Raw genomic sequence first — 72,089 nt, 5'->3', positions numbered from 1 at the left:
TTTCCTTATTAGCTTTGTTTATATATGATTGTTTGCATATGTTACAAGATCAACATAAATTATTCTTTATTTTATATTTCAAACACGAGCACTATTACCTACCACATGCCTCTTTCTTGAGATATTCTTAAACGTTACTCTTAATCATATGAGGGATTAATTTAAATTAGAGTGTGAGATCAAGTATTAAACAAGTTTTATGAATATACTGGTAAACACAAAGCATACAGCTAACTTATTTTCCAAGGCAAGTAGTTTGACACTTCACTTCAGGTTAAAATCCTATTTTATATATCGTCAGAATATTCAGGCATATTGAAATACTTTTATTAGAAACTCAAGAAGCAAAAAATCACGGTCTTTGTTTGTTTCACTATTTCTTGTGACTACTGTCCTTTCATACAACTGATAGCATTCGGAAAATAATAAATTATCTGATCCTATATCAGTACCATTAACTATATTAGTAACTCGTACATATCTTTATATGGTACTCCTTTAAAAATGAGTTTGGAATGTAGGATTATTACTAATAGAACACTTTGAGTAGACCCAGATTGTCTTCGTTAGCTCAAGGTACATCTTTAATTACCTACAATGCTAATGTTTGACAAAAGCAAAGATGGTGTGCTTTGAGGTACTTTTAGGATTCTCCACGACTGTTTTGATAACGACAAGACGGAATCGTCTGTGTAAACAGAAACATAATTAAAGTAGTATTAACATGTAATTCGAATCATATTTAATGTGTATGAGTGAATGTTTGTGTACCGAAATGTCAGATATGTAAGTCAAAGTGTATAACAGTTCTCAGTATAAAAGAGGAAAGGTTAACTAGATCATACCTGAATGCAGATAATGTTGAAAAACAAATTCAAGAAGTCCACTGAGCAAAATATAACAATCTCTTATGACTCCGCTAACTGTCTATTTGAATATCTTCATAAATACGAGATTCTCAATGACTGACTGTGTTGTACTAACTATCGTGATTATCAACGTTGAAATGTTACTCCAACTTCGGCACTCCAATTTCGACTTCAACTAACTCCTACTTCAACTATGACAAAATATACTGAAATATTTATATAACAAAAATCCTCGCATTATATCACGTGGCTCCCAAAATTTCTGTCAAACTCATTACATGTTCGTATGATATTTCTCTGAAGAAATTTTAGTTAACCAATTCCTCATAAAATTGAGCGTCATGTATACTTCTACATAACTTACACAACGATGCCCGTTGTAATGTGTTTGTGTTAACACATAATTACAAAAATGCTTACATTTATATAACACCTTTTCAAACAATTCACAACATTAAGGACATTTGCAGACTGTTTTATGAAATCACAAATACCAAATACAAAACAAATAAACTTTTATATTTTTCTACAATTGAAAATTAAAATTCACAATCTTTCTAATAATAAGAATAAAATATTAACAGTAATTGGCGATATAATCCTTGTGTAAAATACAAATAATAAATTGGGGAAGGTCTCTCAAACTGTGCTAATAAAATAATACAATGTCCTTCGTCGAACTTCTTAGATATTTTATTCAGGCGAGTGTAAACGAAAGAACATCAGCAATTCAACCTGCATGTAGGTATGTGTCTGTTTATCTGTAAGTTCCAACATGATACGCAGCTTGGAAAGTATCTTTCTCCAATTTTACTAATAAAAAATTATACGCTGCAATTCGTTCAGAATAAGAAGCTTTAAAGAAAAGCGGTTGAATTCCATGCATGTTGTAAATTTGAACATAAAGTGATGTAGTAATCAAATAATTTCCACGGACCCAAGCTACTCATATATACTCATATGTATATGCATATATATGTATATGTATATTGTAGTGTGCCACACGCGCCATCTCAATTGGCGCCAAAATTTTTGCCACACTCCACAATTACTCAAACAATTAACGACAATTATTTTTCTAATTGCGTAGACAAGTTTATTTTTTTTCTTAAATCTTAAAACAAGGAAGAACGAGAGAACAGGGAAATGTTAGTCATTCTCTTCGCGCATTCAAGTTCCTTCCAGCTGTCTTTATTTTTTTTGTTGGATGAAATATTATGTCTGCTTCATCCCTCCCAGCCAGCTGACTGTCTGCTCAAGAATCAGTTAAACTATAACCTTTCTCGTCTAGAGAAGATAATATTTTCTCCTACAGGAAAGTAATAGATTCCTACTTTTTGGTTATCAAAATCTTAAATAAATAGAAACGACAGAATTAATCTGAAATTCGTTTAGTTAACTTAAAGGTTAAAAAGGTTATTTTGTTAGTCAACCATATATTCAATAACTATGACACAGAGTCTCATCTTCCCGTAATACGACCACAAGTGTTCGATTATAAATTTGATTATTCTCTATGTTTTTGGACGTTTTAGTAATATAAATTGTCACAGACATAAGTCGTTAATTTTTAAAGCACACTTGCAAAGTTTGAACTTTTGAACTCTTGAAATTTTATTGAAAATATAATGTGTCTGGAGAGTCACGGTGTACTTAAAATTGTCTTAGTAAATTGTACTATCTGTAACCAAAATTGACTCTTTGTACACATGAGGTCAAATGTTAACCTTCTCAGGTTATCAGGGTTTTTGTATCAATAAATTTTTCCATGTACAGGAAGCTTTTAGGATACGCCCTCCGCCTGCTTACGCAGTCGCAGAAACTTAAATTCGTTTCATAAATAATTCGAAATCCAATCAGGTAAAACCCTGACTTACCCCTGCCTTCACACGTCCCTACCCTAGTGCCGTGTGAAAATGATAAGGTCGAACAAAAAGTGAGTACATCTCTCTTGAGAATTAGATAGAATTCGTCAATTCGGAGAATTAGTCAATTCGTCAATTCGGGGGAATCATCATCATCTAGTTTCGAAGAGGCGCGGGCCTCCGCCCGTTGCCCCCTTCGGGGGAATTCCGATAACCCTTCGAAGAGGCACAAGCTCCCGCTTGTTGCCCCTCCTTCGGGTAAAGTTCCATCAAACTCCACGGCATGGACTTATCGTCCACAGTCTAACTTGGAACTACGCCGGAACGTTGACACTCTTGTTATAGCCCGTTCTTCGGTCGGGAGAAACTTTGTTACATCCCTCACCGACTTGTGCTATTGTGTCAGCAGTGACTGTTAACTTCCATCATACGGCGTAAGGACGGTATTCCTTCCACCACGGACATTTCATAAAGATCCATCATTGGAGACGAGCAGTGTGTGTTATCACTAATTCCACCTTAAGTGCTCAACTGGACAGTACCTCTGTTCTCACTGTGAGTATACAGTCAACCTACAAACTTAGTTATTACTACTCAGATTCTGCTTACCTAATCTGAACATTGGCTCTACAAGGATCTCTTTAAGATCTCTCATTAATTCAACTTTTGTGTACCTAAATGCTTCCTAAAACAATATTCGTTAACCTGTGCTAACGCTGAGTTACGTAGAAGACCTCATGTAGGAAAGTCTCCCTGTAATGTATTCAGTCTACGGACTTATTCGAGCCAGCTAATAAAATTCTCCTAACTCGAACTTGCATTGTTTACGTCATTCCAAAAACATTCTCAATACTTCCCTTTTGGTGAACGTTTCATAATTCTTTCTCAATATCTATATTAACGCCTCGTATCGACGTGCCCATGTTGTAGTCTACTGGAGAAGGCAGATGACCTGTGGAATGAAATCCTGTTGGACGTAGTTCGAATCTGGGAACTGCATTCACCATTCGTCTCACCTCTATTCCATCATCCATCCAGGAGAAGACCAGCCTGTGCGAAGTCCCAAATATTCCGAAGACTTCTAATCCCGTACGAAGCTCAGTGACGACATCGTCTTACATGAAGTCCTGATCATCGTCCGTCTATCCTGTTCTTGTATTTCAGCCGCTCGAAGTACAAGTAAGTTTCTCGTAATAGTGTTCTTAGTGCTTTTAAGTGATTGTGCTACCTGGTGCGTACGAAACGGCTACAGCAGCGTCGAAGATAGCCCCGGAGTCTTCCCATCTCGACTTAGAGTGCCTGGAGGTAGGACCACGGACCTCAGGTGGGTTATCACTGTTTATTTAATGTTTTCATGTAACTGTCATTTGCATTATCTTTTCATAAAGTCGCTTAACTGTAAAGGGGATCACCTCCCAAGTAGTTTCAAAATTACTTTGAAACCTTTTGTTGCTTAAATATCGTTTGTGTGAATTGCTAATTACTTTTGATTTCCTAAATCTCTTTTAATTCGAGCAGTAATCTCGTGTCTAATTATAATGATATAATATGTCTTTGATATGCTAATTTGCTAAGTATTCTGAACTGGCTGATAGCAGTGGTATTCCAACTCGCTGACGCCGTCTCGCTAATATCTTAATACTCGTAATCATTGTTCTCTTACGTACTGACCACACTCGTCCTCATTTTCACGAAAACCGCCTTGCTTTTGTTATTTGTATTGTTACGGGACTCTAAAGCTGTCCCCCTTGACGAGTGGTCATTCGATAGCCTATTTGCTTGAGATGGACATCTGCGCCTTTGCGCCCTCACTAGGTTGTTATTGAAATTGTATGTTATTTAACCATCTATCATCCGAGCTGCATAGCTCCCCCTTTGACACGGACTAATTTGAAGTCCCAATATAAACAGCCTTTTTCAAGGCTACCTCTTGCTATCAATATAAACAGCCTTTTTCAAGGCTACCTCTTGCTATTGTTCATTATTATTGTGCTAATAACAACCTCCTCCACCAAGACATACTTTGGTGACAGATTGGTGGAATGTGCACGCGCGACATAATTGTTGTCGGCCTGTGACATGCGATACCTCGCGTCACGCACATAATTTGATAACTGAATCATTGGGATATGTACCCGCTGACATAAATTGGTGGCTACATTGAGATTCGAACCCTGGCCCACATAAATAGTGGCCCCTACATGAATTATTCTTGTTGTGATATAATTATCCTCTGGCGGTATATAAATACTTGTTGTTCTTGGCTATCGTTCTCTATATCGGTGTCTTCACACCCTGTCAGTACGCCCATAAATTAGTTAAGCGCTCGTGTATATAAAACCTATATTTTGAATTCTACCTGAGCTTACTTGGGAGCGTGAACAAACTATTCGTTGTTCTTTAAATGCAAATGATAGAATCGGTGTTCTACAACTTTCTAACACTGAGAATCCTACCAGTCCACCACGAAGGTCTAAGCTTCCCCTTGAGACCGTTCGTGGCCGCGACAGAATTGGTGGCAGCGCGTGACATGCGAACCTGCTTCACAAGAGTAAATTCTGTTAATTTTGGTAAATTTTGGTAACAGCTTGTGATAGCGAAAATTTAATCTATCTTGTAAATTGTTATACTGTATTGATTTAATCTTGTAATTTAGTTAAAATTTAAGGAAAGTGTGTTACAAAGTAAATCAAGTTAATTTGTGTGTTTTTGAATAGTTTGCACACCTCATTCAAAAGAATTTGTTCATTTTTAAATCACAAGATAGTTGTTTGGTAGAGACACAACAAACCTCTCATTTTGCTTTGTTGACGTAAACGTAATCTTACATTCTTTTACAAATTTAAAAAGAGAGTTAGGTATAGTTTCATTGCAGAACTTATTGTTCCAATCTTTTTAAGCTAAGATAACACTCACAGAAACATCTTGTTCGTTTATTCTCCAACCCCCCCCCCCGTGGTAGTTGTAAATAAAGAAAAACAAGATCAAAGAAGGTTCACACCTAGAAAGAAAATAGGATAGAAAATTGACCGCGACAGGAAGTTTTCAATCTTTTGGACAGAAAGCCTTTCCTTTTGCGCTCGCCGTCAACCCACGGCTGTAAAAAAAAAAAAGAAAAGAAGCGAAAACCGCGGAACGAAATACTTGTTTCCCTCCGCAACCTTTCGAAAAACGATCTGTTTTCTTTCAACTGGTGAAGTTTCTTTCTTCTTCCTAGTAACATTAATAAGAAGGTATAATAGTAGTAGTAAAGAAAAACGGAGGCGTGAGAATTCTTAACTCATCAAGTTAATTGCAGTTATTTGATTCATGTAAAACTTAATTACTTAAGTCATTGATCATAGAGAGAAAGTCAATTTGTTTTATGTATGTGACGATATCCACTCGTTCGTTCATTTATTCGTCACTCGTTCGTATTTCAGTAGTTTAGTAGAGAGAGAGAAAGGAAAATTAGTTGTCAAAATGTTTGGCCATCATAAATTGTATTACCCTGTCTATAAAGAAGACGAAGTTCTCATGCAAGATTCTTCATTTAAGTACCTACTTGCGCAACGTTCAGTTTTGCCTAAATTTGAATTGTTTAATCCCACTTACGGATTAACAGAACAAGAGGAAATTGTTCAAAATCTAAGCGGCTTACGATTCCGAAAATGGTATGAATTGCATTTCCAGACTAGCCTAGCGAATAGTTCAGAAATTATATTTCACGGCATCAATACCATGTCTTTGCATTATCTCTCCAATTTAATTGAGTATCATGAAGAGTTACGACCTTCAGTTCTTTTCGCATTCTCTGGTCCGAATCCGAGAATACAAATTGTTGCTTTATTACCGCTAGTCGCCAAAAATCTTGTTGTCAAACACCTAGAATCAACTCTTATTGATTTGCGTTTAGTTAAATGTGTCAAAACGGATGACCCTTTGAAATCTTTGAAGTTGTACAACGATTTAGCGTTTTTAATCGTTTCCAAAAACAGAAGCTATCTAAACCTCACGGCAAACGTAGAACTTTTCAAGGAAAATGTATCCATTTATGAGTATTATTAGACATGAAATGAGAAATTGCGTGCATTCATGTATGTTTGTTCAGGAATATTGAAACCTATTAATTAATGAAAATGTAGTATACCGTTCTAGTTAAATCTCTTTGTATTGCAAAGGCCGTATAGTATCAAAGTAATGTGGAAAGTATCAATTCGAAAATCTAATTGCAACTGTGTCGGACGTAAAAATGTCGTCAGCCCATGTGACATAATTATCAAACTCAGGTGTTTCCGCTCAATTTATAATCTCGCTCATTTTCAATTGTAGTGTTTTGGGTTAAGTAATACTTCCCTCGCATCTTGAAGAAATTCATATAAATTGCGTTTGATGTGTAGAATACATATCTCTCTGTTGTGCTAGATTGCTATTGACAGTACCTTCGAACTGTCCTCGAAATAGCGATTGCGAATTGCTGCCTACTCGCGTAAAACAGCTGTCGTCATCTTTTCGGAGTGACCACACCTCTTTGCGTCAGTCTAGGTCCAGCCATGCTTATGTTGATTCAATAGGTCCGTAAATTTACCGACCTGGGCGCATTTTCTTGCAGCCCCTCTGTCTTCTCCCAGAAGGCAAAAATGCGATTAAAAGGCGAAAAAAAAGAAGCAAGGAAAAGGAGGCCAAGTGTCTTGTTTCCTTTGCAGAAATATGTAAATGTGGTAAAAGTGCGAATTAGCGGCCCTTCTGAACAGGCCTGCTATACTGAGTAAGTTTTCTGTTGAATGAAAGTGATTCCGAGCGCCATCCGCTCTAAGGTTAGTGTCAAGCGAGAAAATCTTTCAGGTATATTGAAGTTAGTATTATGTGTTATTTCATTACGTATTAGTTATCTAAGGAGCACCAATGACCAGTTCCATTCATTCTCCCTTGAGTAAAAGGTTGTCCGCACCAGAAAGCCTAGTAAAGTTGCCCACGGCCGAGTTAATTGTGTATTTGTGTAAATGTTCTACTAAATTAAGCCATTATTATCTTTTTCTGCGTTAAAATCAGACGCCTCAAAATTGCTAATGGAATTCATGCAATTATTACTAAACGTAACAAGTCATCCAATCTCATTCAAAAAGCCAAGCCGCCCCTCTCAAAAAGGAAAATCTTAATGTAAAACTCTCTCATCTGAGGTTTAATTATCGTTAATTTGTTATTTGAAGATCAATTGTTTGATCTACAACAGTGACTTAAGGATTCTCGAGCTCTCGCCATATGTAATTGAAAATCATTTAATCTAGAGGTTAATTGTAAAGCGAATTTTAGTAAGAAATTCAAGTGTAGCGATATAATTGTGTATAATTTGTGCCCTTAAACAAGGATGAAAAATGTATGAATTTAGTATGATTAAGTACCCATATCTGATGCCGATTAATTGAAAACCTCATATTGATTCAAATAATCGTCTATGCTTGTTTACCATGTAGTTATAATGTGTTGAAAAAGCTTTTAAAGTAATATGTATAATTAATTATAGGCAATACATATAGAAATATTATGATAGTTTAAAGGTCTTCTAACCGCTCATCTAGTCCAGTAGCGTGGACGAGCTCACATTAATTAGCTATTCGCGAATTAAAAACATTAGTATTTTATCGTTAATTGTAAATGTTCAATTATAACTCAAATATTCCTATTTCAAGCGAGAATTGTCTATGAATTACCTAATCATTAAACTTTAGTAGATTTATTTATGTTGAGTCATTAGTACGAAAGGCATCATCATCCCTTTCTAGAATACTCTATTTAAACAAAATTGTGCAACTTGCGTCCCACGCGCAAAGAATATAATTTATTTCAACCATACTAGAAATCAGTATGTTAATTAATTTTAGAGCTATCTATTGTTTGTTGTTCAGAAATCTCCTTAATTACCCGTAAGTTAACATCATTGAAGTAACAATTAACTTACTTAACTTACTTATGCATCATTTAACGGATTCATAAGATCATAACGCATAAATAGCTTATATTTTTCATATCTGTAATTTCTTGCTCTGTATCATAATATCATTGTGGCATAGTGATTTTATATTTCCCATATAAATGTACAAAAGGTCTTTCACCTGTACTCTAAAACTCTTTCTGTGAGAGAATTAATTTTCATGTTATTTCGTAAGCTTTGCCATTTTGTAAATCAATTATGAAGGATTCATTATCAATTTCTATAACAATTGATACAAACTGATCAAACTAATGCTTGTAGCTATAAATTCGAAATAATTAAAGTAACAAAATGCATAAGAAATAACCGTCATAACATTGTTGCTAGTAATAATAGTATTAATATTGATGTTGCCAACAACATCCATGCTAATAATAATCGTATTGAAAACGATAATGTTTCCAATCAGGAGGTCTATAATACCTCGTACGTTATATTAATTATATAAGAATAAAAGTGTGACAATAGTATTCTGTCTAATCCAAGGCAATGATAATTTGCATCATTAATTTGTTAAACGTACATCTAAAAGGTAGCTATAATTTACGATTACAATATATTAGTCATATGTGTAAAAGATACAATCTCGAAACATCTGTTTCCAAATAGAATGGTTCCGTTAACGTAGGGACAAGAAACAGTTTAAAAAAAAAAAATCTCAAAGGTTAGTTGTGTAGCTGAAGAATATCTATATATACGTCTATATACAGATTCTTGAATTCTTTCATCTTCTATGGTTTCACCCCTCTGTAGAAAAGATCGTATATCAGCTCGAGGCCAAGCTGAATGTGTTAATGGTTTAGGGTAGTTTCTTTTTTAAAAAGAAAAAGAAAAAGTTAAAAAAAAAAAGAAAACGTACCGTTAAGTCTGAAAGTAGGTCAAGTTCATCTCTTATCCCTTAATGGTTTGTTTGGGTTCAGTAAGGTCAACTATGTGTCTACTTCCTTATTATGTTTCCGTAGATAAACAAGAATTTGGTAATTCTGTTTCCTTTTGTTTTTGTATCTTTGCGAATACAATTCGATATTGCTATCGCATGCAAATTATTTGGTCTCATATTATTTTTATTCTATAAGCACATTTGTCAGAAAATCTTAATAATTTTGGAAATTATTATTAAAAGGAATATCATTTAAATTTACATGTAAAATTTTAAGGTACATATGTAGAAATGCTATAAAGTTTTAAGGAATTAATGCCCTTTAGTATAAGCTCATATACATACTTTGTAAATGTCTATAGGTAGCGTATTGATTAGTATCATTGAGTTTATGATCCAATCATGTAGTTTAAAGTTCACTAATCGTGTCATTTCTTAGTTTTATGTACTTATTATGAAATTGTCACTATATACTATATGAGTTCTCTTATATTGAGTTAGGGTATGTTCTATTTCAATTTTAATTAACCTTAGTATGTAGTATTGCTCGAACATACAACAGTGTTGCAACCTACCATAGGTTAAGTCAATGTTGCCAACCCAAAGTAAAAACTCATTTAACATGAAAGTGTTGCCAACTCTGAAATTTAATTTGCCATTAGCCCTAAGTAAAAAAAAATGTTTAGATTTGTCGGAGCAAACTAAAATTTTTTTTTTCCTTAAGGGGCGTCGACTGTAGTGTGCCACACGCGCCATCTCAATTGGCGCCAAAATTTTTGCCACACTCCACAATTACTCAAACAATTAACGACAATTATTTTTCTAATTGCGTAGACAAGTTTATTTTTTTTCTTAAATCTTAAAACAAGGAAGAACGAGAGAACAGGGAAATGTTAGTCATTCTCTTCGCGCATTCAAGTTCCTTCCAGCTGTCTTTATTTTTTTTTGTTGGATGAAATATTATGTCTGCTTCATCCCTCCCAGCCAGCTGACTGTCTGCTCAAGAATCAGTTAAACTATAACCTTTCTCGTCTAGAGAAGATAATATTTTCTCCTACAGGAAAGTAATAGATTCCTACTTTTTGGTTATCAAAATCTTAAATAAATAGAAACGACAGAATTAATCTGAAATTCGTTTAGTTAACTTAAAGGTTAAAAAGGTTATTTTGTTAGTCAACCATATATTCAATAACTATGACACAGAGTCTCATCTTCCCGTAATACGACCACAAGTGTTCGATTATAAATTTGATTATTCTCTATGTTTTTGGACGTTTTAGTAATATAAATTGTCACAGACCTAAGTCGTTAATTTTTAAAGCACACTTGCAAAGTTTGAACTTTTGAACTCTTGAAATTTTATTGAAAATATAATGTGTCTGGAGAGTCACGGTGTACTTAAAATTGTCTTAGTAAATTGTACTATCTGTAACCAAAATTGACTCTTTGTACACATGAGGTCAAATGTTAACCTTCTCAGGTTATCAGGGTTTTTGTATCAATAAATTTTTCCATGTACAGGAAGCTTTTAGGATACGCCCTCCGCCTGCTTACGCAGTCGCAGAAACTTAAATTCGTTTCATAAATAATTCGAAATCCAATCAGGTAAAACCCTGACTTACCCCTGCCTTCACACGTCCCTACCCTAGTGCCGTGTGAAAATGATAAGGTCGAACAAAAAGTGAGTACATCTCTCTTGAGAATTAGATAGAATTCGTCAATTCGGAGAATTAGTCAATTCGTCAATTCGGGGGAATCATCATCATCTAGTTTCGAAGAGGCGCGGGCCTCCGCCCGTTGCCCCCTTCGGGGGAATTCCGATAACCCTTCGAAGAGGCACAAGCTCCCGCTTGTTGCCCCTCCTTCGGGTAAAGTTCCATCAAACTCCACGGCATGGACTTATCGTCCACAGTCTAACTTGGAACTACGCCGGAACGTTGACACTCTTGTTATAGCCCGTTCTTCGGTCGGGAGAAACTTTGTTACATCCCTCACCGACTTGTGCTATTGTGTCAGCAGTGACTGTTAACTTCCATCATACGGCGTAAGGACGGTATTCCTTCCACCACGGACATTTCATAAAGATCCATCATTGGAGACGAGCAGTGTGTGTTATCACTAATTCCACCTTAAGTGCTCAACTGGACAGTACCTCTGTTCTCACTGTGAGTATACAGTCAACCTACAAACTTAGTTATTACTACTCAGATTCTGCTTACCTAATCTGAACATTGGCTCTACAAGGATCTCTTTAAGATCTCTCATTAATTCAACTTTTGTGTACCTAAATGCTTCCTAAAACAATATTCGTTAACCTGTGCTAACGCTGAGTTACGTAGAAGACCTCATGTAGGAAAGTCTCCCTGTAATGTATTCAGTCTACGGACTTATTCGAGCCAGCTAATAAAATTCTCCTAACTCGAACTTGCATTGTTTACGTCATTCCAAAAACATTCTCAATACTTCCCTTTTGGTGAACGTTTCATAATTCTTTCTCAATATCTATATTAACGCCTCGTATCGACGTGCCCATGTTGTAGTCTACTGGAGAAGGCAGATGACCTGTGGAATGAAATCCTGTTGGACGTAGTTCGAATCTGGGAACTGCATTCACCATTCGTCTCACCTCTATTCCATCATCCATCCAGGAGAAGACCAGCCTGTGCGAAGTCCCAAATATTCCGAAGACTTCTAATCCCGTACGAAGCTCAGTGACGACATCGTCTTACATGAAGTCCTGATCATCGTCCGTCTATCCTGTTCTTGTATTTCAGCCGCTCGAAGTACAAGTAAGTTTCTCGTAATAGTGTTCTTAGTGCTTTTAAGTGATTGTGCTACCTGGTGCGTACGAAACGGCTACAGCAGCGTCGAAGATAGCCCCGGAGTCTTCCCATCTCGACTTAGAGTGCCTGGAGGTAGGACCACGGACCTCAGGTGGGTTATCACTGTTTATTTAATGTTTTCATGTAACTGTCATTTGCATTATCTTTTCATAAAGTCGCTTAACTGTAAAGGGGATCACCTCCCAAGTAGTTTCAAAATTACTTTGAAACCTTTTGTTGCTTAAATATCGTTTGTGTGAATTGCTAATTACTTTTGATTTCCTAAATCTCTTTTAATTCGAGCAGTAATCTCGTGTCTAATTATAATGATATAATATGTCTTTGATATGCTAATTTGCTAAGTATTCTGAACTGGCTGATAGCAGTGGTATTCCAACTCGCTGACGCCGTCTCGCTAATATCTTAATACTCGTAATCATTGTTCTCTTACGTACTGACCACACTCGTCCTCATTTTCACGAAAACCGCCTTGCTTTTGTTATTTGTATTGTTACGGGACTCTAAAGCTGTCCCCCTTGACGAGTGGTCATTCGATAGCCTATTTGCTTGAGATGGACATCTGCGCCTTTGCGCCCTCACTAGGTTGTTATTGAAATTGTATGTTATTTAACCATCTATCATCCGAGCTGCATAGCTCCCCCTTTGACACGGACTAATTTGAAGTCCCAATATAAACAGCCTTTTTCAAGGCTACCTCTTGCTATCAATATAAACAGCCTTTTTCAAGGCTACCTCTTGCTATTGTTCATTATTATTGTGCTAATAACAACCTCCTCCACCAAGACATACTTTGGTGACAGATTGGTGGAATGTGCACGCGCGACATAATTGTTGTCGGCCTGTGACATGCGATACCTCGCGTCACGCACATAATTTGATAACTGAATCATTGGGATATGTACCCGCTGACATAAATTGGTGGCTACATTGAGATTCGAACCCTGGCCCACATAAATAGTGGCCCCTACATGAATTATTCTTGTTGTGATATAATTATCCTCTGGCGGTATATAAATACTTGTTGTTCTTGGCTATCGTTCTCTATATCGGTGTCTTCACACCCTGTCAGTACGCCCATAAATTAGTTAAGCGCTCGTGTATATAAAACCTATATTTTGAATTCTACCTGAGCTTACTTGGGAGCGTGAACAAACTATTCGTTGTTCTTTAAATGCAAATGATAGAATCGGTGTTCTACAACTTTCTAACACTGAGAATCCTACCAGTCCACCACGAAGGTCTAAGCTTCCCCTTGAGACCGTTCGTGGCCGCGACAATATATGTTACAAATATTACACTCAAATATTACAAATCTCGTGTAACTTTGAACCAATTGAAGGTGTTGTGAATTCAGTGACAGAATGAGTAGCATCTCCTTTTTCTTTTTTTTATTCTGCTTATTTTAGATATCTTGCTTATTTTAGATATCTTGCTTATTTTAGATATCTTGCTTATTTTTCGGAGTCACTTCGCAGACGGTTAAGCTAATTTGCGGCAGTTAAGATTTAGTATTTCTCTCTTGTTTTAGAACATAATATTTTAGTGTAAATACATTTGCATTTTAATATCTGGAGAACATAAGCTTAAATTGAGTAACACTTAAAAAAAAACAAAAAGAAATAAAGCTCACAAAATACCGTTAGGACTTGCATTACAATATTTTGGCCAAGTAACAAAATGTGTTAGATTCTACGCTACGCTACTCTAGAACTTCAAGCATTACTATAATTACATACACTCCAACATGACTGTGCTAAAACTATTTTCGTTAATAACACATATTCCTCTTATCACATATGCAAATCCCATAAGGACATGCATGTAAGGTATTCTCTACTCAGTGCTTGATTCTCATTATACAATTAATTACCAATACCTGAGTAAGATTCCTGGATTAAAGCCAAACGCCTGTTAAGGGATTGTGTTGCTTCCAAAAGGGAATTAATGGTCTCTCGGGCTTTGTCTGTCTCTTATTGCGTGTACAGTGATGAAAGGGCAGAACGCATATACCTCAGTCAGGGTTTGGGAACAATAATCCTCATTAACATCACATAGTTGTGTTCATAAAAGCAAATGATAGGATCAACCGCACTATTAGTCTGACTCAATCGAATTCGATGTCAGATTTAATTTTTCTTGTGCTAATTAAGGCTTTCAAAGATATAAAAATAAGCAAACTTCCTGAATTGAGTAAAAATAAAAATACAAAAGGATTAGTATTATACACATTGATATACAATGTATAAACAAAAGCGTTTGGTTATTTGACATGAAAATTACAGCAAACAACATTCGTCTCAATAGTGAATAACTGTTTCTGCTTGTTTGTAAAATGACATAATAATGTAGTGAGTTTATTGATGACAATCCTACAAGTTATCCAAAGTGATCATGATCATGATAGTTTAATCTAGCCCAAATCTGCTTTTAATGAAGATATTCCTATATTGTGTTCTCAAATACAATCGTAATAGTTTAAACCTAGTCATTATAGCTTAGTGAGGTGCGTCCTCACTTTGCATTCGGTAGGTCTGCAATCCAAATTCTGTAACCGGTTATTCTGACTGAACATTTTATTAGGTTTGCTCATTAGTTTTACAAGGAAATGCCACGAAGGCCTCTTAAATACAAGCCATGGTTGATTCCATCCCATTTCTTTACCTACAGGAATTGATCCGTTGCACACTGAACTGGCAACTTGCTTCTAGGACTTAGTTTAATGAATAAACTGCTTTCGAGAAATACGTTATGTTGATGTATATAACTTAAATGTTACCATACCAAAGATCGAACTTGAGTTTTTGGTCGGAAGGCAATAGTGCTTGCGATTTAATCATGGAAGAGTGAAGAAATAGTTTAATGAGCTCTCTAAAACCAGAAAGAGCAAACTACTTTTTCGTGTTTTGTGGGAAACAAACGTTTGGAAACAGTAACAACTTGACACGAACTGTTTTAGGTTTTATGCTTACAAGGGACATCACCCAATTGTCCGGCTCCGATTTCAATGAATTTTTTGTTGCTGATAGAGGACATGCATTCATTACTTGTGATGACAGAAATTTTTGCCATGGTGCATGTTTTCTATTTTTTAATAATTTTTAAAGGTTGTGATGTGGTTAATAGAGATTACTGCAAAAGTCCCTTACTACCCTTTGTAAACGGAGTGTTAATGAAAGAACAACCATGCAGATACGTATAGGGCCTAAGGGGAAGTCGTATGGTACGTATGACTTTGACGGCAGCCATCTTGAAATCCGCCATTTTGAATTAAGGTCAAAATTTTTAAATAGGAATAGGGTAATATGATACATAATTTCGGGCTAGAATTTAATCAGGAAGACAATGGTGAAGTTAGTTTTAAGATGCGCTCATTTGGTGAAAAGTTACAGGCATATTAATTGTTTATACTTACTATGTGCGTAAGTCCCTTACCTCCGTTTCTAACCCGCGTATTAATGATAATAAGTGGATAAAGGTTTCGGTAATACATATTATGACTAGAGGGAAGTGATACGATAAGGGTATCATTGACGGCAGCCATCTTGAAATCCGCCATTTTGAATTAAAGTGAAGTTTTGAAAACTGAAAACCATAGCATGTGACACCAAATTTTAATAGTAAATTTTCCCCAAAAGCCAATGGTATGCTTGCTTATTTTGGTTCTATAGTTAACCAGTATGAATTTGTGACTCTTCTAATGTGCACGAAACGTCCATTATTCCATCTTTCAAACTGGCAACACTCCTAATTTTCACCGCATGTTTTAAGATTCCAACTGGCACTTTGCAATTGTTTCCATGGCTCATGTTTATTACATTTTTTTAAGTGTTGCGATTTGTCAGTTCATGAATAGTGTTGGGATAAGCATCCAGCAATCTTTCTGAATTTTGAAGACTTGCCATGTAATTATTAATTTCCTAGGCAGTGTAATTATTTATTTTAACCCAGAGTACATGAGGAACCTATGGACTTATGTGATGTAAAGAAATACAAATGAAATTATAAGAAATTGATGTAACACGAACTCAAAATTATCATGAAATGTAGCCTACATGTTGCGCAAACGACAAACAGTATTTTTTAAAAAATAAATACAACTTTTCAACTTTGAAGGTACAGCAGCAATGATAGAAAATATCAAAGAGACATAATATGACTGTTCTCACCACACTGTTTGTACCATGAACATAGTGTGAAAACAGGTAACTTGTTTATAAAGAGGTGTAACACAATCGAGTTCCCGATCAATACTGATTATAAATCTTACAAACATGAACCATCGACAACAATCGCTAGAAAACAAATGACTTTTTTGTCTGACTAGCTAAAATATTGCCATAGAAAATAAATAAATATACAATAAACAAATAAATATAAAACAAAACAAAAGGTTATTGATTTACACAACAATCATATTTCATTTCCTTTTTTGAAGTGAATTTTCAACATATTTCTCGTCTCATCTACTATCCATTTGTAACGGACCAAAATTTCCGTTCTAGAAGTTTTGACATTCTAATAAATAATCTTTGTTATCTCTTAAAATTTACTAATTCTGTGAAGAGAAAAAGAATTTGAATATTATTTGTTTAGTTCCAAAGATGTTTTATATGCAGAAAGGCTATAAATATATAAATTCGGATTATTTTTAACATTTAAAAATTTTATACTTATTATTAAATCTCTTTCCTTATTACTTATGAATATTTCCAGGTATTTGAATATTGTCATATGGTATAATTTAATGTTTTCCTTTAATGATCGTAAACCTATGTATAATGTTATGACTATGACTATGTTTTAACTTGTTCGAAGAAAAGAAGGAAAGAGATTTACTGTTGTTGATTTAAGATGAATAATTATATGGATCTAGTTTGTTAACGATAACAAAATTGTAATTAAGAAAATGTCGTTGAAATTGAAATAATTGTTGAACAAGGATTCTGTTCATTTCTGTTAATAACTAGAGTTATCAAGTGTTGCAATTATATTGTGAAATGAATAGTTTTGCCAATATGTTTGCGTAAATCAGCTTCGGGTCCCCTCAACTTATTCTTCTCCACCTCACCTTATAATACAATCATCTCTATCTTTCTGGTATGGTTATGTACAGGCGTTTAACCTTTCAAGAAATTTAATAAACTGTCATAATGTGTATAGCCCGCTCCCCCCAGTTCTTTGTCACCGGAACTGGAAGAGTCACTACTACTATTTATATTGAGAACAGAACCCAACCAACCCCTGCGGGGCTTCTAACCCGTTCCTACTACTACTACTACTACTATTGCTACTAACTACCACTACTACTACTACTACTACCGCTACTACTACTACTACTACTACTACTACTACTACTACTACTACTACTTATACTAAAACTTCCTTACCACAGAATTTACATCTTAAATCTTTATAACATGCGGTTCCGATTCATTATGAACTAGTATGAATCGTTAGAATCATTATGATTCGTTAAAAATCACTGGGGGGAGCGGGCTATACTCAATCCAAGTTAAGTTTCGACGTTGAGGCTGTTATTATTTGATGGATAGATTTATGAAGTAGTGTAAAAGTATCTATACTTATCTCTGACATGTACTGGATGGTTGAAATATATATATGTGTTAGAGTCGGCGTGTGGTGCTAAAACTGGATTCCACGTATTTATATAATATTTCAAGTTCGAGCCGTAGTATGCCGAGCTGAATAATGATTGGTGTTGAATCCAATGTAGTAGATAAGTAACCCCGTTGACCTTAGTTTATGATCGCCCCTGTACACAGTCATTCTGTTATGTGGCTACACACTTCTTATCAAGTCGATTTTATGAAAATGCTTACGTCGACTAAACCTGCCCTTTTTTTGAAACGCATTGTAATATTGAATACCGTAGCTCACCGTAAATACAGTCAGGGATTCCAGTCTGAAGCGAATCTGGAGAAGCGATGTCCTGAACCTATTGATTGATGTAACAATTTTCTATGTTGTTGAATGAGAAGAGAAATTAGTTATACACTACAAGCTGCGTGTCCGGTATTACCTGAATGCAAAGTTGGGGTTCTTTCGTTGTGTGATGATTCATGTCAGTAAACGAGTTTTTGAATGGAAGGTATAGGAAATAAATAATTACATTGCCTATGAAATCAATAATTGCATGGCAAGTCTTCAAAATTCAGAAAGATTGCTGGATGCTTATCCCAACACTATTCATGAGCGACAAATCGCAACTCTTAAAAATGTAATAAATTTAGAAAACATGAGCCATGGAAACAATTGCAAAGTGCCAGTTGGAATCTTAAAACATGCGGTGAAAATTAGGAGTGTTGCCAGTTTGAAAGATCGAATAATGGACGTTTCGTGCACATTAGAAGAGTCATAAATTCATACTGGTTAACTGTAGAACAAAAATAAGCATACCATTGGCTGTTGGGGAAAATTTACTATTAAAATTTGGTGTCACATGCTATGGTTTTCAGTTTTCAAAACTTCACTTTAATTCAAAATGGCGGATTTCAAGATGGCTGCCGTCAATGATACCCTTATCGTATCACTTCCCTCTAGTCATAATATGTATTACCGAAACCTTTATCCACTTATTATCATTAATACGCGGGTTAGAAACGGAGGTAAGGGACTTACGCACATAGTAAGTATAAACAATTAATATGCCTGTAACTTTTCACCAAATGAGCGCATCTTAAAACTAACTTCACCATTGTCTTCCTGATTAAATTATAGCCCGAAATTATGTATCATATTACCCTATTCCTATTTAAAAATTTTGACCTTAATTCAAAATGGCGGATTTCAAGATGGCTGCCGTCAAAGTCATACGTACCATACGACTTCCCCTTAGGCCCTATACGTATCTGCATGGTTGTTCTTTCATTAACACTCCGTTTACAAAGGGTAGTAAGGAACTTCTGCAGTAATCTCTATTAATCACATCACAACCTTTAAAAATTATTAAAAAATAGAAAACATGCACCATGGCAAAAATTTCTGTCATCACAAGTAATGAATACATGTCCTCTATCAGCAATAAAAATTTCATTGAAATCGGAGCCGGACAATTGAGTGATGTTCCTTGTTAGTTTCATACGAGTAAGTCATGTGATTTTATCCCTAAACTCCGACATCGGCCAAAATGTAGTTAGTTCACGCTGGTTTTATACAGCTCAATTGTTAGAGATACTTCATTTGACGCAAAGAAAATTCCTATTGAGAGCTCATGAAGTTTGAATTATTCTTTAAAATGTAGACCCACACCTCTAGAGCGTCATAGTGAACTATATAGTTTTTTATATTCCAAATAAACACATCTGCTTTCCTCAAACATAGCCTAGTTAGGTACACGTAGCGTCCCTGTCTTTAGTGTGTGTTCCAGTAGTTTGTCTTTCGGTAAGTCCGTTTATCAACTATAAACTTTGTCTCTAACACAATAAGTCAGCTTAAATTGAACATCACTAAACATTCAAATAAATAAATAAATAAATAGAACACATTTCATTTATACCCGTCCAAGTACATGCATACGAAGGGATAATTAAAAGTTGTTTGTGTATGGATTACGTCTAGTAAAAAAAAAGAAGAAGAAAAAAGAAAGAAATTAAAAAGAAAAGAAAATTGGTAATTTTATGCATTATAGGGACCGGAAATTAAATTTATCAATGCAAAAATCTTCTTTCACTATTGATAATACACTGCTCCACAAAACTTAAGCAACTCGAGGAAAGTGGCAGAAAATAAAACGACACCATCACTGCAAGAAGTATAATGAACAAACCGACGGTCTAGATGCACGATGCAACACAAGTGAAGACGAACAATACAGTTAGGATGTACAGAGTGACCAAAACGTTCAGCACAACAATACCTCAACAGGTGAAGCTGGATTGGGCGAGGGCATAGGCAGTCAATATGGCCTCCATGCTCGTATGTAACCACCACGAACAGCTATACAGGCACGACACCTGGCCTCCATGCTGCAAATCAGAGTGTTGATCAAGTCTTGTGGCAGATGTTGCCACTCCTCGAGGAGAGCTGCTCCCAGGTCAGGGAGAGTGCGTGGTGGTGGACTGTACTGCACTATTCGAAGTCCAAGAGCATCCAACACATGCTTGATGGGATTCAAGTCCAGCGAATATGCAGGCTATACAATACGCGTAATGTCTTCGCTCTCAGGATAGTCGGAAACAAAATGTGCACGGTGTGGGCGGGCATTGTCATCCATGAACAGGAAGTCTGGGCCAAATGCTCCGCGGAAATTGCGCACATGTGCATTCAGAATTTCATCCCGGTACCGTTGTGCTGTTAAAGTGCCATGTTGCACAATATGGAGGTCCATTTTCCCATTCAGCATAATTCCACCCCACACCATAATGGAACCACCGCCATAGGAAGGCCGTTCAGCAATGAAGTTTGAATGATAGCGTGTTCCTGGCTCTCTCCACACTAAAGTCCGACCAGAATTATACGCCAAACTGAATCTCGACTCATCGGAGAATATGACACGCGCCCACTGGTGTTCCCCCATGCAACATGTTCCTGACACCATGTGTAACGCGCACGTTTGTCCTCCACTTTCAATGGCGCACACAGCACAGGCCTTCCTGCATACAGTCCTGCTCTGTTGAGCCGACGACGAACAGTTTCACGACTCACGCGTTGTTCTGTAGCCTGAAACAACTCATTGGCCAGTTGAGGGCGTGACTCTTGATGGTTACGTTTGGCAGAAATTGTGAGAAATCCGTCATCGACGGCCAACGTCTTCTTCGGACGGCCTCCTCCATGACGTCTACTGACTTCACCTCCATTTTGGAAGCGACTCCACAGCCTTGACACAACGCTTTTGTTCACGTTGAATTCCTGCGCCACTTCCACTTGCGATCGACCCAATTCCGACCGCCCAATTATTCGCCCGCGGTCAAAGTCACTCAAATGTCGTCTATCAGTCATTGCAAGGTGTGTACCCCACACAAGAACCACTAACACAATGCTTGGAGCCTCGGACACTACTAGCCTGTGGTGTACGCCTCATGGCATAATTTGTTCACCGCGCTTGAAACGGTGCTGCTTATGCAATAGAACGTGTGTTCACCTTGCCTGTGTGTCTCTGACGCGTCTCTGTGTATGTGCATGCCACTAACCAGTGTTGAATGGGCCCCACACGTCGCTTATACCACGTTCTCTCGGGTTGCTGAGCAGTGTAAAAAATAGGATATATTGTAGCAGGCGAGCAAAGAACAGACCATTGAAGAGGACGAAGTTAATTCAAAGACCGAATTTAATGGAAGAATGTTGAACTTCCTGCAACGGAAAAGTGAAGCAATGAATAGTTGCAATTAAGGAGTGTGAAGATAATTATTGAGTAGTGGGAATAACTGCTGTTCTCAAGTTTATTATTGTAAATTACAACTAATCGAATTCTTTCTGATTTTAACGACAACGTAGTAATTGTGTTATAAAAACTTGGCTAACAACAGTAAAAGAAGTTGTGTATTCCTGTCGTGACATCATAGAATGATCTTACTACAAACGGGGATGAACTCCAGAATAGATGATCTGTTAACCCTCTTAAAGAAATCGGGACAATTTTGACCCGTTTTCATTTTCAATGTTCCATAATTCTTAAAGTATATAATCTAAACTTCTCATGTTGTGTGACTTTTATTAATTAAAATATGTTTTCCTATATATTTAATATAATCGCCGTAGGAATTTAAATTCGGAAGCTATACATTTTTTACACTTAAGTCTCTCTGGTTCCATTTCGACCCATACAATTTACTATGTAGATCTCATGCTGTGTGCGGAAAATTGCTCACTAAGATCATCTGTTTATGATCACGTGTTTCTTTGGTAAACTCTTTTATCATTTCTGGACGTTGGTGGGAAATTTCCAACAAATCGAGAAATGCATAGTTGCTGCGGAAGTGGAAGGAATTTCCTTCAAATATAGTAAGAAATCGGAAAATTCTTGCACTCTTCACTCATTTCACACTATATTCGATCAGTAAGGTTGTCATTTAGTTTTTGTTCTTACTTTCACTTTCTTCTGTATCCAGTGACACAACCACAAATTTTCGTTAGGAGGATCATTGATGGATATTGTACAGCTCTGTTTGTGAAGGAGTAGGTAGAAGAAATTACAGTCCGTAATCTTTAACACTACGTTTTCTTTAATTAGAAAATCCTCTATAAAAAGTACCTAACAGAAATACTACAATAATGTAACTTCTCAAATACTAGGTAGGAATAGGTGTCCTCTCGACGTGATGGTCTCGGAAAGGATTTCTCAGTAGCGAACTACATGAGGGTGTGTAGGACACTCGCATCTCTACTGCAAGCAGAGAGGGGTTAGAGATCCCGACAAATCTCCACTGCAAACTAGGCTGGGTTGTAATGAGGTATCTCTCGCTGCTCAACTGCAACCAGAAAGAGAAGTAACGTTTCCCATAGGCCCCACTGCAAGCCAGAAGGAAAAGGAACTGTTAGTTCCACTGTAAGCTAGTTGTAGTACTACGTAGTAAAATGCACATGGTTGTTTAATACTAATTGAAGCTGATGTTGGGTGTTTGTAAACATAAGCAAGTGGGACATAACTCTCTCTCTCTCTGTATATATATATATATATATATATATATATATATATATATATATATATATATATATATATATATATATATATATAGGGTGGGTGCGCTATATATGGAATACGTTCTTAATATGAAATACCAGACTATTTCGTCTACTATGTGCTGCCGCCGAAAAGACTTTACGTAAACTTGTACATAGTGACACCCTCAGTCTGGGCATGAGTGGTTTGCTGCCGAACGATAACAAAACATTTTCTTTTGTTGCAGAATATTTTTCTGAAGAACTTGAGTTTTTCGGACGTACCCTTCCAAGCTGCTGAATGTACGCAAAAAGGCATGTATTATCTTTGAGTTTGTGATGTTTACATTACATATATAGTGCACCATAAGGGCATAAAGATTCAGCACACTGAGAATCACGTAAACACGTGTAGGAAGAGAACTATCCAAAATAGCAATTTCCCTAATATGGAATACTAGCAGGATCCTAATATGGAATATTCCTAAATAGGTTCATACATTTGTGAACTAGAAGTGAAGAAGAATAACTGAATTGTAAGTTATATTATAGTTCGCGTCACTCGAATTGGCGTATAGCGTCAACCAATAAACTTGCAGTGCGCTGTTGGCAAACCTTCAGTGAGGTTTCTAATCATTCGTAAATGACCATAAATATGGACAAAATCAACTACGAAAGATTAAATTTCTTACCGAAGGTTTGGAATCAGCGCACTGCGAGCTTATTGGTTGATTGACTCCATACGCCAAATCGAGTGATGCGGACTGACAGGCCTGACATATTATTTTAGACCGAGCGTCAGCGAACGTCTCCTAGTCGAGACGTTTGGCATTTGTGTTGTCTGTCTGTGTGTCTCGCGATGACTCCTGACCGCGTGAACCGATTTGAATGAAATTTTCACAGATTAATTATTGGTTCAAATGTCCCAAATGCCGTTTCGTCTACAGTGCAAAGTGAAGAGAACAGGACGACAGTACAGATTGAAGTGGTGAGTCCGCTACCACAGCATTGCAGCATTGTGAGTCCACAATTACAGCCACAGCACTGCAACACACTTGATCGAAAGCCAGGTGAGGCTAAAGTAGTTACGAGCACTCTACACAAAAACGATTTAGAAGCTGCCTCTTCCTCATCACAACGGTCCTTTACCTCATCACTGCAAGTAGTTAAAAAGTGTTTAACTTTCCAAGCCCCTCCCAAAAAAATCCAATCGAAACAGCCAAAGATAAGGACATCAAGTGGCTACAAGTTAGAAAGTTAATCCGAAGAGTCAGTGAGTGATTTGAACGAAGATAGTGATAGTTTAAGTGATCCTAGGAATGTGGACATTGTGGTAAATTATGGTCGCTTAGTGCAGGGTAGGGAGATTGGTTAAAGTGGACACTTTGTAAAAGATGGTCCCACGAAACGTGTTCCATGAAAGATGGAGAAAAAAATGTTTGTGGCCAGTGTTTTGCAAAGCAATAAAAATTTGGACGCCTTGAAAGACACTAATCCAGTATGTTTGAACTTTTCCTTTATATAGGGCATTTTGTATACTTTATTTGTCGCGCGTAGTTTGCTTTCCCGAATATTTCATTTTACAAACATAGGCCTAATAATGAATAAGTCCAGTCAAGTTCGATGATTATCTTTGTACTACGTAGAATTCTGGTATTTCTGCTGTTTTATGTTTTAATTATCTTAAGAATGTTATGTAATTTTTGTTTACTTATAGACCTATAGGCCTCAATGCCTACAACGCGACATTTGGATAATTCGATCATGGGCACGATCACTGGTAAGATCGCCCATTCTGAGTAAAGGTTTTCCCTTATTTTCCTCAGTCCCATCAGGGGTATGAAGAGATGTTACTTTTCTGGACGCCGGACTGAGTCCTTTTCAATTCGTAGACTTGTAATAAGGGCCTATTTTTTTGGAGTTCGAGGCATGAACACTTCATATGCTTCTTTCCTTGAACTAATATCTAAGTAAATTTATTCCTCAAATAAACAAATATATTGCTCGAATGCATCGCCCATGCTCGAGTTGTCTAAATGTCGTATTGTAGGTAGACACATACATTTGTTCTAGTATTCCATTTTAAGAACAGGTAGTGTTCCATATTACGAGCGGGGCGTGCCTAATATGGAAAATTGAGTTTCTTTCAATTTTGTAATATTGTAAAAAATCAATAACGTGGAACACACTTTCATGCTTGTATTTTGTTTTGCAAAGGTACCACAAGCATTATGATGTATAATATTTTTATTCTGGAATACTCATTTCTGAGAAATGAAGAAGAAACAAAAAGTATTCCATATTCGGTGCCTTTACCCTATATATATATATATATATATATATATATATATATATATATATATATATATATATATATATATATATATATATATGTGTGTGTGTGTGTGTGTGTGTGTGTGTGTGTGTCTATGTATATATATAATTTACATTAGATATTGCATGGACATAATATTGATGTTTGACCAGCTCCCTACCGCAATGTGGTTGGATCACTACCTGTATCTTTCCATATTTCCGCGGATATGTTTCAAATCCTACCATTTACATTATAAACCGTAATATTTCAACGTCCTATGAACATACTCCATCAGATTTGTTGTATGTTTGTGTTTGTGTGCATTTGTGCTCGGAAGTAAATATTAATCAATATTTTGTATAATGTATTTTGTATAACATTATTTCTTTTGTTGTATTCTAAATATTTTGAACAAGTGATTACGTAAAATTACTATGCTAGAATATGTGCACAGGACTACGAACAAAATATAAGCAAAAATATATTACATAAATAAATGTTTTTTAACGACTTGTGAATGAATATATATAAAACTACTCACAATTTGCACATTTCACTCCTACGCCCTTGTACAATGTGCAAGATTTTATTACAGAAGTCAAGATGTTTTAACGAAAACACGTAAATAAATAAAATATTTTTTTTCTCCATCGTTAAGCACGTACTTGAAAAAAAGACGAAAGTCCGTAATGAGTCCAAATGGGCCCGAGGGTCTTATGTGTAAACTCCAAACGAGGACCTTAAGAGGGTTAACAGCTTGGCTTCCGTGTATAGCTGGGCTCACGATGATGGTAAGACGAAATAAATAAAATCCACATCCCTTGACTTGAGACCCAGGAGTTAATCATACAACAGTATATTATTTTAGAAAGCTACACCTTGGGATAGTAAAAAGCTAAATCAAAATTTAGGAGGGACCCTAAGCACCCACTCACCTCTATCCGTATAATTGATTAAGTGAGTTAAGTGGAATAATTGGTCGGGCATTTTATGTATAAAAACAACTGTCTTATTTCGTGGTTTTAGTTGCGGCTGCAAGTATTCTTTATTCTTTTTATTATTGTTATTGTTATTATTATTATTATTATTATTATCATTGCATGTGCAGTACAACTTGCATATGTTTATGTGATCTGTTCATTTTATGAAGTGTTAATTTACTAGAAAACTTGTAGAATAAGATTTAGGATTTAGATTTCTGGGCCATTTAGCCCGTCACGATTTGAGGGATGACGTCTCTCGGCGAGCACACAATCTGGGTAAGGGGAAGGAAGAAAGGATTGGGGAGAGAAGGAGGCGGCCTGGGACCTATAAGTTAGGTACCACCCCGGCATTTGCCTGGTGTGAATGAGGAAAACCCAGGAAAACCTCATTCAGGGTGGCTGGCCTGAAAAAACGTGTTACACTTTTTCGACCGAGTGACCCCACCGGGAATCGAACCCGGGACCGCTCGCACCCAAGGCGAGAGCGTTAGCGACTACGCTACGCGGGGCCACATTGTAGAATAAGAGTATAAAATATTTAGTGTTTGTATTTTTGAGGGTTACAAGGATGAAAGAAAATCCCAGTTGGCCTAAGAGGTATCGAAAGGCCTATAATATGCTCTTCTTTTTACTGACTACCGTACATTAGATATGGGAAGCTATGTTTGTATTAAATTATATTAGTAATTTGTGGACGTTATAAAGTACTTTAAAGCTTTGAGGATGCATATTGTATTATTATGTTTTGTATAAATTGACGATGACTAGAAAGTTACTAAGAGAAATTTGTATTTTAGTAGCCAAGTTTAATTAATGAGCAGATTAGCACGATGATCTCCTAGCTTACTAGGTCTGTTCTTAATGAACTTTTCAAAGTATCAGGTTATTACAAAATAAATATCACTGTTGAAATAACTCTGGAGACGTAACCATTTGACAGAATCTTACCAAACTTGGTAAAAGTATATTTGGGAACATGCAGAAGCGATTGGTGTAGAAAATATAAATAGTTCCAAATTTCGCCACCAGAGGTAATTGTGGCACTATACAACACCAAGTAAGTGCTACGCGGAAGAAAATCGACACTGGTAAAGTTAATGCTAAATAATAAGAAAAGCTGTAATTACTTTTCCTGTGGGTCTCGAGGCATTGATTAGCAATGCTATTAATACTGCGTGGCCATTGGCGGGTTTATATGGGGAGGTAGCTTTTGAGCTGGACCGTCTCTTTAAAATTCTTGGATATCTTACAAAAATGAAGTTAAATGTTAGTCTTTCCCGTACCTATAAACTGCAAGCTCCCTCCAATATTCCAGGAAAAATCAGTGTCAAATCTTGCTTCCAGAGGCTATTGTGTTTCTGTTCAGTGTTAAGTACGATAAATGTGGTATGGAAGATAAATTATATTATTGATATTCAATGAAAGAAAGCTCGTAATTATGTCCCCGTGTAACGCGTGGCATTGATTGGTACTTATATAAATAACACCAAAGGCAGATGTGTTATCGGCGAGATGGTGATATGAGGTTCTGCCTAAAGGCAGGTCTTTGACGTGAAGGTCCCTGGGCAAGGAAAACCCATGGTGATTATATGATAACGTTCTAAGGATTGACCTACAGGTTAACATGGGATCCGACTCACAAGTGTCTTCAACGGAAATGAAACCCGTGACCCCTTGATCACAAGGCAAAGGTGTGAGAAGAAAAAGAAGCAACACATCGGATCACCATCATTAATTCAAATCTGCAATGTAGTGGCTCTCAAATCTGTATCTCAGAAACACATGCAGGGGTGAGTAATCACCTGTAAAGGTATTTACAGCCTTTCTTATCCTTTAGGATCGCTAACGTCTTTTTCTTACACGCTGCACTTACTGGCATTGTACAGCGCCACAATTAACTGTGGTGGGGAAAATTAGAACCAATTTTGTTTTCTACATCAATCGCCTCTGCATGTTCTCAAAAATATTCCTACCAAGTTTGGTTGCATCCTGTTGAGTGGTTACGTCTTCAGAGTTATCTGAACAGCGATACTTATTTTATGATAACCTGGTATGAGTGATACACGTAAACAAAGAAGACGTTTATGATGGAAAGGAAACTTGAGATTGGTAAAATTGAAATGTGTTACGACGGAATTAGGAAGCCTGTCGTGTAAAATATGTAATTTGTTTTGAAATGAAAATGAGAACTCAAATATTTCCAGATTTAAATAAGAAATGTACGTTAATAAAAAACATCAGAATTTCATCACCAGTCTTTGCTTCTTGGCTCAGAGTGCTCTTGCTTCTAACAGTGCTCTTAGTACTGTTATAATAATAATAATAATAATAATAATAATAATAATAATTATTATTATTATTATTATTATTATTATATTATTATTTTAATTCTCAGCAACCTTTCTAACTGTTGCAGTGCATTACCTTACATGAGGACTTTACACATTTTTCATTCACAGAACAAGAATAAGATAGTCCATTTCTAAATATTTAATCATTTCTAAATATAGAACCATTTGTAAATATTTACTTCAGTTATGATTTCGTCTGCTGCCAATCTTTTATGAGTCATATCATATAATTAATAAAAATACAAAGAGAAAAATGTTCAATCCTTTAAAAGTGCGTTAAAGTAATTCAAAAAAATGGAAATATTTGACCTTTAACTAAAACTGAATACTAGAGATTTATAAATCAGTAACAAAGAGGGTCGAAGGGAAATTAACTGAATTCTCAGAACGCAGAACGCAGTAATTCCTAGTTTCCCCAGACTCAATTACGTTTTAATCTAACTGCTCTTCCACTTCAAAGACCAAAAATTCTTCCGCTTCTTGCCAAAGTGCAGACAATAATGGAGTCATAAGAGCATAAAGTTTGCACTCCAACAGATGTTATTATTTTTTTTAACTACGAAACTTGGTCACCAAATCAAGAAACACTAAACGCAAAGCATTAAAATCATGATGGGATTTTATTCGTGTAGATTATAAAGATTTTTTATTACTTCTTTAAAATAAAGTATGAGTAGTAAATAAGTTATGCTAGAGTTGTAGTTTGACAAGTTATAACAATCTTTAACCTACAGAAAATTAATAGAACATAAAACCATTTTGGTATCGATGATTTACATGAAATATAGCTATTTGAATCAAACTTTTGACTTTGGAGATTGCTCTGAATTGCTATAATTTGCACAAAATTTAACATCTTATGTACCTTTAATGATTATAATTTGTTTAGATGTCCATGTAGTGTTTTTGGTGTGAGTTGAATAATCGTGTACATCTTTGGCTGTTTTTCAATGGCAACTTCATGTTTAAAAATGGTTCTATGCAGTATTGCATTTTAATATGTCCTCTACATATCGAAAAGAGAATGCTTTTATTGTTTCCTGATACTAGATAAGTTAAGGTGAATCGTAATTACAAGGTGGGCATTGAAAAATAATGCTGTGAATTCTCTTGATATGCATAATTACTTTCGCATTTCATCAAATTATATAGTTTAAATATAACATTTATGTTATAGTTCATAGGATGCTACTTTCCTCTCTTCATACTGAGGATGAACCAAAACCGGAAGGTAGCTTAAACTGTGCATGAAAAGTCTATAAGCGAGAAATAAGCCTCCTACGCTAGGCATGGTTTCCACGAGACCAATACATATTTCCTTTCAGTGACTTCAAAGGTACATTGGTTCAATATTGATTTAAATACAAGTACGTTTACGAAATATAATGGAAATACGAGTATTTTAATTCTATATACAACTAACGTAAGCATATGCCTCTTTATATAATATGTGATATCTTGCTTTATATGAGTACTTATTAACACAGCTATTTACTTAATTTATTTCATATTTATTAATATTTCCAGTAACACGATTATCTCCAGTTTTGGCAATAACATAAAAGGGTGATGAATGATTTAGTTTCTGTTTCATGTAACAAATGCCCCTTGTTAGGGAGAGCTACTGTAAGCGTTGTTATTCAGAAACATGATTCGTAAATTCCGTGCAAGTTGCCAAATCCGGGAGATAGTGGATACCAAAAAAAAAAAAAAAAAAAAAATGTGACTTTAAAATTAATACATTTCTTCAAAATTATTTATTGAAGCGACATTCAATCCTTTTACTCAACCATCATTATGTTCCTGTCTATTCCGCGATAACTCGTAAAATTCATTCTATTCTAATGTTTCTAAGGTGTTCCTTCCTCACATCTCCGATCATTTTTCACCACTCTTAAACCTATTTGCTGATGATCTTTTGCAAATTTATTTCAGGAATTAGAAATTCAAAAATAAATTAGCAAGCACTCGGACGTTTACGTTAATATTCTCAATCGTTATCAACTACATATTTTTAAAAGAAATAATTTCAATTACGGTTATTAATTTTTGTTTTTCCAAGGAAAAATAACAACTTGTTACATTAATGAAAATCTACGTATTAAAAACAACATTTAAAATAATAATTAAATGAAAACTCAAATATGTTGTTATTTTTAAATAAATAAATATACATAAAAGGAACAGTTTTAAACATAAAAGTAATTACCGGTATATAACGTTTTGAAAGTCAGTTTTCATTTGAGAATATTGCTGGATTTTCTACGAGAGTAAAAGTGCAAAACTATTTTGAAACTTGTCTGTTTAAGAGATCGATTAATCAAATACTAATTCATTAGAATTTTCCTCTTCGAATGGTTTACTGTTGTTACAACCAGAGAAAAAACTTCAAACTCTGTGGTTTAGTCGGTTTTGTGTTTGTTTGTTTGCAATGTAGGCTTTTGTTTTACTTTCAGTATTGTAATCTTTCGCTCTTTCTAAACAGAACGAAATTCATGGTTTTCTTTGCAAATTCTGTAATTCATTTCATTCATTTGGTTTATATTTCCCCATTCCTTATTCGTTTTTATTTTCAGACGTTGATTGTGTAAACTGTTTCAATAGAATTATGCAAACAGTGGTTGAGTTTTTATTTATTTATCTTAGGCAAAAATTTCACTAGAATTTTCAATACCATTTCCACAAATAATATTGAGCATTTCATTTTTCTGCACAAAGAATGTGAAAACAATTATAATAATAGTTTATAGAATCAAATTAACTTCGTAAGTTATCCCCAGTAAGCTAAAGCAGACGATGATCACTGAAGTAAATAATGATGTTGAATGAGGAAAGAAAATGAAAAATGAAATACAAATACACGAACGGGTAGTTTACTAGAAATGAATGTAATATATGTCCATCGAACTAAACACATACTGTATATATGAGAAATAACATGACCAGTGAGCACCATGCTAGTATTGGTATAGATTATGGGTCACTTCGGCCGTGACTTTTGTCTGTGTCATTTGGATCTGCATCTTGCTTCGAAGAACCGGTCTAACTCGGTGATTAAGCAAATCTGGTGACAAGGACACACTCGGACAGACCAGGAGACCCAGATAATCCTGATGATCCAGTCACACCCGCTGACTCAGAGAGAACTGATGGCCTGTACAAACCTGGGGAAAAGACAGTCCTGATGACACAGCAACACCCTGTGACCCGTACAATCTCGGAGACCCAGACACTCCTAGTGATACAGTCACACCCGCTCACCTAGAGAGATCCACTGGTCCGTTCAACCCCGAAAAACGACAGTTGTAGCGCCCAGACAGTCCTGGTGACCCAATCACATTAGGTGGCTTGGAATAGACCTTGATAGCCAAACCTATGACTCAGAGAGACCCGGTGTCGGTCAGATATCGGAGACAGATAGCCCTGCTGAACCAGTTGCACCCAGTGACACAGAAGAGACCTTAGTACCCAAACCGGTGACCCAGAGTGACCTAGTGACGCAGAGAGTACTGGTGACGTAGTCATACCCGATGACCCAGAGAGACCAGGTAACCCGTACAGACCCGGAGACTCAGACAATCGTAGTGATCCAGTCTCATCCGGTGACTCAGAGAGACTCCTTTTAACAGGATAGAACTGAAACCCAAACAGACTTGATGATCCAGAAGCAAGAAATTTATTATAATCTCTGCAGCATTGCTCTAGAATGTAATACTTAATCATTGATGTCCTATACTTGAGCTGGGACATTTGTTTGTTTGATTCTCGGTGTTGCATTTATTAATCAGGGTACTATGTTTTGAACATTTCAAGTTTCGAAAGACATAATTTCATATTTATTTATTTCCTTACACCTGGGTTATGCGCATATCATATACAAAAAGAATTAACAAAACATATATTCTTCTTATATATTCTTAAACAAGTTATATATTCTTAACATGTTTTATAGATATATTAAACTATGATTATTGCTCGTAAGAGAAATGTGTAACTCACTTATTCTGTGATTCTGGTGCATTTGTACTATGACAAACCTTGTAGTTATCTTTCAATGCCACTTGACACACATTTATGTGCCATTCGTTGGTTTGATCACAATATTTCAAGCAATACCAATATACAAAAAAGGAAAAAACGTTCATTTACAAGATTGGCGAGCAGTACCAAACCACGTGTAAATCATTTCACTAAATCGAGCTGAATAAACTTTGTTGTTTTGGTCACAATATTCCAAGAAATAGCATATTTTACTTTACAAAATCATTTTTCACGCTGCCAACCATACTGGATACGAGATGATACATCCTTAATATTTTGTGGATATCTACTATCGACCATAAACATAAATACCACATTTCGCTTCTACAACTCCAGTGGTTTGAGCTGGACATTCGTTAGGTACATAATGCGGCATTTTGAAATCAGGATATCGCTTTTTTTTAAATATTTCGTGTCTTTTCGTCACCTACTGATCAACATGCATGCCAAATTTGGCTTTCCTAGCTTCAGCAGTTTGGTATGCCTATCTTTTCGACACATATTTTAAGCGGCCATCTTGGATCCAAATTGGCCATATATTTTTCAATATATGGCACCCAGTGACACAGTTTTATATGGCACCCAAAAGTTTTTGTTTACATTTTGACCCGCTGCCATTTCACACAGGGTTGTCGTAGAGAGTAGCGACTTGCTCATCTCTTTAATTTAACAACAGCTTTCAAACGATGTACTACTTAACCCTTCTGGCCATTTGAAACTTTTCAGTTTGACCCCACTTGGGACCCTGTGGGGGCCCTGGGACAACACGTTTTAACTTACATCGTTGTACTTTGAAAATAATACCACAAGTTTTTTCCTGTATTCACATTTGTTTCATCGTCTCCGATTTATAGGGGTGGCCATGCACTTTTCAGTTAAGTTTTTGTTTACATTTCGACCCGCCGCCATTTTGCACAGGGTTGTCGTAGAGAGTCGAGACTTGATCCATTATCTTTCATTCCACAACAGCTTTCAAACAATGTGCTACATAATCCACCTTGCTATTTGAAACTTGTGCCAACTCAAAACACCGTGCGGGGACCCTGGGGCAAACTTTTGTTTATCCCCAAAAGTGTTCCTTGAAAATGTTGGGATATGTGTTCGCCTAGTTTTCCATTTACCCAACCGTTTCTGAACAAATGACTCGGTTCAAACTATTCTGCCAGCTTTTTTACATTACAAAATATGTTGTATCTTGCGATATCCCGCCCTGTGGCACGTATAATCCGGGATTCGTCTAGTTATAACATATCAAATGTAAACACAATTATCTCGTTCGGATCTCAGCAGAGCCACTTCGTGACCCTCCCTTCCCACATAGCACAAGTACGTCTACGGGATGTCGGAGACTCAGCCCGCAATGGACTTCCCGTTATCCGAATGTGCTCCCGGGACATCCACAGGACTTCCGCGGGAGATCCAGATGTCCGCTAATATCCCGGGATACGGAATATTCAACGGGACCACGAAGGGATGTCTACTGGTTTTCCTTCGGACCTCCTATCCCATCTGGGATGTCCCGTGGACATCCTATATGGGAATCCTTTAGAACGTCCCATTCAGGACGTCCATGGGATGTCTTCTCATTGTCCCGATAATCCCGGGAACCGAATGGGATGATTGAGATCAAAATGGGACATCCCAGGGACGTAGTGTGCTATGTGGGTTGTCAGTCTACATACTTCATCACTTTGATAACGTATTAGTCGTCCGTCCTTTTGTCCATTAACAATTTTGAGGGCGCGGTGGATCAGTGGTAGAGCGTTCTCCTCCGGTGCTTCTGTTCCCTGGTTCGATCCCAGCTCGCGCCCTGTGAACTTTGTGGTGGACAAACACCGGGTTCGTGGGTTTTTCGTGGTTCTCCCATTTCCTCCCACTTTCTTCATTCCAACATTTCATTCATTTCTTTTTATCAAAGTCTCCACTAACCTAACCGGCATAACTGTAGGACGTAAAACTTAAAGATTTCATTTCATTTTTTTTCTTTTAACAATCTTTCCCCCACCATTTGTATCAAAAATTTACTATTTCTTTTCTGTATTGTCGTTCAACTTTAACTTTCTTGTAAGCTTTTCTAACGATTTTGTTTGCACTTCATATATATCATTAATACGAGCAAACTTATGGCATGGTATTGTTTTTTTTTTTCTTTAGAGAAATGAAATAATGATCTACTGAAGTAGTAACCTACTGAAGTGCACGATTATTATTATTATTATTATTATTATTATTATTATTATTATTATTATTATTAGTAGTAGTAGTAGTAGTAGTAGTAGTAGTAGTAGTAGTAGTAGTATTTTAAGAAACAGAGGCTATAATGGTTTTGTTATATTACGTACCCGTATCTTTTGAAATGATGACGAACCATATTAAATTATTAAAGTTGGTCTAGTGGTTAGAGCGTTGGAATCACATTCGCGTGGTTCGTGTTTCGATTATCGGTCGGTACTTCTCAATCTTCGGAGTCCACCCACCGTCGTGAGGTAAAGTGGGGAGTCACGTGAATAAAAATACGTAACGGGCACTAGGTCTAGAAAGCTCGTGATACGCCTGTTAGACGCAAGGCTGATAGTTTAGCCCATGGCTAACAGATGGCGCTGGAGCGGCTCAGACTTCCGAAGTGGTTTCATTTTCTTTGTTTTATTAAATTATTATATTGACTTGTAGTTGGCAAGAATCTCTTTGGTATTGTCAATAGCCGACATGAAGAAAAAGAGTTATTTTTAGTATCAATTTTTAAATATAATACTTTCTTATCAAATGATGCATCAAATGATAAAATACTATTTAAAGTCTTTATTTCAAATAATCGAAGAAACACATTAAAAAACTATACTAGTTATTAGAAACAATCAGAAACTTGTTTATATAATGCATAATATTGGTAATGAATATGGCTACGCTTTAGTACATTGTTCACTACACAATCACTTGACTAATAAACCACAAAGAGGCTCTACTGTTTTGAATGAGCTTGTAGACGTTAAACGTGAAGACAACGAACGTACGTATATGCAATTCATGTGCTTAAAGTTAAGATCGTACCTATTCTATTATCACTTGCTGAATGTGATGTGAAATTACTGATTTTACATGTAAAATAGCGTTAGACATTCGTTTATTCAGACCATGTAGAATTCTATTTGCCAGCGTGCAAACGAAAAGTTTTGGAACATAATCCATTTGAGTTTCTACAAATCAACATGACGGATGAAACTTCTTTGCGTCAACCTTTTAAATTGGATGACGCTCACGCCAAGAGTCATTAGTATTTTAGTCCCATTAAAAGCGTTGCATGATCTTTTATCTGCTTTGATTGGCGCGTTTGTGACTAATGGAGTGTTACCACCCTGGAAACCTAAACATCAGATTAATCTGGTCACATTTTTTATACTTTTTTAGAGTTCATATGTATGTGTGGGTGTTTGCTGGTTGGTCGAGGGTAGCTCACATCATTCTTCATTCCACTTCCCAGTTGTCCAAAATTCATTTTGTGAATGAGGAAAAAAGAGAACGAGGTAAACGCATACACTGAAAAAAAAGTTTGGTCTAATTGACCAAAAAATAGGTGCTGGTTACCAAATCGTTTGGTCAATATAGCGCCAACCAAACGCTTGGTCACCAGCACTAAATCATTTGGTCACGATTTGTTTGGTTGCAGGAACCTATTATTTGGTTACCAGTACCAAATATGCATTTGGTAATTTTGACCAAATAATGACCAAACAAGTAGAATTTGGTTGAGAATACCAAAAATTTGGTTAAAATGAACGAAATTTGGTTCTTGGAACCAAATAATTTGGTTGCAAATACTAAACCCGTATTTAGTGAATTTGACAATACCATTTGGTAGCAATTACCAAATACTGTTGCTATAGGTACTAAACTGAAAATAATACGAGGGTTATCACAAAATTCATGGGAAATTTTTTCTAACGAAAATGGTAACAAAGCAAGAAATTCTTAAACATGCAAATGGAAAGTTAATACATATGTAAATATTACGTATAAATTGGATATAAATACACATCCCATAATACGAACAATTATTTTTACTTTTTTTTCTCTCGTGCTATATTCTGATGGAGATGTGTATGTTTACAGAATTCCTTACATGTAACGTTTACGTATATGCTAACCTTCCATTTGGATATTTCAGAAGTTTTTGAAGCGTGACCATTTTCGTAAGAAAGGAAAAAAAAAGTTGCCATGATTTTTGCGGTAACCCACATATAAAGTTAGAAGTTATTGATTATAGTTATTAAGAACTTCTTCAAAAATAAGATTTACATATACACTTTGAAGCAACATACGAAATATGTACACGAATACATGTAAATTTAAAATTCTATGTATATGTACACAAAGTTTCAAATCAATTTTTTGAGGAAAATAAAACTATTTTATATTTAAAGAATTCACACATAACATTTTTCTACAAAATCATTTTACTGTAAATAATAATAGTAAAAAAAAACAGCAACTGAGTCATACAGGCTTCAAAATTAAACAATGATATTAACACCTGTTAAAGTACTGAAAGTAAGATTTTTAGATCAAAGCAAAACTTCAAGAAAAAAACATAAAGAACTTAAAGCAAACTTATGCTGTAATTTTACTCCCAGTAAACAACATTGAAGATTTTTCAAATAAATTAGAAACTAGTTGCTGAAAAACTTCGCATACGTATTTAAAATGTTAATGCAAGAAAAAAATTTATCTACGACTTTGGTCGGAAATACATATTTACGTAACTGGGGCCAATTTAAGATAATCAGTAGAAATGTTCGCAGGAGCGGCTACAATGAATAAAACAACCGGGAAACGTCGCACACGTATTCAGAATCTCACTATAAGTAAAGAGATTATTTGCGACTTCGGTTGGAAAAGCCTAATTACAGAAATGAGGCCAATTTAAGGTAAGTAGAACATACCTACTTTTCCGTAATTAAACGTTTCGGATCAAATTTAAACAACCCTCTCGTATCGAGGTACTCGACCGTATCCAAAGTTCCTCGATTGTTTTATTCAATGTAGTATCCTACGATCAATTCAAATAATTACATCAATATATTGATAAATTGAGAAAACAACCAATTTTGTCACACCAGACCTTTTGTAGGCACGAAATCAAAGATATACAAAGGCTGAAAAACATATAACTGAACCGGAATTCCAACCTGGAACCTCCCGCTTACCATGCAGATGCGCTACCACTGCACCATTCAGTCCGCTACCAGAACAGCCATACATTCTTCCACCTTGTGGAACAGCATCGTTATAAAGAGTTAAAGAATGTATTGTTGTTACTGAGAGCGGACTGGGTAGCACATCTGCATGGCAAGACGAAGATCCCGGGTTCGAGTCACGGCTCAGACGCATTTTTTTCACTCTTGTATGTCTTTAATTATCTTAAATTGGTTCCATCTGCACAATTATTCACTTCCGACCAAAGTTGCAAATAAACTTTGTTTTCTTATACTGAGGTCCTGAAAACATATTCGAGGCTTGTCGGTTTATTCCTAGAATAGCATGCATGTACATGAATACATGTACATTTTCATGAAGTTCTAATACATGTACACACATATATGAACAAAGTTATAAATCAACTTTTGGGGAAAAATAGAACGAATTTAGGATATAAAGCATGTACATACAATACTTTTCTACACAAGAATTTTATTATAACTGAGTATAGCAACTGAGTCGTACAGACTTCAAAATTAAACAAAAATATTAAATTCAAAATTAAACAATGATATTAACATTTATCAACTGCTGACTGAAAATAAAATAACATTTTAGGCCAAATATAAATCTTTTCAAAATTACATAACGAAACTAACTGTTTACTGAAGATAAAGTAACATTTTTAGGCCAAATATAAATCTATTCAAAATTAAACAATGATATTAACATGTATCAACTGGTTAGTGAAAATAAAATAACATTTTTAGGCCAAATATAAATCTTTATAACAAAGAAGGTAAAAAAACTGTGAGAAAAGTTATAATTTTACTCCCAGCAAACAGCATTGAAGATCTTTCAAATAAATTATAAACTATTCTTAACTGAGCTAGACAACGTGCTCAAGGGTGTGGACATATGTTTTAAAACTTTTTTGTGTTTAACGCAGAATACCCTAAGGAAGGGAACATCTTTGGCTTCTTCTGCAAAAAGCGGTATATGACATAAGTAGTCATCACGATAAACAGGCGATACACTATTGTTGGATATGATTGTTCTTTTTTTTTTTTAACAGATATGAAATATCTGTAAACAATAGTGGTCGAAACAGATACAACTACTGATATTTTATGCTTGCTTGAATCACGTTTCTCTAAACAAATGTTATTTCAGTACCATGCGTTATACGTAATTGAATGAACTATATGTAATAGTTTGTAACAATGCCTGTTTGTTCAATTTACAAATCAAATTTTATGCTAGTAGCAACACTTATCCTTCATTTAAAGCTCAAACACAGAATATCCTCCAATGGAGTCTTTAGATGTATTGATGAAGGTTGTTTTCGCGAATTTCAAGGGGCCAAATCACTTAGAGTTCATTTTCGGAGGAAACACAAAAATCTATATTGCAGACGAAAGTTATTTAACGTAGCTGTATATTAAGCAGCTCCTTATTCCGTAATTGCCAACAACGAACACTCAACGAATGTTGCAGGTCTCTCGTTTCCGTGAAAGGTTGAACATCACCCATTACCTGTTGGAATCAGAGAGAGGTTAACTGGTCATGTTACATACTTAAATAATTTTTCTTACATATAAGAACAAAGACACTTCTGCTTCCTCAATAGTCTGAAAGCATTATTTATTGCACATTTACAATGACATATGCATTTTGAGCCTATAAATATATGTTATTTTAAAGCTAAAAAATTGGTAAGTAATACTAATACTGCAAATGTTTTAAAAGCTATTAAATGCTTTAAAAGCTGCAAAGGTTTTCAAAAGCTATTTATATCTGACTGCTAAAACGATACGTTCAAACAAGGACAGAAGCTACTAAATTACGAAAACTCGACAGCTTGTCCTCAAATAGACATAAGAACTTCCTCACTAGCATTTACCAACAGAGAATATAGAACAGATCACATTTATCCTCAGTAAGTGATTTTGGTTATTAAAATGAAATGAAATTTTTGAGTTTTATGCCCCACGGTTATGCCGGCTAGGTTTAAGGAGACTGTGATGAGAAATGAATGAAATGTTGTAATGAAGAAAGTGGGAGGAAACTGGAGAACCCCGAGGAAACCCACGCACACGGTGTTTGTTCACCACAAAGTTCACTTGGTGGGAGCTAGGTTAGAACCCGGGACCTCATGCACTAGAGGTGAACGGTCTATCACTGAGCCACCGAGGCCACTATTTTGGTTATTATTAAATAAATGTATCGAGTTCGTACTTGTTCATACGTAATGAAACGTCCTATGTATACAACCAATGTATAACTATTAATATGATCATTACAACATACTTGTTGCAATAAAACTGGATTCAGATAGAAAAATCTACTTCATTCGTACAAGTAATTACAATTTCAAGTTAATGAAACAGAAATAAAGGAAGAATAAGAAACATAAAAATAACATTACCTTCTGTAACACTTTCTGTGTCTAACAGACTTAAACGTTCGACTGCTGAAGCGTCATGTAGCCGTTTCTTCCTTAGTTTTTCCAATTTTTTACTGACAGAATCCCATTTCACGAACAAGGATGTATGATCAGGATATAAGTCTTTGTTATCTTGATCAATCTGGAAATGGAATTCCATTGTATTAAAACATTTACATTGATAACATTATATCATTAATTGTTACATAAACTCAGTGATGACTTCCACGAACATGTGTTCCTTACCATTTGTTATTTTACTTTTCAGTCAGTATTTTATCTATTTGTTATAAGAATCACAACTTCCTCTAAGTGCATAAATAAAATTTCTTAACTGTAACAATTTCAATACAAACTACTGGTTACAACGTGTACTTTTACGGACTTGGACTTGAGTTCAAATTCAACCTGCTTTCCTTTGGTGTTTTCCAACATCTTGAGGAAATTGACTTACTGCTAGCTTAAATAAGTAGACCACAAAAGCCACATACGTAGTGCAAGAAGATGTTACATTGACGATAACTGCCAGTTAGACCCATATTGAGGTTGTGGCATCACGGGCTTTCGTCGTGTTATGATGGTTTTTGGTTATATTGCTTAATATAAACAAAGGTCTATTTACTCGGATAGATTAGGCAAAGATGGGGAAAGTATTGATCTGGACTTAATATTACAGATACCATCCCGGCATTTGCTGGAATGACTGAGGATAAACCCAGGGAAATTTCACTCACGATGACCGGATTTGAGCCCGGAAGCTTCCGAACGTAAAGCCAAGGTTCTACATGCTGAAATAAGGCCACTAGGGTTTCATATTGATTTGCCAAAGGGCAAAGTGAAGAAAATTCTACAATATTGTTAGCGTTTATCAGACAATAAAACCACTATTTGCCATCTACTGAGAAAAAAGCTTATTGAATCGAAAAGTACTTTATGCATTTAAAAAAAATCCCCGTCAAAGTTTCTATTGCTGTACGTATATGCTTGGTTGATACGCAATCACAAGAAAGATTGTTTATCAGTCATGTAAGTATTGTCCTTCTGAGATCTCGCTTTCATAAACAAGTGACATCGTGTTGCAAGAACTCAGTTCTCAATTTTTATCTTACTGAATATGACTACCTTTCTTTCCATTGCAAGATAAACTCAATGCAAGTGTTCGTAATGTATGGCCACTTAATCATTTGCGTCTTAAAAATGGAAACAATAATTTTAGGTTTAGAGCATTTGTTTTCAGACTTGCAATTAAGCATTTCACCTAGTTGTTCAAAGCAAGATCGAGTTGCTATTAAACTGAACTTAATACTTTCCCACTTTGTGTTCCATGCGTGGGGATGAATATGTTACAAAGAACCAGCAAGAAAAATTATTTCCAGCTAAAAAGACATGTTTTAGTTCTTTAAACATGCAATCTGAATACAATGCATGAATACAATGCAAACATGCAATACTTTTTGAAAAGGAAACTGCAAAAACTTTTAAGATTCATTGATTGTCTCTATCCTCTTTCATCACTGGAGCTACACAGGAGGGAATCTATAATTTGTAGATGAATCTGAATTACTTTTATACAATTATACACCTACCGGGCATCGAACCGATAACCACCAACCCACAGGCAGTTCAGACCTGCTTCAACATATCTCAACATTCATGAACAGATATTACATAAGAGGACAAGGAAGTAATTTATTTGTCCATCATTTATATATATTTTTATTATGGTTTTATGACAACTAAGGTCTATTAGCTCAGACATACAAATACCTAAACTGGTATATGTCATTTCAATATTTAGTATGACTTTATCCTGAAGGTTTTTACTATTTTCTGTACAAACGCGACACAATTTTAAAGGAAACTTCTGTTCTAAAATGTACGTTATGAAAAAATCAACTTCCGGACGTAAGTAAAAGATTTTATATGAATGTTCTCAGCCCCAAAGAATAATTTAATGCTTGTAAATTATGGCCTATTCAGTAACAACACAGTACTTAGTAGTAAAACAGAATGAAGGTTAATTAAATGAAACTTACCAATGTATAGCCCAAAGGCTGCTTCAATGCTAGCCAAGTTGAAATTATTTCATGAACAGTTTTGCCCTCTTGCTTGAATCGAACTTTCAACGTTTTCTTCCAAAGATCAAGTACTTCCTGCCAGGGCTCGACATTATGCTTTAACCACGCTAAGCTGTTTTCAATATCTATGCCACATTCTGAAAGAGAAGAATAAACTTACCAAACAGATCTGTATTACATTAAAAACTTAGTAATAAATTCCTATATTTTTCAAATATCAGTTAAAATGATTCTATATTTTCATAAGTCCTCTGTACAAGTATTTATATCCATATGTAATATATAATAAAGAAAAGAAAGAAAAAAATATATTTACAAAAAAAAAAAAAGTTCTGGAACTGTTCCTGTGAAGCTGAACTTGAAAATTGCCTTCAAATGTTAATCTATATTTCCGGCACAAATATCGAATGCCTTTCATCAGAATGGTTTAATTCTTCAAATATGTAGAACTTATGTAAATTACATGTTCTAGCTTAGTACTTCAATGGTATAACGTAATAGTGGTACTATATAAGTATAATGACTATCTACGACGAAGAAAGTCGCAAAATATTTAGTAATAAATGCTACTTATCATTTCTTATGAACAGAGTAAATCTTGTAATGAAGGATTTGAAGATTAAGCATACAAAATTTGGACTTGTTCAGTCTTGTAAATAGAAACACACAGAATCTTAGTATTGATTAATATTGTGCACTATTTAATCCTTAATAGATTAGTTGGTTGCTTAACTGAAGAGTAGGTGTAAAAATTCTCGACTGTAGTTTTATGTTGTAAACAGTAACAATATCTACACAGTCCCATTATTACCTTATGCTATTGAAATACTCAGCTTGAACTGAGATTGAACGCATATACACTTTAAGTTTTGAGCCATCCTGATGAAAGGCACTCGATATTTTTGGCAGAAATACATGTGAACATTGAAGAACCACGTTTTAATCTTACAGGAATATTTTCAGGTTAGTATCGACTTATATTAATGTGTGTTCCATACGTTCAATTAGCAGAGAAAAAAGAATTAAACGAAACTAAACCATTTTTTAAAACATGGTTCTTGCAAACCCTTGGCACAAAATAGGTAAATCATTGGCACTTTTTAAAGTATGATCGGGGCCTCGGTAGTTCAGTGGTAGAGCGTTCACCTCTGACGTGTGAGATAGTGAGATACCTTATTTGATCCCAAATCGCGGTAAGTGACACCGTCTGCGTGGATTTTTCGGGATTCTCCCGTTCCTTCCCACTTTATTCATTTCTTATCATCATCATCATCTCCTTTGGTCTACCTGGTATAACTATGGGACATAAAACTCAAAGGTTTACTTTCATTTTTAAACGTATGATCAGAGATGAATAAATCATTTACTAGATTACATTTTAAACATTACCATCTAGCGTAGAAGTTCCAGTGTCACGCTTTTCTGTTGAAGGACCTGACTCTGCAACAATGCCAAAATTTCTTAACGACTTGCGTGTATTTCTATATTTGTCAACGAGTTTTCCTTTTGAAATCTTCTGATTTGGACCTTGTGACTTTGGTGGAATATAATATACTTCCTAAAAAAGACATTGTTACTGTAAGATTTAGAATTATAACCTTAATAAATTAAATTATGTATAAAAAACATTTCAGACAATTACAGAATAATTTATCATATTTACACTCTTCTATGTGATGTTCCACGTTTAGTATAGCATACGTTTAGTATAGTATACTCCAAGGAAATATAAATTTTATAGATAAACGCATTAAAAAAAAAGTTACAATTTTAAAGATCCTGCATATCGTGATATCATTTCGCTTAAATTGAAGTAACCGAAAATATAACTGAATACCAATCTCTTCGCCCTCCCAGCTACTCTAGTGGATAACGCGTGTATCCTTGATGTATGTGGTCCTGAATTCAATTCCCGGTGAGAGCACAAAAAAAATGCGATCGTTCACTTTCATTAATCACCTGTTTACCTTAGTCTAAACAGCATAACCGTGGGACGTTCCAAAAGCTCTTTCAATGTACCTGATGCTTTCCTGGTATCGTGATGCAAATACATTTTCTCGGGATATCAGCCAGGTGATGTGTTCGTTGTGCAAAGTCTCGAGAACAAACATTGTTCTCATGATACTGACCCTGATGATGAGAACAACGTTCTTTCTCGAAACTTTGGACAACGAGCACATCATGTGATTGATATCCCGAGAAAAGTTACTTGCACTAACAAAGATGGAATAAATATAACGCAGGCTGTCACCAGATTAAAAGGTGAACGCCAACATCTTTTACATTTCGACTGGTAATGAATCATATTTGCACAGTTCATATTTGCAGCATAAGGATCACTGTATCAATTCATATTCAAGTGACTAAAGGCAGAACACTTACAAAATCTGTCAACTTGAAGAGCTTCGAACTCCGAGACTCTGTAGAGAAATTTGTCTCTCGTTTCATCATCGTATCAGTTCCTCTTTTAGTAGGTGCTGGCATGAAACAACTGCTTTCTGTAGTTTCAGATCGAACTGACACTGAGTCATCTGGCGTTGACACTGAGGGTGAAGCAAATGAGAGAGAACCGTCATCTAGCACATCATAAATTTCAACTGTGTTTGTTTCTATAAATTCCTTAAATTTTGCTCATAATTTTGCACATGTCCCTATTTTGGGAATTAACTGAGTAATTATTTCATCAGTTAATGAATTAAATGCTGCTTCGTCTATTTCCTGTTCTGAAATATAGATTGAAAGTTTATAATTAACCAGATATTTACTGAATATCAAAAAAGAATTATACACTGGTGAAAGCATTTAAGTCTTATTACACTACCAAGCGAAATTTGGTATGTTACGCGATCATGTGCCACACAAAGAGTATAGGAAGTTGCTCACCCCAGTTTTTTTTTCCTTTACAGAAATGGGTGTATTTGGGCTAAGCTAAAGAGAAAAATGTCCATGGTAACTTCATACTGTCAAAGTTACAAGGGTATAGAAGCAACAACAAGAATTTAAGAGCATTTTTAACTCATGCAAATCATTTTGTAATTTGGTACATAACGGGTACCTATGGCTAACAATAAGTCTAATGCTAACCGATTGTTTTCAAAGACTAATGTACTTCCAACAAACAATGAAAGGTTCTATGCAGAAATCATAGCCCGTCTCCTCTCTCACTCCCTCTCTCTCTCCTCTTTGCAATTTCTGACATTGGTCGTTTTGCCCCAAACCACAGAATTATCTTTTGGAGATAATACACTATTCTCTGAATGCTTTGAAGAATGTAATATTTTCCGAATACCTAATAGAAGTTACCTAATAAGAAGTATACACTCGAATATATATAGGGAGGGGGTAGTGGTTCATGTTACGGAAGCACAATTTTGTAAAATTTACAGAATAAATATGATATAGTGTACACAAGCTGAATTTTACGTTTACAAGTGGAGCGTTACTAGTGTCAAAGCATGACAAGTGCTATTGAAACTCGTATCATTGCAATATCCCACCTCTTTTCATATCTTTACTTACGCGTATACCCGCCATCACTGACGTGCCTGTTCCCTGCGCTACCGCTTCGGCTCACCATCTTTGCTTAGTCCTAACTGTTAGATAACATTCGCGCTTTTTAGTTTCCACCTAGCACAGGTTACGTTTATGCACTGTATATTTATGACAATCAGAAAGTTTTATTTATACGCAAATCGTAAAAGAACTGTGATTTTTTCACAATTACTTCTGGTGGGGCCATCGATATTTATCTGTAATAAGTGAGATATTTTCATGTCACCCAGCGTAAGTCTTTTAGGGGTCAGTAAGAAGTAAATTAGTGAAAATTATATTTTTTTAACAATTTTTTCGAGAGGTGTACCGAAAGTAAAAATGCACGCTTTTATCAGCGTATTTCACGATAAATATCGATTTCAAAAGTAAGGATTCTATATTTGCGTTCCATGAAATGTTCTTTCAAAATTATGCTTTATATTTCGGATGACATTTAGTATTTCTCCCAAATCCATGGACGGCTCAGGACCCAGTACTGTGACTTAGAGTAAGCTGTTGTTAACTACCTCGTTTATGCGAATACCCACCGTCGCTGACGCGTTTGCTACCTACGGACGCACATCGTTTCTAACTGTCGGGCCCCCGCTGCTACGCTTCTGTTCTGATTCTGTTCGATAGCATAAATGGTTTTCAGTGTCCATATAGCACAAGTTGGTTAGTGTTTTATGCGTAGTTTTTATGCTATACGTTCGCACTGTACTTATACTCATGACTACTTTACATTTACAAATAACGAATGGTAACCCCTACCATGTAAGTCAGAGTCAATACCAAGTGATCTGGAGGAGAAACTAAATAATAACCCATATTTCTTCAGTAAATTTTAGATTTTTGTTCATCTGTAAACTATAAATGCACCAATTTATTTTGCAAACTACTAGCGTTAGTGTCACTTTATTTACCCCTTTCCGGAAGTATCTAGTAGTAATAGAAATTACCCCAACTCTTGCCCCAGCAATTTTATACCCTGCTCTAATGTCGTCAATGCCCCCTTTATCCATATGTAAGGGCCTAGGTTTAACTTAATAATGCCCGCTCCGGGTGGTAAACTCACTTTGAAACCAGAAATTACTCTCTGTTAATTCTATGAAAATTTATCAAAAATTCCCTAACCTTACGCGAACCCGTTCCTACAACTACCTTACTCTACTGTACCCTACCCTATTCTAATCTACTACACCTTTGAAAGCGGTTCTACATATGGATGCGCAGTTGGGGCGTGCATTGTAAAGTTTACCCAAGGCGTATATGTTACGCCAAATTTACAGCCAATAGAATAAGTACATGTGAACTAACAGCAAAAGTAATATATACGAAAAAGTACACTTATCTTGAAACACGTCGATTAGCTGCGGTAAATTCCAGCTTCTTAATAAATTTATATCATGGATCCATTACGTCGTTGAAAAGTAACAATTACTTCTCACTTCACATCACTGTGACTTCGTTGAGAAAGTTGTATAGTGCACACTACACTCATTTACACACAATTCTTTTACGGTGTCCCTTATGATTATTGTTCTACGTGTATTTTTATTTTTGCGATCCACACTTTCGTAATCGAAATGTTTATCCAGAATGCAAATTAACACATGTGACCTTGTAAATAGACATTTTGGTCCGGAAAACCAAATAATTACCAAATCAGTTAAAATTTGGTTCGCATAACCAAATTAATCAACCAAATGTTCTGACCAAAAAATATAGTGTTCATGACCAAACACGTTTGGTCAAAATGACCAAATTTTGGTTAAATTAACCAAAAAAGTGACCAAATGCTCTGACCAAACAAATTTGGTATTCCTGACCAAGCCCTTTTTTTCAGTGTACGTGAATGACCATGCATGTTTCAGCGATATCGCATAGGCCCTGGATATATGGAATTTATGTCAATGGGTTTTCACTCAACTTTCAAACTTTTAGCAACCATCAGTTTATTAGGATTGGCTTTTAGAGAAAGAAATATAAAAGTGTTTGGTTAATTTATGAAGCTAGGAAGGCGTGCTGCAAATATTTTCAGGTAATATAATTGATAATAATGACTGCCATGCATCCCAATGAAATAAAATCCAGGTCAGTACAGCAGAAAGGATTGGCTTTTACACAGGCAATATTAAGTTCGATATTTTGTTTTCAAAATGAATTTGGTTTTCATTATCAGATTTCTTTATGAGTAAGCTGTAAGCTTTCTTTAAAAGAAAATAAGCTGGAGAAGGTAATAGTGAATTGATACGAATTATGAAATAGCTTGTGGAATAATAAAGCAAGTAAAAAGTTGAAAATTTGAGAATATTCCCCGTATAAAGCATTTACAATAAAATGAATTTAATTAATGCATCCACTACTATGTATTTCTAGTTAAAAGTATTTTAGTCGATACAGGTAACCTTAGAATTGTTATAAATAGGGTTCGGAAGTTGAAAACCTAAAAATTGCCCAAAGAGGACCTATAAAAGAACCTAAAAACTGAAAAAAAAGAACTTAAAAATAATTAACAATGTAATTAGAATTACATATTTAATAAACATGACGTTCAGGAAATACAAGGTCTTGGCAGTATACAATATACAGTTGTAAGAAACGGTGCAGCGGTGCACATACTCCTTTCGGAGGGTCGACTCTTCGGGAATCTTCCAATTTGTATACTGCTCCAAAAACACTTTGAAAGTTTCATTGTTTATCTTTGCCAACGGGATATCTTTCTAAAACGGAAACGACTTAGAATGTCCATTAGTGCTTTGTCCTAATAGAAGCTGCTTTTCCTTATTCTCTGCGGCCCGGGATGTTTCTCACGTCCAACGTGCTTTTTGACATGCAATCGTTTATTCTGCACTGACTTTCTTCACTTCGCAATATTTGCAAACAAGAATACAGTATCTCCATTCGTAGAAAAAAACTTCTGCTCCAAATTCAAACACAAAGTGACGCAACAAGGAAGTTTCCTTAGGTTTCATTTTAGGCATGTTCGCGATCTGTCCTTCTTCCACAAACTGAATTCCAAACTAAAATACGAAAACTTCCTCACCCTCACCTCCTTGCCGGAGGACATTGTTACGCCTCTTTATCTGACTTGTGATTGTTGCAGATCTGGTCTTATCTGTCCAGTCATTGAAGAATGTCGTATCTTTTGAATTTTCTTTACTAAAAGAAAAAATGAAATGAAATCTTTGAGTTTTACGTCCCACGTATATGCCGGTTACGCTAAAGGAGACGGTGATGGTGAGTAATGAATGAAATGGTGGAATGAAGAAAGTGGGAGGAAACGGGAGAACCCCGAAAAAAACCCACGCACACGGTGTTTGTCCACCCCAAAGTTCACTTGGCGAGAGCAGGGTTTGAACCCGGGACCCCATGCACCAGAGGTGAACGCTCTACCACTGAGCCATTCTTTACTAAAAGAAAGATGCTTATGAGGTGATAGTGATTTGAGTTAATAGCAAGTAAATTTATTGTCGAAAGAAGTGCAAAAAAGACGTTAAGACCTCTAAAAATCTTTAAAAAGACCACTGAACAAGAACAAAAAAAAAAAAAAAACGCCGAAAAAGGCAAAAATAAATAAATAAAATCCACCATTTTCTGGCCTACAATGACCCAAAATGAATATATGTTATGTTAAGCCTAGTCTTCGGGCACTCGTAGAGGATTTTTCCTCAACTTCCGGGCCCTAGTTCTAAATTATCTCACTCATTTTACGTTTTAATTTCTGAATAATCCTTTCATTTCAGGAAATTTTCTTATAGAATTTAACTTATGATTATAGAATTTATAATTCTAACTTATAGAACTTACGACTCCTACTCCTATTTTTGGCCTCTGTGTACTATCTTCAGTAGGAAATCAGTAAATTAAACTGCAAGGAGTTTTCTATAATCTGAAAAAAGTGACATAAGTAAATATTTTAATTCGTATTGTTATTCTACCTTCGTATTTGCTTCCTTCTTTCTCTTCATAGCCTACGTCAAGTTTTATTTCGCATGGCTTCTCAATTAGCACCGAAAATCAATATATTTCATGTGTTTATTTTTTAAATTTAACTTTATTTATTTATATTTATTTATTTATATTTATTTATTTTTGCATTTGAACGTGCTTTCTTCCATCAAGGAATATTTATTTTGTATAAAATATCTTAATAGCCGTTACAATGTTTCTATTCTTCATCTCTTTGTAAATGCTTCTAACTTACTAAGGATAGAAACAAGAACATACTTAAAAAATATATTCATAAATATTAATCCCCATTGACACTTCATACAATTGGGAGTACCTATGTATCACGGTACTCAGCTAACCTCTTCTTTGTATCGTAACAATTACCTTAATATTGTCCACAAATTAAATGTTCTACTATCTCCCTTTTCCATATTATCTCCTATTTGCTTACTAAATCGTCCTAATCAGTTTAGTCCTATTTCTAACTATCGTTAATATTGTTTTTATCTCACCAAATACTATTGAACATTTCTTTAACTTTCTCACTTTATACGAAGTTAATTTATTCATTCTTATCTATACTCACATTTCTAACTTTACTAATCCTTTTCTGTTACTGTTATTTGGTGTTCTTATTTATATTGGATACTAAATAATACTCTTCGATAAACCTGAGATGTGACTCTTCCGAGCGACTAATGATCGTGCTTCCTTTGTTCACGTGTGGCTTCTTGGGGATACAAACCTGCAATGAAAATACAGATTATAGTTCACTTCTACTTTAAATAATGCATCTTCTGTATTATGTAGCATTAGTAGTAAAAATATATTTTAAATTACATTAATTAAACGACTAAATGTCAAGAATATTTTTCATAGTTCATTGTTAAGATCAAGAGAAAAGAAGAAAATCTTTTGTCCTTTATGGTACCTTGTTCCCTCTTTCCTATTTCTGCTTTTACATATAAATGAAGGAAAATCTATTTTCAAATACGTGTTTTAAAGTAGACCATTGAAGAATGTTGTGTGTATATAATGTAATCAACTGATATTGAAATGGGATGATTCAAACTTGAAGAGGTCTTGGTGTGAGAATGTATTCTGATAAAATGATGAACTTGAAAAGGTACAGATGAAAACAAAATTGACATGAAAATAAATTGAGGTGGCTGTATATGTGTGAAGATAACATCCTCATAAAGAAAACAATGTTCATTGGAAAAAATCTTACCTGAATGCATTAGGAAAACATAGTTGAGAAGAAGAAATTGTGTTCTAAGAAAGAGGAGCTTTAACTAAGAAGAGCTAATTGGAATGATGAGGCGCACCAGAGAAATCCACCCTCACAAAGGAATCATCCAGAAACAGTTCTTGAGCTACGCTTCTTGAGAAATCACGAGCTTTAAGTCAACTAATTAAAACCCGTAATGATATGTTTAGAATATTATTATTTATCTACCTGCCTACGTTTAAGTTTGAAAAATGAACGTATGATTATATTAGAAATGAAGAATGTATAGGAACATAGCGGGAAACATTAGTCTTTTCTAACTTCTGTCCATTGCAGCATCAGATTCTCTAGAGGAAAACAGTTTATTGGTTTGTTTGACTTACTTTATCTCTCTCTCTCTCTCTCTCTCTCTCTCTTTCTTTCTTTCCTGGTTGGCTTGAATTAATAAAATCCCATCTTTTTATGCATACATATATCTGTATATTGTGCCTTAACACATGATCAAGTTCAGTGTATCTGTTTCCTCCTCGGGTTTCTTTCTAAAGACTTAAGGGTATAACGTCTAATTATGCAACGAATTTTTTCCAACAACAATGAATATAATAGTAGCCTAATATTTTTTCTGTCACCAGAGGCTACTTTGTACATACCAAGTTGTCTTATTTCCAACTATAATATATTTCCCTACTTTAAAAATAGACCTGCGGCTTTGTGTAAAAATCTTTACGAAGTAAACCTAATCCATTTCGTATCGAAGGTATGATTTCTTGTCAGAAGCTATTTATTCTGAGACTCTCTTTTTTGAATCGTGTTTCTATTCGAATTTTTCTCGTCCCGTTTTGCGATCACACTTTATGAACGTGATCACACTGGCATGATCGAACACCCTAAGTTATGGACTGACGAAAGCGTGATTTATCTGCTTGGGTTCAAATCAATCTCAGCGTATACATCTTATGCATCGTTCTATCATGATAATTTATCTTCGGTAGTTCATTTCTCACTATCCTTTTATCCTTGGTTGTACAGCCGTGCAGGGATGGATTAACCCATCTGGAAGCCCGGAGCTAGAAAAAAATGTGACCCTGCTGACTTTACCTAACACATTTCTGTGAAAGTACTGTAGGAAAGTTAAGGGAATATGTTTCATATTTTTAATCATATTTTATTTTATGACGATGATTGTATCTTTATGATTCTTTTTAGATAGTGAGTTGAGATTTTGATCAGATTGGAGGCCCCTGTCCACCTGGAGACCCGATGCTATAGCCTCCTAAGCCCCCCATAATCCGGCCCTGCAGCCATGGGAGTAAAAAAAAAAGAAAAAGAAAATAAATAGACAACTTCATGAGTGGAAAAACTTTCTCAGTCTTCAAAAAAGATGAATTGGAAAATAAGTATTTCTCACGGGAGACCATTCCGATTTGGTGAATTCAATTGCTGAAAAGATTGCTAGCACTGGATTCATCACCAAAAGAAACAGAGAAAAGGAGGGTGTTTAGTGGCAGACCGTATACAATGTGGGAGCTAAATTAGGGCAAATTGCTAAGATAGAACGTAGAAAATGTCTAGAAATGGGACGTTAATTTTGAAACGATTAGAGGGATTGTGGTCAAATGTCGGATATGAGGAATGCATTTAGAGCTCCATTGAATAGGTGTAATGGGAAAAAAAACTGTCAATTGTATATAACTGGTTGTGAGGAGAGTTACCAGCGTTACGACTTGCACATTTTGTTGGAGAGAGTCATTAAAAGGGCCTATATCATAATCCTGAATGGGACAAGTGTCTTTCTGCAAGGTACCACACCAGCATTCATCCAGTGGAACGACTTCCTATTCCGTTACACGTTGCAAAGATTCTTCTTGATGTTCCAGGATTCGATTCTATCTCTTTCTACCCCTTGTGCGTAGAACGTGCTCATGGCCCGTACTACATGGTCTCACACATATTCCTCACTCACATCACCTTAACGACAGTATTGATACATTGCCATAGCGTGGGACGTCTCCTCTTACAGAGGTCTCGAATTGCATTGGCGACTATTGATTTCAATAAACGGTGTGCGTTAAGAGCCACATGTCACATAACCCCTTTTCCGTATATTATTTTTCCGCTAAGCCAAAAATGGTGGCTTTTCAGATGTCTCCCATGATTCACATTACACCTATTCAGTGGAGCTCTACATGCATTCCCCATATCAAATATTTGACCTCAATCACTCTACTCCTTTCAAAATTAACATAGCACTTCTAGATACTTTCTACGTCCTATCCTCGCACTTTGCCTTCATTTGTCTCCCATCCTGTATACGGTCTGCCACTAAACACCCTCTTTTTCTGTTTCTTTTGGTCCTGAGTCCAGTGCTAGCAATCATTTTCAGCAATTGAATTCACCAAATCGTAATGGTTCCTTGTCAGTAATACTTCAACGGAGGATAGTATTGTTTACACCGAACAAATATAAAACATTGTCCAGTTTATGGACAGCAAACATCATTATTCCTAGTTTTCTGGGATAGGAGTTTGCCCTCTTTAATTCATCCAGCGAACTGTGCAGTAATTCATCTTTCTTTTCTTATTCAGTATTAGAGAACTGTTAATATTACGGAAGTATTAAAATAAATCCAATTGTTTTCTTTTTAATTCGATATTAGCATGTTTCGTGTGTATTTGAAGATGGAAATGGTAATTTATGTATTTGACATAATTTCATGATGAACAGAAACTATTTTATATTAATCAATCTTTCATCTCTTTCTCAACGTTCAAACTTTATAATTTCATCTGTAAGAAATTCTTTTGTCAATGACCTAATTGCAAAAACGAAGAAGAAAAATGTTAACTTTCTAAAGTAGCGAATTCCATTCCTTATAAATATGGATGCACATTACATCGTAGATGGAGACACTCAACAAGAATATTAGAAGACACGATATTCAGATCGTGTACATGAAGTGTATAGATACTTTTGTTTGCACCTAAAAAAGCAAATTGGTAAATCTGAGTGATTAAATATCTAAACTCTTTTGAAGTTTTTATGAAAGACCTTCATGTCCAATCAAAAATTGATACCAACTAGTAAATTTATCGCATCTGTAGTGAAGTGGAGTGATGCCAACCTGAAGCACTATAAAATCCAATTCTCGATAAGCAAAAACTCCTATTTTGCATCTGAATTTTGCACGTTCTATTACTACTACTAATTCTTACTACTACTGCAACTGCTACTAGTAAATAATAATAATAATAATAATAATAATAATAATAATAATAATAATAATAATAATAATAATAATAATAATAATAATAAATATGAAAATGAAACTTATATGTGTCATGTGTTACATTTTTTTCGATTTATGCGTGAACCATGAATAAATTTCGAACTTCCAGGTTTATAAAATAGTTCGTGAATAACTATTTTCATCAATCGAAACCACACATATTTTGTTATGTTGTCAGAAATGCAGTGACTCCATCACATCCTTGTGCCATCAACTTATACTAAGCCGAATGATACTACAAAAATTTTGTTCTCTACATTTTCGGTGAACGTTTACGAAATTGATTGTTTTTTGTTTGATATTTTTTCTTTCTTTCATCAATCTGATAATTGTTTAGTGCCGTTCTCTTTCAAATACAAGAGCACACTTTCCGTTTCTTATCTTTTAAATGCTCTTTATCTTATAGAATAATAACGAGGGTTGAAATTAATAATTCATTATTGCTATAGGCATTATGCAAATACTGCTCCTTCCCCTGAACAAGTAACTAAAGATATAATTGTGATAAGTACGAGAATAGTGTTATCTTTTCTTATCATTACTTATTCATCTCTTCTGCGCTTTCTTTAAGGATGAAAGTTGAGTGACGCATGAAGATAGAGCGAGACATTAATCAGAAACTGGGAAAACGTTGAACAGTAACCAAAGACAAGATTGCCGACAGTGCTGGGGCATTCTCAGTTGTAAGCATTCAAACAAACTTTGTCGGAAGTTTGTTTGCATCATAATGAGCTAAAGCTTTATCTTACCTGAGGAGGCATTTAATTTTGGAAGATCTTATGCAAATGTATCTGGATTTATTTTCAAGGGAAAAACAATTCGTGGCCAACAACACTTAGATAATCATCTTTCAAAGAATAACCATTTAAGACGGCAATTCAAATTCACTTAGTAACTGACCACAATAATATTCAGTTTTACAAAACTGACTTTCTTTGGTTATTAAAATACGTAAATTTTGTATATAGTTTATTACTGTTTTGGGTTTATTTCACATATATTCATAAAACATACTGGTGACACAGTAACAACATATCCACTAAGAAATTAAATGTCGACTGAAAGCAGTAATTTCATATTTAGTTCAAATTGCTTTGTTGTCGGAATTCTATTGAGAAATTTAAACCTTAAGATTTATATAGGTAATCATGCCTGTTGTTCTGTACGGTTGCGAAACATGGTCACTTACTCTGAGGGAAGAACATATACTGAAAGTATTTGAGAACAAAATCCTGAGACGAATATTCGGACCCAAGAGGAACGGGAATGGAGAATGACGGAAACTTCATAACGAGGAACTGCATAATTTATACGGTTTACCCAACATTGTTAGGGTCGTCAAGTCTAGGAGGCTTAGGTCGGCAGGTCATGTAGCTAGAATGGAAGAAAGTAGAAATGGTTTCAAAGTCTTGACTGGAAGACCAATAGGAAAACGACCATTAGGAAGACCTAGGAGCAGATGGAAGGACAGTATTAAGATGGATCTCGGGGAGATATGAATACAAAATAGAAACTGGATTCAGTTAGCTAAGGATAGAAGTCAATGCCGAGCTTTTGTGAACGCGGCATTGAAAATCTCCGGTTTCCGTACGCCATAACAGTTAGTTAGCTAGATGGCAGTTTACCCAGACTGTTATAAAAATATTATATATATATATATATATATATATATATATATATATATATATATATATATATATATATATATATTACCCTGATTATTGTCTACAAATGATGATTTATGAAATGTAAAATACTTAAAAATATTTGACTAATATTTTGGGAGAATTATGTAAATAAGCAACACAATTTGAGTTAGAATTATTCATATTCAAAATTCAAATAACAATGACGGTGGTACAAAAGTAAAACAACGGCGGAGAAGAAGATAATTATATGAAATTCCATGCAAAGAAAGTGTTGAGAAATTTTTAGAGAAAAACAAATGTGCACTACCCAACTATGGTACACAGAATTGGACGGTTGTTGGAGGTCAACCTTTATTTCAGAGTAGTAGTTTATTTTAAGTTAGAATAAAAGTTTTTTTGTGCTGCTGTTAGTGATAGTTTAGAAACTACCTCATAAGCTATGTTTGAAACTCGAAAACATAAATACAAATACATTTTTAACGTAACGTTCCAGAATTGAACTTTTCTATAATGCTCAAGAAGATGACTGATTAATTAAATTGATAGATTTTGAATTGAATGAAACAAGTAAGTGGAAGGGGAAATGCACAGAGACAATTCACGGAAACAAAGAACCAAAAAACTCAAATGGGTTGGGATCGATCCAGGAAGCACTTTGCACCAGAGGTCAGCTGGACTCCCACATAAACACATGTACTTATTAATAAGATTAAAACCAAGTCCCGGTCATGATATTCCATTCAGTTTCTTCCAATACATCTCTAATAATTTTCGCACCTATATAATCATGGCAGACGTGAATTTACATAGCCGTCCGGCGACTCAGCGAGACCAGTTTCTCAATTATATCACTAGCCATACTACCGGTGTGACACTACCACTGCCGAAACCTACCAGACCTTCTAGCCAGACTACCCCGGATATAGTTATTGTGTCGAGCCACATCTCTCATCGTAGCTCTGTTGAGGTACTTGATCTCATTGGCAGCGATCATGCTCCTATCAAACTCCTAATTACAACTCGTTCAGCTACTTCTCAGGATATACCTCCACGAACTACCTATCGTTATGATAAGGCAAATTGGTCTGCATACAGATCGCATCTCACAGAAAATCTTTCTGATCTATCGCCACCAAGTACCGAATCAGACCTCTATCATTGTCTCGAATCTCTGACTACTGTCATGCAAAATGCTACTGCCAAATACATTCCTACATCTACTACTTATGCCTTTCGATCATCTTTGCCTCTACAATACCTGCCCTTGATAAAACGTTCTCGTCAGTTTTATAGGAATTTCGTCGCTACTGGCAATCTAGACTCCCTGCATCACCACCGACAACTTCAACGCACCGTTCACAACTATCTCAGAGCTTACAAACTACGGAGCTGGATCAAAACTTGCAACCATCTCGGTTCTCTTTCTCATCCAACGCAGTATTGGAAGCGTTTTCGGCAACTCACTGGGCAAAATACTCGAACAACTTACCCTCTTATTGACAATAATACGCCTCTTCATACCGATAGTGACAAGACTAATGCTTTTGCACAGTACCTTCAGGAAATATTTACACCACTGACACCTGATTTACCTCATCGTCATCATCCCGTCGACAGGCTCAATCTGGACTCTCCACATTTACAAAAAAATATTCAACATACTATTCCCGAGAACAAACCTCTTACTGAGCCAGTCTTGATATCTGACATTACTTCTGTTGTTGCTCATAGGCGTAACACAGCTCCTGGTATAGACTCTATTACATACAGGCACGTTCGAGAAAGCCCCTATACTGTTTTATATTTGCTTTCTCATATATACATTTATTCTTCGTACTGGCTATGTCCCTGTCGACTGGAAAACATCCAAGACTCTCATGTTTCTCAAACCAGGCAAATCTGCTCACATTGTCAGCTCTTATCGTCCCATTCAATTAACATCAACATTTTGCAAAATTCTGGATTGTATCATTTTCAAACGTCTTCACTGCTATCTGGCACTATACAACAGCCTTCCTCTTGAACAAGCTGGTTTTAGACCCTCTTTCAGCATCAACGACCAACTACTTCGCCTTACTAATTCCATCTACAACCATTTTAACACAGGACATCCATCTTGCTTGGTCCTGTTTGACTTGGAAAAGGCATTCGATAAGGTCTGGCATCCAGCTCTTATTTATAAACTGAAGCAGCTCAGATTGCCTATTGCCTATCTCCGCTTCATTTTTAATTTTCTCACTTGTCGCCTGGCCTACGTCTATATTAATTTCAGTTACTCCTTTCCAATTTTTCTTCATTCTGGGGTTCCACAAGGATCGACTTTGTCACCCATACTGTACATTCTATATGTTGCCGACTTTCCTGCTGTTCCAGCTACAGTAAAATTCTTTCAGTTTGCAGACGACACTGCACTGCTCGCTACTGGTAAAACTATCCACCAACTTAATTTGGCCTTACAAGATGCTATCAATACTGTTGCCGGTTGGTGCTCTCACTGGCGCTTGAAAATATATCCGACGAAAACGCAAGCTATTGTATTTCTATCACCGAAATACCGTTCTCGTATACACCGTAATCCTCGTCTTTTGAATCTTACTGTTCAAGATGTACCTCTCAAACCTTCTCGTACTGCCAAATATCTTGGCCTTACTTTCGATCACCGCCTTAAGTGGTCGGTCCATTTACAAGCTATCGCAAAAAAGGCATATGGTCGTCTCAATTTACTGAAAAGTCTTGCTGGAACAACCTGGGGACTCTCTGCGACTACTATCCTGAACACCTATAAAGTTTTTCTGCGATCTATACTTGTCTATGGTTTCACCGCCTGGTTATCTGCACCACCATCATACTATGAGAAACTACGAATTCTTGAACGACATGCCTTGCGCATCGCTTTTCCAATTAAGTTGCCCAGTCCAACTCGTTACCTCTATACTCGGCTTGCATTTCCACACATCCTCTATCATCTGGACACACTTCGCACAAAATATATTACCCGCCGTCTGCAGTCCAACCATCCACTTTTACAGCAAACATTTGAAGAACACGGCCGTAGTCTCTCCCCCTCTGCTGCTTTCATTCCTCCGCTTTCATTACTGCTTACTCTCTACCGCTATACTATTCCCCCTGACCACCCAGACAGTCGTTACTACGAACCATATTATTCCGATGCTCATCTCCCTCATATCTGGCCATCATATGCACCGTAACACCTACCGTTTTAACAGGGCACCCTTGTTTTCATTAATGCCTAGCTTCGCCCCTAGACTAGAAGATAACACGCATTTGTCATACTAACAAAACCTATGTGTTGTGATGTGAACTGCACTTCATTCTCATCTGCTCTCATACATCTGCTTTGATGCTCTTTCACATCTAAACCTTAAACCAACCTCATGATTATGGTTATTAAAACCATAATGACCTGACTTGCTTGTTAATAAAAATGCTTCTATAACCACCCATAGCCCATCTATTGTGTCCATATATTGCAATAGTACATCTACCTCTCTTCCCCTACAGAGGGTGTAACCCTCTTCGGGTAGTTGCTAGCAATTGCTAGCAGGCAAAAAAAAACGTATATGGGTTCCAGAATATATAACGTACGTATAACTGACACTAATAAATTCGTGCATTATAGGAATGCTTAATCAGAAATGTAGCCGCTGTGTGTTTTTCAGAAACATATTTTAAATATATCGTAAAATTGAATGTCCAATTTTTGGGGAGTAATTCATTAATAGTACATTAGCTATTTCAAATGTCTAATTTGAATATTATTGCATAGACATGTTTCAGCTACATTATAGTGTAAGTATTTAAACAGAATTTATTACCAGTTGAGTACTTAGGTTGCCTAAATAGGATTTCTGCTGGTCGTATATTATTAGTAGTATTTTTAATTACATGTAATTATGAAACAAATTAGTGCAGCACTTACATCTTTCTCCATTTTGTCTTACATAAAATTTGAGAATATAATTAGTTTGAAATTTCGTGTAATGGAATTCTGGGTAGAAAACGAGAAAAAAGAGAGCATTGAAAATTGTAAATCCGATAGCTCTTTTGTAGTACATTAATTCAATTGAAATAAAATATAACTCCATATACAAAAACAATATTTGCCTATTTTTTTCTTGATTTCTAAATTGATTATATAACACTGTTCTATATAAAAACTTTTAATTGTTGTTTCATTATTCGTAGAAATATGTTTCTAATTGTGTTATATTTTGTACTTACGTATAGTATGTTTTAGAATTTTCAAAGAACATTATGTTCATTTACCTTCGAAAACAATCGCCTCTCATGAAAGGAAATTTAGTTGAATCAAGCATGCAAGGAATGCATTTGCGGTGCACATTAAGTAAGAAACTCTCTGTTTCTTCACAACTAACATTCAGCGGCGTTTCCTCAAATTCAACGAAGTCTTCAGACAGCAAGAATGTGGTTTATGGAACTGAGTAATACATTTTTTTTACTTACGTTCAATATGTTATGAAAGTTCGAAACAGTATCTTGTTGTAGGGGTATTTTATGCGAGAAGAATCTGAGGAAGTTAATTCGGTAATGTATCATGTAATGTAACATAGTGTTGTACTTCTTATGCCTTACTGCATTTCACCCTGCAGTTCAGACGCGAAATTTATGTACTAGTATTACATTTTACCTTATCGTTTAAGGCAAAAATTTAAGAAGAGGAAACCAAACCAAGATAGAGTGGAAGAATGCAAGAATTTTTTTTTTCCGTTTTGTATTGCAAAAAATAACCTTCAGGTCAATTATCCTCAACTTTTTCCATTGACATACCACCCATAATTAATATACAGAACATTAATGTTTTGCATGCCAAAACTAATATGAAAAGAAAAACGTGCTTTGACCCAGTGGCAAAATCTCAGACGCATTGACTTATTTTGTAACATAGTTTAAATATATATATATATATATATATATATATATATATATATATATATATATATATATATATATATATATATATATATATATATATATATATATATCCAATTTAGAAATATATTGAAAATAAAATATTACAGTTCGAATTCTTATTATTTTAGTACGATCGTATATAAAAGTTTTAATGATAGTGATGAGATCAGATTAAGAAAATAATTTACTTACAGTGCAAGTTATCGCCAATCTTGTCTTTGAATTTTAGTTTGTTCATAACTTTCAACATTTTTTTTACATTCTCGACAAAGGAGAGAAAAGTTATTTGAATGGACTGGTTTAATCAAATTGCTAATTTCATCAGATCTTCTCTGAAAAGGTTTACTGAGTAAGTTCCTGTCACTCTTGGCATGATGTATATTTGCGGATATGTGCACGATTATTTCATACACGATAAAGAGAAAAGTTTTAATCGAGTATCTTCAAATTTATTATGAACAAAGACTTAAAGCTTGTATTGGTATTGAAGCTGGTAAGCTTTTGGTAGAAATGAAACAAGGAGCATAGAAGAAAGCAGGGTTGATAACAATAGCTCTAAGCAATGTTTTTTATTTACTAGATACAAGAGATTGTCGGGAAAGTTCGTCGGTTAGGTCTTGGACTCTGCCATATTTTAGGGGTTTGCACGGGCCGGAATTTTTAGTCTGGGCCCTGCCCGGCCCCTTAATTTACAATGTGAGGCCTGACCCGAGTTCGAAATATGTTTTAGCATTTATGCCCGAGCCAGGCCCGAGTTCATGTAATAATCAAATGAGCCCGAAATAACCCCGAATTGCGGAAATGTAATAATTAACGCAAAATTGTATTTTTATTTACAGCAATTAGAGATTTAATTTTACAGTTGTGCTTTAAAAATTTTCCAGAAAGAACGCTGCAATATATATCGTTGTACAGTATATTTACAAAGTTAGGCCCAGAAACGCCCGAGAAATATGGTTGTATATTTAAAAATTTATGGCCTGAGCTCGTGCACACCTCTACCATACTTCACGTTTTTTATCTGAAGCAAGGTGACATTTTTCTCACAACTTTACACAAGTCGTTCGTGTCACTTAGCAGTGACTCGCACACCACAGGTTCAGAAACAAAGCTGTAGATTATTTCTCTGTTACGTAGAAAATTGACATCAAATCACATATATATTTCACATTTCGAATTTTTGTTTTCTACCCACAAAGTCTTTGCTTTCTCTTCTGAATACTCTAGTACTTTCTATCCTTTACACTCTACTTTCTACCTAAGTATTTTATTTTTTTTCATGTGTTTTGTTCTGATGTTTTTCTCATCGACATTCTATTTGTATCATATTGCTATAATTTGTGATAAAGCCCTGGAATAAACTTCACGTAAAAATGTTTTCTGTGTGCGATAAAATTTCTCAGAAGCCTGAAGTTTAATGTTTCCGGCATTTGGATTTACGAAATAATTTTCCCCTCGATATCAATATCAGTTCCATCGTTACTGGAAATATGCCACTGCAACTTTTTACCAAATTAAATTTGATACATAACAATAAACTTGAAAAACTTCTAATGCATGTAGTTGAAAAAAAAACTTCCGCGAAAAAAGATCTTTTGTTACGCCGTAAAAGGATAAAAGTGTAATATGATATTAAATCTTAGGGAAGTAACGTTAATCTGAATTAGATTCATTTCGCATAAGATATGATTCAAAATCTGTTTTGCATTAATGAAACTTGAGACTCCTTTAACCCAATAATTACAATTAGTTAGCGTTTTAGATAGCAATTGTTAATTAAAAGTAAAAATCTGAAGTGAAAGCAGGATATGAAAGCAGAAATAGGAATAGCATAAGCAGTTTTTAGGAAGTCGAAAGGCGTACAGTGATCGTTACATAAGGATTTATGGTGAAAGACGAATGAAATACTTCGTTTGTACTGTATGAGGCAGAAATAGTGATTGAAAAGAGGATAATCATTCATAGTGCAGGTATAAAGTATAATGTAGAAAATTAGCTGGGTTGAACAGAAGGCTAATGAAAATTATTAGTAGAGGCAGAAAAGAGTATTACATAATGTATGTAGGTTGCATTGTTTAGAATGTGATTTGAGAAATTATGTAATTATGGTTGCCATAGAATACCTGGTAGAAGACAGAAGATGGAAGAGAAGAAGAATATTATAAATATGAACTTGATTAACAAGTTATTCTTATATCGAAATAAAAAGATTATAGAAAACTGAAGTGAAGATATAGTTCTAAATGTTTGAAAAGTGAGTGGCAACTAATGGCAGAATAATATAACGAAAAATATTTTTCATATTTTCTTTCAGATTCTCTACCACCCACTCTTCTATATGCCCAATATGTAAATTGGTAAATACCAACTGCGATTGAAAATACTGTATATATTAGAAAACTAGTGTCGACAACTTTTAGAGTAACTTCACGAAAAAGCTGACATTCAAAACTTATATGTATGAACTTAAAATTAATTGTGCTTCATTTGTTCTTTGTGACCTGACTTCAGTTCCTCCAAGAAAAGCGGCTGCCTTCTAGTCTGAGAATAAATTTCTTGGCATAAGTCCGGAAAAAGGTAGGAAAGTAGGGAAGCTTAGGGAAAGAAGTGAAAAATGTATTTCTTCCAAGTTTATTGGGAAACTTTTCCTACAGCAACGCAACTTGAATTCAAGTAAGCTAAGATATTAGATACACGTTCTGAATGCTATTTGCCTCTTTTTGTTCTTCTTCTTTTTCTCTCTCTTTTTTTAGCACATTAGTTTTAATACTTTTGGTACTGTGTAAAAGTTCTGAATTATCAGAGATTAATCCTTACTACATTTCGTTTCGTTATCTGTACTCAGTAATGACCTTTACTATTGTTACTAATAACTATAGTTATATACATAGAAATGCATACAAAGCTAGATCTGATCATTTCCATCACTACTGCTGTCAATTCATTTCTATAAATGTTTTTAATCTCGAAACCACTACTATACTTAAGTGTACAATATTAGTAAAATTGTCGGACACCAAAAGTAACTTTATTACTTTCCTGTTTAGTTGGTTCTTCATTCCAAAATTGTTATCATCCTCAATATGTGTTATCGGTATACACCTGTATTAATTACAATTTGGACTCCTTTCAGACCATTTTGTAACTACAGTTTTCCATACTGAATTTTCCTTAGTATTGCCAATTTGTTTGAGAAGAACGAAACCAAAACTGTCGAAAAAATATAGAATAAATGTATCAACTGAGTAGGTCATCAAAGATACCGACATGGTACAGGTATAGTATATTACAACCTAAACAATAGTAGTAGTAATTCAGAAATTATGGCTAAATAGATTACATTGTACATAGTTTGCTGTACCAACAAAGAACAAAAGAAAGAAAAGAAATAGAATTACTGTACGACCCAGTTACAGATTGTTTGTTCAGTTTTCGCCATTTCACTCACCGGCTTCTTTTTTTCTTTCTTTCTTTCTTCTCTTTACCTTTTCAGTTTTATTTATTTATTTATTTTTTGGTAGGAAGCTTTCTGCCTCTGTACTTGGAAGTTAGCGTTCAAATTTCATGATCATTTTATGCAACGGACAGAACTATAATCCAACCAACAAGGTTAATATAGTAGAACCAATACTAACATGTCAAGAAATCAGAAATTATACAGATTTACAAATATAACTCTGCACATATCTAGCAAAATGAAAATACAAAATTTGAAATTTTCTAAGGAAAACAGATTCGGTTGTTGCAGTAAAATATCTATAAGATGTATATTATTCTCTATTAGCTACCGAAAGTAATATATATTTTCCTCTATTATTTGAACGAAGAAGTTTGATAATGTCCTACTTTCCTGCTGTATTTCAAAGTTCGTTTTTAACTTTCAATTTCTCTGACTACAATACTTAATATAGAAATACTGGGTAAATTTGATATATTACTGATACATTGACAATGACTTCTTCTGCAATAATAAAAAGAACGTTATAAAATGCTGAAGAGGAACAAGAATACATGTGTAATTGTGATTGAAAATTGTAATGTTGCTGTGAGAATGAGGAAGAATGTAGTGTAGCAGCGAAATATGGTATGGGCCAAAGAAATAAGAATATCTGCAGACGGAACTCACTGGTACGAAGTTGCTTCTGTAAATGAAAATCTATATTTCATGCTAAAAGATATCAAATAAATTATTCTAATTTGAGGATCACCCCCACTCATTTTTTTTTAATAATTCCATTTTACAAAAACAGGTGTAGAGAACACCCCTTCACAAATTTATTCGCAAATCTGTAGAAATTAAAACTAAGCATATCCCATAGGCCTATATCCGAGACAGAGAACGAGACGGGTTTTTGTTTACTGCGACGAGACCGAAAAAGTGATGAGACTTAGGTCAGTCTCGAAAGCATCAGTTTCGTTTCGAATATTGATATTGGTACCTATTAAAATTGCCATTACTCAAAATTTGTTTCGTTGCTGTGTTAGATAATATGAGAACGGTTGACTGATGTACAGTGATGTATTTAGGGGGTGGCTATTGCTCGCAAGCACCTCCCGAAATAAAATCCTCTTGGATCCGCCATATATATATATATATATATTAAAAATGCTGAAATTTTGAACCAAGATGTGTGAAATATTGAAGGCGAAATTCTTCTAGATACTCTGCAATACCACTGTATAGACAACTGGTGTTGCTGACGCAACATAAAGTTAAATTTTCCCAAATTGCACTATGTAAAGTATTGTATATATCTAACTTAGTTATTAAAAAAAACAACAATACCACATACATTATTCAGTGTAACAAAGGACAATACAGTATCACTAACATCAACATTTTGGAGATCTCTAATAACTCAAATGGCATGGACGGTGCAATGCGCATCAATTGTATCTTAGCGTCAAATACTATGATCATGATATAATGTATTTTGAGTGAATGAAGGAACAAAGGTACAAGAAATGAAAAATTTAACATTTTCTAAAGATTTTACTTCGAAAACGTGCAGACATATCACGTCTCATCATATAGATGCCTCCAAAATACTTAAATGATCATAACGCCATTTACAGCAATTGTTATTTCAAACCCTTTCAAAGATACCAAACCCAGGGCAGTGACTGTTATACTACTTCAAATGAGGTGCTTGCATTAAATTTTTATAATCATTTTGCTTTCCTTTGTTTCTATGACATTACAATAATACTTTTTGATGGTTTTAATTACAAAAAATTGCAGCTACATTATTTTAAGCAATGTTACTCACTTAAATAAACTGCTAAATAGTATTCTAAATAAAGTGCAGATAGCGTAGCTAAAATTCAAAATATTTTTTGAATTACTCGTAATTTGTTTTATGCTGCAAGAATGCTTACAAAAGACGACGTTTTTCATAGTCTTTGGGCTACTTATAATGTTAGTGCCAAAGTTTTCGTTCAGGCAATACATGTAAATACAAATTGTAACTGAAATTAAATGTAACTAATAACTTTTCAGTAACAATAGTTGTTGCTCCTAAGCCTTAGGCCTGATGAACACTTGAGATTAAAACCGTGCTTAACTAAAAGTTATAATTACACCCTAATTACATTTCACTTGCTTTAGTTTGAATATGCAAATATTCAAGGACTTACAGTTAGTAATACACACTGTATTGATTTTTTGTTTGGTTTGTTTTACTTGAACGTCCCCCGGTTATGCTAGGGTTGCTTAAAAGACATGGAGCTGCTGATTATAGTGGAATCCGAACCAATTCGGTCGTTCAACTTTAACCCACCGCGAGTCGAAATCGGGACCACGCGAAGCGAAGTCAAGCGTGCTAGCCGTTAGACCAATTGTGTTGCTTTAAATCATTGAATCAATGTTGCCAAATTCAAAGATCAGAAAGAAGCGTGTGTGTGCTCCAAAAGTAGCGGATAAGAACTATTTGTAGCCCAAATATATAGAAATGAATTATTTGGCAACTAATGACTGCTACTAATGAAATAATTTTAACATGGGAAATGGTTATTAATTAATGGGCTGGAAAATGTGCTGGACATATTAGAAGAAGTAATTATGATCTATAGACGAAAACAATTAGACGGAATAGTGTCAATGGATCGTATCTACAGCTATTTTTCTTTTCTTTTCTTTATATTTTATTTTCATTTTTATTTTTAATTTATTTTATGTTAAATTTTGATATAAACATTTCTGACTTAGCAGAGGTCGAATGTTTCTTTCTTAGAAACGATTATAAGTCAAACTTCCTTGCAAAAAATGGTTGATAAATAAAATGTATTTCGGATTATCACAAACTAAGATCAAGTACATAAAGAGACATTTCGTGATTCTGAAAAAATGACTTTTGTAGATACTAACAAGGGAATGAAGAGAGAATTGATATCGAGTTGGAACGTTGTGCATACATCAATCGAAAGCGCTAATGATGCTGATTAAGAATCTGTAATAAAAAGTTTGCACATAAATGTATTGAAGGAGTTACGTCGATTTGTCACTTTCCACATTTTGCGAGATTTTGTTGTTTTGAAATTAGCTAAGTAGGTGAAAACAAAACGATGAGCTCAACTCACAGAGCTTGCTACCTTCTAAAGCTAATCATCTATGTGAAATGCATAGTGAGAAAGCATCGTAAGCCGTATTGCACGCATAATAAAATCTCTGAGTGGTACTGCCATCTATGCGGTAAAGTGCGCAACAACTTCGATTCTCCAATGCCCAGCTTCGGACTCTAAAAACACACGCAAACAGTTGTAAGTGTACTCTCGGAGAGGTAACAAGGTGCTTGTTTTGATGTGTACGCAAATGTTGCTCATTTGTTACGTTAAGGTTCAAAATGCCGCAAATGAATATTGCCAACCTCTTGGCAAAAGTAACTGAACAAGTCAGCGACTATATCCAGCTGAACCGGATAAAATCTGCTGAACAAACGTCAAGTGAAATTTACTTCGCATCCGCCATTAGTGACATGATTATTGAAGGCTGTGAAAAAGGCAATGTTATTTCAGAAACTTTGGTTTTGACAGACTTTCGCGTGATTGACGGTGATAAACCAGTGGCACATTTACATTACATCACGAAGGAGCTGTTCGATTTTGGATGAAAACCCTGATTATGAACCATCGACATCAGCAGGTCGTCCGAAAAATTCAGATACTCGGAAATACACAGACGACGAGATGACGATGGTTCTTGATTGTGCGTGGACACCGCAAGGCAAATGCTGAAAAATCACTGCCATCCGTAAGAAACACTCTTAGGCACCAAACTGGCTTGTCATTCGTGCGTGAAAAAGGCAATTCGCATCTTGTGACAATAGAGAATTGAAGCTGAAGCAAACAAGCGACACGTTTGCTGATTTCAACGCAAATGCTGCGGTTGGGCATCCAATTCACGACGACGACATACGAATCTGGGCGACGAACATGCAGCCAAACTTGATTTCACTCATTCGTTCGAAGCTTCTTCTTGTTGGGTACAGCAGTTTAAAAAAGCCCGTGGAATTACCAGCCACCGAATCGCTAGTCGCGTGACGAAGCCCTGCTTGGAAGATCAGGAGCTTTTGAAAACGGAAGCAGACAAATTTGCGACCCGCATCAGCAACACAATCAATGAAAAACGCATGACTGCCGCAAACGTTTTGAACGCCGATCAGAGTGGTGTTCAAATGAAATGACAGGAAATTGCACTCGGGCGTTCAAGGGACAAGATAGAGTTGAAAAATGTGTGCAGTCAACAAATGCTACAACCAACTCTTTCACTATGTTGCCAATAGTTGCGATGAGCGGAGTTGTTCATGACAAAATAATGGTAAAACTCCAAGAGTCTAGCGGAAAATTTGGGCCAAGGGTGTGGGAAACAATGATCAAACCCGAAAATCTAGTGCTTGATGCATCGAAAAGTGGCATCATGACAAATGACGACCACGACAAGTTTCTTAAAATCTTGCTGTCTGCAGCGATTTCACCAAACGAAGAAAATATCGTTCTACTTGACTATTGGGGTCCGTTTACAGACCACACGCGAATTGCCGCGTGCTTGCCAAATGGCACAATGGTAAAGGTTGACAATATCTTGAAAAAACTGCACACGATTCTGTCAGCCGTTAGACGTTTATGGGTTTGGTGTTTGTAAACATTAAGTGAAGAAACTTGAACACTATGTAAAACTCGAACTTGACGTGTATAAAAAATTTCAACGAGACCAGCGCATTATATTTGCTTCGATTCTACACAATCAGAGAGTTCGCCAAGATGCATTGGGTTGTTTCAATATGGGTTTATTAAAGCTTGTTATAGGACTGGTGAATATCCTGCTTTTGATTCGCCAAACAAATTTGATTTCAGGTTTGGTGTCGCCAACTGTAAGCATTGTGAGAAACTTGTGAGAATCTGTTGCTCTTGGTGCAAAGACATTTTTTGCTTGAACCATTTTCTTGTTGATAACCCTGAGTATGTGCTGAAATATCATTACTGCACATCTTATGTCAACTAATACATTTGATTCTGTTATGCTCCTAACGTTATTTTTCCTCAAATATGAGTAACGAAAACATTTCCAAATGATTTCTAGTGCGTGAATTAGTCGTTTGCATGAGTTTGGTACTGATTGGAATTGAAATGACGTGAAAAAGTGCGAAAACTGTGAAAAGTGGCAAATCGACATAACTCCTTCAATACATTTATGTGGAAACTTTTTGTTACAGATACTTAATCAGCATCATTAGTGCTTTCGATTGATGTATGCAAAACGCTCCAACTCGATATCAACTCTCCCTTCATTCCCTTGTAAGCCGTCGAATTCTAGACTGGATACTACGAGACAAAAACAGCCTAGGAAAGGTCCGCATACAAGAAGGTGTGACGAAATCAAGAACCACTGGGGAATAAGCTGGAAAAGAATTGCCCAATATCAACAGTTGTGGAAAAGACTTGAAAAGACCTTCACCTGGCGGTGGATTGATAATGGTTGATTATAACTATGGTGATGATTTTATTATATCTGGATCTCAGAGGTAAACTAACCCAAGTCAAAATTTCGTAATTTTACAGAAGAAACGAAAACCTTAAGTAAGAACTATAGTACTGTTTTTCAAACTATACTAAGTAGTTTCAAAGTAGTAGGATGCTTTTAGACTTACATTATTGCGTGACTAGAAAGAATATAGTCTATTAAAATATTCTTAACTCAATTTCGACCAGAAAGTGACTTAGCATAGTCTACCTCTAAAGTTCATATATAGAGGTAGAACCAAAATTAAACGAAAGTCGCACAGCGAAAAAAAAATATGTTTGACTATTCAATCCTTCATGTTGAAGCAAAACCGAAAATTAATACTAAAGAAAACTAGAAAGTTAAGAATAACTTGTTTTGGCAAGAGAGAGAAAATATATATAGATAGCTCGAATTACTTATATATCTCCGTGTTTCGCAAATAATTTTCAATCAATATAAAATTTCAACGTAATGAACACACGATTAGTTTTCTCAAATAAAGACCAAACGCACTGCTGAGAGCTCAGAAATAAGCTTAATCTATGTTACGACACTGGATATATGCTTATCTAATGCATTACGACCTTATGAACGTGTATAAGAAACATAATATACTTAAAGTGAGACGCAAACTATACGAAATTTCGGACTTTGAATCTAACTTGTTTGGTGATCCAACCCGAGACCACACGTAGCAAAGATGAGTGTTGTATCTCCCACCACAAGGTTCACGAAGTTCCTGTTATAAAGTGTCAATGAAACACTCAGATGTGAGACGGTAATAAAGCATTTGATTAATTTCAAACAAAATAATTTGTACTAATAATTATTGAGATCAAGACAAAGACCACTATTTATCAACCGAGACTGTACAAAGTCTCGCCATGTCTCAATACCATTACTACCTTACAATACTTTAAAAATGTATTCCCTAAAATGAAATAAAATGAAATCTGTCAGTTTAACGTCCTACGATTATGGTCTTAAGCTAAGGAAGACTATGGTTAAGACAAGTATATGATGTTGGAAGAATTGGTGGAATGGGCAAGTGGGAGAAAGCGGAAGTACCCCGAGAAAATCCATGGACACGATGTTGTCCCTCACAAACTTACTTGGTCGGGGATCGAAAAGCGGACTAGATGTAAGCGCTCAACTACTGAGCCACCCTGCAATAGTATTTTCGAAATTTGAGAAAAAAATGACCTAATGCTGAAATAGAGGAAAATATGTATATTATTATTTTATGTTTACAACAATCTTAACTGATGTTAGCAAACTGCATTGCGCCGTACAGACATTTTACACCATAATGTCCTAAATCTTCTAATTTTACAGTAATAGAATAAACATTACTGGGTGATTAACTTACAATAATTTCTTCTCAACTGTAACAAACCACAATAATATCTTTTAAGCTTTAAATATTTTGATAAATATAACAATGCGATGTCATTCAACAAATAGCCATTGTCATATTTTGTGTATTTAAGATATTTTTGTTTCTCTTAGTTTATTTTTTTCCTTTCCTATAAAAATAATTTACGAAACTCTGCTGAGCATTTAGGAGACACAAGAAGCAATAGGAAATATTCTGAAGTCCATCTGAATTACACGACTGTTACAAAAACTCAGCAATCCATTTTCTACTCAATTTCTTTTCCTTCTCCCTGTGATTCCTTTGTAGAAGGAGATTCATTGTCCTTTGTTCACTTAGGGCCCGATCTACCTTTTCGGAGTATATAAACAAATAGTAACTAAAACGAACTAGGAAAAATTTTCCGGGTATAATTTTTAGGGCCATCTTACATTCTGCTGACTTACACCAGGATATTTGACGTGGAAGAAAACATTCGTAGAAATTATAAGTTTTTGCGTCAATAAAGACGTATTACAAAGCAAGATTAAATAGAAAAGGAAGATCGTTTCTGAAATTTAATAAAGGACTCTGAAATATCTTTACATTTATTCAGTTCAATTTACTCTACAACTACAGAAGCTACGGTCCATCTAATTAAACAATTTCGTTTCTC

At 35.3% G+C, this 72,089-nt stretch overlaps 1 protein-coding gene and 1 non-coding gene across 2 annotated transcripts; both read right to left on the bottom strand.

Moving 5' to 3' along the window:
* Positions 1 to 26,781: 26,781 nt before the first annotated feature.
* On the bottom strand, positions 26,782 to 26,856 carry TRNAP-UGG (transfer RNA proline (anticodon UGG)). The gene has a single exon. It is a non-coding gene; the product is annotated as a tRNA-Pro (tRNA).
* An 11,395-nt stretch (positions 26,857 to 38,251) lies between these two features.
* On the bottom strand, positions 38,252 to 55,217 carry LOC145673959 (uncharacterized). The gene is made up of 6 exons (XM_081743779.1): positions 55,206 to 55,217; positions 50,589 to 50,684; positions 43,844 to 44,012; positions 42,413 to 42,591; positions 40,359 to 40,518; positions 38,252 to 39,466 (listed from the first exon to the last, which is right to left on the bottom strand). Exons 1-6 carry the CDS (start codon positions 55,215 to 55,217, stop codon positions 39,456 to 39,458), a joined length of 627 nt encoding a protein of 208 aa, XP_081599905.1. The 3' UTR covers positions 38,252 to 39,455.
* Positions 55,218 to 72,089: the final 16,872 nt, after the last annotated feature.

This window comes from Thermobia domestica, chromosome 17, assembly GCF_964235325.1.
Source record: "Thermobia domestica chromosome 17, izTheDome1.hap1.1, whole genome shotgun sequence".
In the NCBI taxonomy this organism is placed as follows: domain Eukaryota; kingdom Metazoa; phylum Arthropoda; class Insecta; order Zygentoma; family Lepismatidae; genus Thermobia; species Thermobia domestica.
This window is presented reverse-complemented; position numbering and strand designations above follow the sequence as displayed.

Bases quoted from the DNA above. Each gene is read 5' to 3' on its own strand.
- LOC145673959 (XM_081743779.1), bottom strand. The intron at 42,592-43,843 runs GTAATGTTTAAA...CTTCTCTTTCAG, and splicing joins TGGAACTTCTACGCTAGATG to AATGTGGCATAGATATTGAA. The intron at 40,519-42,412 runs GTAAGTTTCATT...TTCCATTTCCAG, and splicing joins AGCCTTTGGGCTATACATTG to ATTGATCAAGATAACAAAGA.